The 72089-nt window shown below is 43.7% G+C and overlaps 1 protein-coding gene and 1 long non-coding RNA gene across 4 annotated transcripts in view; both read left to right on the top strand.

Moving 5' to 3' along the window:
• Nucleotides 1-8322, top strand: part of LOC144687883 (uncharacterized) — a 379008-nt gene extending 370686 nt beyond the window's left edge. The window contains exon 3 of the long non-coding RNA XR_013578237.1: nucleotides 1-8322. This exon is cut by the window's left edge and continues 1024 nt beyond it. This is a non-coding gene — a long non-coding RNA (uncharacterized LOC144687883).
• Nucleotides 8323-21058: 12736 nt separating this feature from the next.
• On the top strand, nucleotides 21059-53579 carry asphd2 (aspartate beta-hydroxylase domain containing 2). 3 transcript variants are annotated; one of them, XM_078554451.1, is made up of 5 exons: nucleotides 21081-21130; nucleotides 28729-28790; nucleotides 29334-30466; nucleotides 50654-50767; nucleotides 51388-53579. In XM_078554451.1, the coding sequence occupies exons 3-5, from the start codon at nucleotides 29581-29583 to the stop codon at nucleotides 51495-51497; spliced, it is 1110 nt and encodes a 369-aa protein (XP_078410577.1). In that variant the 5' UTR covers nucleotides 21081-21130; nucleotides 28729-28790; nucleotides 29334-29580; the 3' UTR covers nucleotides 51498-53579. The 3 variants fall into 3 exon arrangements, with proteins under 3 accessions (XP_078410575.1, XP_078410577.1, XP_078410576.1); XM_078554449.1 differs by lacking the exon at nucleotides 28729-28790 and having other exon boundaries at nucleotides 21059-21130; XM_078554450.1 differs by lacking the exon at nucleotides 21081-21130 and having other exon boundaries at nucleotides 28729-28853.
• The last annotated feature ends 18510 nt before the right edge of the window (nucleotides 53580-72089 follow it).

Raw genomic sequence — 72089 nt, forward strand, 5'->3', positions numbered from 1 at the left:
ATGTTTGTAATTTTTAGACTATTATCTCAATCCCTGGACATGACACGGCAGTGGTTTTCCAGCACGTGGTTGTGGTGGTGTGTTACGGTTGCACTTTTAAATGCATGTTGCAGTCTGGAGCTATGGATAGTGATGGTAGAGGCTTCAACTTTCCTTCCACCCGAAGGAATCGCAATCTCTCCTGCTCTTGCTGCTTGTCGTTGTTGTGTGCTGGAAGGATTCACAAGTTGATACTCAACCTGTTTGGTTGCATCGTGAACACACCTTCCTTGGCCATCAAGTCCTGAAGTGGGACTCAAACCCGGAGCTTCTGGCCCAGAGGCAGGAACATTACCCAATGCGCCACAAGACCTCCCTCAGCATGTGGTATGGATGACTAAATCACCAATTGGTTTAAGGAATTAATCCCAAATTGACCATCCATCATCTCAAAATAATTTTTCAGAGTAGGAGAAGGCTGCTAGGCCGATCAAGCCACTGCTTTTAATTAGCTTTCAACCCTATTTGTCTTCTCAACCTTTTCCTCAATCCCTTGTCGTTCCAGACACTCAGCTAATTGAGTTTTATGCTGCCAACATTAGTGGCCTTCCCTGATCACAACTTTTTGGGCATTGCCTGGTATTGAAGCTTTTGCCACAATGAACAATTTGCCTTGCTCAACTTCATCACAAGATGATGCAAAACATTGAGTGGGTTCCATACTGATTTGGCCCAAAAAATCCAGCTTCGCACTACCATCATCAAGGCGATCTAAAACATGTAAGTCGTCCAGGGTAATGTCAAACATAGCATAAGAGCACAAAACTGAAAGTATTAAAAGCACATTAATCATCCAGAGTAATGTAAAAGGTGCAATGGGCTCTGTAGAAGGCAGGTTTTAAAAACTGAGAGACTTCCATAAATCAGTCAGGGTATATCCCATATAGACTAGTAGATTCTTTAATTTTGATGATTCTGTTGGCTGAGAGGGTATATTAATGTATGGTAAAAGCCCATTTTCTGTAAATGAGCTGAATTGACATAGTCGTGTAGCTGCGTTGCTGTATGTGAGCTGTGAATAAAAGCTGACTATATGGGATATAACCTGACTGATTTATAGAAACCTTGCAATTTTAAAAACCTGCATTCTACAGATTCCAGTGCATGTTTTACATTACTCTGGATGACTGATGGGATAAGAGCATAAAAACTGAAATAGCCCATCAGTTCTGTCATTGTGTTCTTTTTGCTCATTTGACAACTTGGGAAAAATATACGATTATATGTGTATAAAATTGGGAAACTTCAAGTGAGATTGGAGACCTCAAAGAAAGTTTCCCCCACAAAGGGTGGTCAATAATTGGAATAAACTCCCTTCAATATTAAGGAATCAGGTCCTTGGTTAGTGAATGGTTTAGGGAGAGTTTATCACAAGTCAAATTATGATTAGTTGGTTATATGAACCTGATTGAATGAGCTTTTTTTGTCACTTTTCATATTTTTTGACAACTGATCACACTTTTAACAAGACATTCTCCTCCCAATGTTCTCCTTCTATGCAATCCCCTGATGGCACACACTCATATCTATATAACACTTCGGAGGGAATGATGTATGGCTCTCAAAGACCCAAAATTTGGTCAATTACTTTTTCCCACCCAAGCCAGGGTATCTTTGTTTCTTACTGTACTTTCCTTAACTAGGACAAAACAACTAAATCAAAAACAGCCAGGGAAAGAACCTGCAAGCTTCTTAATCTGTATGGCAAAGTGACAGCTCCTACATCCGTTCACACAATCATCTCATTTTCCTTCAAATTTACCATATGTTTAGCTTTTAGAAACTTCTCAATTACATTCATAATTCTTCTTTCTTCCATAATCTGTTCAATTCAAAACCAGCAACGATAGGGCCCATTTCACGCTTCTCAAGTGTCTTAGCAGGCAACTAAGTGAGAATAGTACGACGAAAATTCACAAGAATGGTTCCAGGGATGAGGAACTTTAGTTATGAAGATAGATTGGAGAAGTTAGGATAAAAGAAGGCTGAGAGGAGATTTGATAGAGGTGTCCAAAACCATGAGGGTTCAGGACAGAGTAGATAGGGAGAAACTACCCCCACTCAGGAAAGGATCAAGAACAAGAAGGCCCAGATTTAAAGTAATTGGCAAAAGAAGCAGAAGTGATATGAGAAAAAACTTTTTCATGCAGCGAGTGGTTAATACAATGCCTGAGAATGTGGTGGAGGCAGGTTCAAGTGCAGCATTTGCAAGGGAATTAGACTATTATCTGAAAAGGAAGGATTAAAGTGAGAAGACAGGAGAATGGCACCAAGTGAATTGCTCATTGCGAGAGCCAGCACAGGCGAGATGGGCTGAATGGCATACATCTACGCTGTAACAACTCCGTGATACAGTAATGTCAAAGTTACTACTCTCAGAGTTGAGGAGTAAATGAATTGAATCCCATCATCTAGATGCCCCAAGAGAATCAATTACTTAATCGGCAGATATGTTTTTGAGGCTGAGGGGTGATACACAAAGATTTCCAGGAGTGGAAGATTTGGAGTAACGTGCCATCATTGACATGGTCAACACAAGTCAACCCTGAGAGTGACAAGGAATAACAGCAAGTACTGCTGCACATGCACATGCTGATAATGGTGTAATCGACAAATCTCTTCAGAAAGTGAAAGAGCTCTGATGGTACAATGTAATAATTGAGTTTGCTTGGTACAATAGTGATACTGAGCTGTGGTCTTTTCATTCATATATCTCACATGAATCATTTAATTCATAAGTGCAAGAATTGAAACTCTCCGCTTAATTTGCCAAAGATGATTATCCTTTCCACGTAAAGAATGGCTGAATTGGACGAAGGATAGTCATTCATTAACAGCATTGATAATTTGACACTTGTAATTCAGATTATATTCAAATTTGGTTCAATTTATTAGCATCATAGTACACCAAAAATTCTGTGACCTACCTCCTGTTTGCAACCATGCTGTTTTGCATTGGTTCAGATTAGTTTGTGTTTCAGTCATTCGTAAAGTAATTTTCTAACCTAGCTGCTTATGTTTCAAAAATTGTAATGGATCCTTCATCAAAACTCATCTTCCAAAATTTCAGAACTTGCACATTTCCACTATGTAGTGAATAAGGGGACAATGCAGGAATTGTGGATATATACCAGCGTTTGAGAGCTGTTGGGGAAGATAATGAACAAATAGCGATGTATTCCTGCCAACATCACTAAAAACAGATTATCTGATCATTACCACATTGTTGTTTGTAGGAGTTTGTGGTACACAGATTGGTTACCATGTTTTCCACATTACAACAGTGAATATTGAAAGTCCTGAGGCTGTGATGAGTGTTATATAAATCTAAGCCTTTCCTTCTTTTTCCATATTGTATGTGTGCAAATCAAATCTCCAATCCCTCAGCAAGCTCAATGATACAACACATATTCAGCATGCTGCCTGCATACATATTGGCCAAGATTCAATTATGCTCAATGGACATGTACAGTAGTTCATCATCTGAGCTCTGCCTACTGGATTCTAAATGTCACTGCCAATTACAAGGAACTGATGTGATGTTTATCAGTGAATCATGGAGCCAAAGAGATTTGGAATGTTCTAGGTACAAGCTCTGGTCTTTGCTGAGTTGGCTAACTGCCATTCAGGGAGCTCCAATTAGCTGCAAAGTCCCTGGGCCATGGAAGGAAAATAAGTAGCATGCCATGCAGAAACCGCTGCTGGATGTGCAATTATGTGGACGTCTGGCATGGACGGAATCAGACAAAGTTGTCAGGAATCAATTATGCTGCTGACAGTCAAGGTCAAGAAGCATACACAAAGAATTGGCCACTTCGCTAGGTATCATCAGCACACAATGCTCAAAGAACCATATCCCCATCAAGGGGCAGCATCTTCAAGCAGAAGCAGAGAAAAATTGCACAGCTTTAAAAGGGGGGAGGTTGGAGGAGGCTTGTTTAGGAGCATAAACACTGGCTTAGACAAGTTGGTCCAAATGGCATGTTTCTCTGTTGTAAATTTTCTAAAGGAAGTAATACTTGCTGCATTAAGATTTAAACACTTTGAGATTGGTAGCAATATAATGCAGCTCTTATACAGGAGTAGTCAAAAATGTTGCCACTACATTGCAAGACCTGTAATATAACTGAGGCATTTCCCTCAGTATTGGTGCAATGGCCAATTTTTAAATTATTATTATTTAAGTAAATAGCGCATGTACTGTTAACCACTCATTGCTTTATTATATGCGTACCTGAATATATTTACAAATTAGCAGTTTAATTTAAATTTATACTTGTTTTTTTTAAAGCAAAGTCAGCATTGTGACGTTTTAAATAGTACCAATAGCATCGTTCAGTTTTAGATATTAATATTTTAGTGTACAGATCTCAGTAGGATTTTAATGATACTGTGATATTGCCAATGCATACGTCTACTAAATATAAAATGGATAAGTCAATGGGAGGAAATTACCAGGCTAGGAAGCCATCAAGAAATCCTGAGCAAAATTCACAGAGCTTATGTATGGCATATATCGGAATTCTGAGGCTGCCTTGCTGAATTGGACTGTTCCATCTCGAGGTTTTGACTTTGGACAACATATTTTCCTGTTGGCCTGTTTTAAACACAGAGTTTTTTTGTGTGTGTAGATTTAACGTATGCCATGTCTAGGAGATAAATAGGCCTAATCTGTCCGTCAGTTGAAATAGTAGGAGGTAGGACTTGAGTTGATGCTTTCTTCTCTGACTAGAATGCATGGAAAAGGAAAACTCACCTCATCATTGGCAAAATGAGGTTCTCCTGTCCTCTGGTTCTCATTAGGAAAATGCAGTTGGTGGTATTACTGCTCTATTGCCCTTCTATCTCACTGGAACTTAACTTGAAGGGCTAGTAACCCCTATTTTCATCTGGGCTCAATATGGCTGTGGAAACACCCCTTCAAGGCATGGGCCAAAATATGCAGCATGAGGTCAATAACTCCTCTAACTCTTTATGAATCCTCCAGTTGGTCAAAGGGCAATATTAACAACTTTATGCTATATTAATTGCATTTGAGCCTATTATATTTCAAATTCTATTCCAAGGACATGACAATGTACGCTCCCATCCTATTCTCTGCCTATCTTTGAATTGAGAAACAATGGTTTGTGGTCAAATTATTGTACAGTTTGGAAATAAAGCTGTTAATTTGTGGAAATGTTGCACGTGATCCCATTGTTTGTGGTGTAAGTAGTAATTATGTGCATGACCTTATTTGTGTTGCATCTGATGTGAAAACCAATTGACTGATGGGATTTGAATAGAGCTGAGACAAAGTGTCATCCATCACAACTTTGCTTTTTCCTGGACAGTGATTAGACAGCCCTGTGTGCAACCTCGTGCCTCCATCTCTCAGAATTTCATCCCGACAGTGTGGTCAGTGTGATTCTCCTTTATTTCTCTGTCACCCAGCAACAAACATACCCCTCATGAAGCCTGTCCTTGAGGCCTCTGTAATGGCTGAGAAGGATGCTACAAAGAGGTTGCTTTATAATGCTTCTCCTAGCGTTTGCTAGCCAGTAGCAGCAATGTCTGTTATATCAAATGGCAATATATTGAAGTTGTGCGGAAGGATAGATGGGCAACTAGCTGGATACTCAACTAGCTAGTGCTGCTGGGATTAATTTCTTTCCGACCTCTTGTGGTTGGCCTGTAGTTCTGCAGACCATTTAAAACAAGGTATGACTTTTCCATACATTTGATCTCAAAGCACATTAAAGTGGGATTTAACCATTTAAATAATTGATGATACAGTACAAGAAGTCATCAAGTGACACTGAAGACTAAGTAGTCTTCCAAAATTATATGTTATGTGCCCAAACATTAGTAAGCCTGGTGATTATCATAGGAGAAGTTCATCAATTAGCAATCTCAAAAGATTTAATCAATTATGTTGTGACTGAATCCCTGAAATTAGTGAAGCATGAATCTAACCATATCATTTCAATTTCCTTCTTCTATTTTCTCTTGCATTAATATTTACATGGGTCCTCTCCTGAAGCTATTAACTCCTTCTCTGGATGCCAGATACTCTCCAGTACCAACATTTATGTGTGATCTTGACAGTCAACGCCAGCTGGCTATTCCACTGTGGAGTATTTCACAGCAGAACCCGGCCCTGTCCTCCCTTAATCTCTGCACTTCCAGTCAGGCAACGAGAGGTAGAATTCCCTGCACGAGTTTTGTTCAGCTGTATCAGTGCTCTTCCCTTCGGTGTAGTTGGAGTCAGCCAACAGAACACAGACATGTCATCAAACCTGAACATTACTGGGTTTAGAGGCTCAAAGATGGAGACTTTGGGCAGGATTTTTAGGTCCGCGTGCGGGCGTGATCGGTGGGCCCAGGCGGGGCCGGGGAACAGACCGCCGACCACAATCGGCCCCCGACCACGAGTTCACGCTGGCTGGCCAATTAACGGCCAGCCAGTGTGAAGCGCGCACTGAAATGCTCAGCGCTGCCGGGGTGGGGGGCAGGAGGAGGGTGGGAGCTGACGTAAGCGCAGGCGAGCGCTGAATGAAAGCTCCCTGTAGGCAGAGAGCTGCCTCAGGGAGCTGAAGACTTAAAAGCCAATAATTCAAAGTTTTTAAAATCCAGAAAAAAATTTCCACGCATCACAATCAGCCACCCGCCTGAACATATACGTGATAAAAATTCTGTCCATACATTTTAATTTTTTTTCCTTTAATAACGGAAACCTCATCCCGCCCTTGGATGAGGTTTCATGAAAAATGCAAAGGCCGCCTGGCCGATTCGCCCGTCCACCAACTGCAAGTTTGGACGGACCACGAAAAATCGGAGGGAATTACAACTTTAATTCCTTTAATTGGCCTCTTAATTGTCAGCGGGCGCGCTTCTGAATTTTGCACGCACCCGCTGACCGAAATATCACGCGGTCGCAGGATGACATCCGGACGCTCACCTGACGTCATCCCGCGCAGTTTCACGGCCGATCGGGCCGGGCATGCACCTGCCCACCAACCTAAAAATCCTGCCCTTTACCTCGGAACCATCAGGAGGTGCATGAGGTTAATTTCACACCCAGTTACTCAAAAGACACGAAAGACCTTTGTCCTTTCAAGTAAATTACTTCATAGGCCCCGAATATCCTGATGAGTCATTCATGAGTCCGTTGGGTATAAAGACATTGGTCTGACCCCCAGCCTGGGGTCAGTTAGTTGACCCTCACTGGAGCAGCAGTTGGGGTGTTGCGATTTCTCTAAGTGCTCTTGCGCTGGGACAGAGGCAAAAAATTGGGGAAAAAAAGTAATTACTTCTGATTGCCAGCCAGCGACTGCTGTGGGAAAATGTGTGTGAGTGACAGTTACTTTCACTGTAAGGCCTCCTATTCTAGAAGGGCCTATCAGAGGGCTCACAGTTGAAGCCCATGCATTTAGACATGGTACTGGAATACCATTGATGCCTGTGAATCATGCACCCCAGCCCTGAGTCAGAACCTCAAGATGGGAGAGAAGAAAAGAGGCAAGCAAGGGGAAAAGATGATATTTAAATATTGTGCAAGAGCTAATTAATCAAATGAGTGTTTATGTGTCAAAGAAAAAACTTGGAACCAATTTAACAGAAAAAGCATTCAAAAGACTAATACGCTCGTGAAATAACATGACCTGTTAAAATGGGCCATTTAAATAGCTGGATGTCAATGGACTCTACATGTCCGAATCTGTACATTGCAAAATGATTTGGCAGCCTATTTCCCTATATGTGTGTGTGAACTTCAATCAAAGAATATTTTATTAAATTGCATTAGGAATCAATGATATTTAGTGAAGCAACTCTTTGTTAAATTGGCACACAGAACAAAATTTTGCCCATAACTTGAGACTATTTAGCATTCAGTGCCTCGATGGTGCTAATACCTTCACCGGATATGGAGAGAGAATGCAGCCAAGAGGGTTTAAGGATTTGCTGGTGTAGGTGGTGTGTGCCTCAGCCCTATTCTGTTCTTGTGGGTCTATCAAGAAAATGTTGCCTTGCTGCACAATTCATTTTTAATTCTCAGCTGCCACAAAAGAATTTTTCTTGTAGTTTCATTCATTGTTGTTACTTTGATGTGAATAATAAAAATTCATTTGCCAACAACGACATTTGATTTATTAAAAAAGTGTATGAATCACCATAGAATAAATATACTGTGATGTTTACTCTGTATCAACTGATGTATACGTTTTTAATAACTGTTAGATGCTGAAATGGAAAGATAATTTTTCCCCCATTAATAAAGGTGACAAGGATTTTGACCTTTCAATTGTGGTTGTTGGGTTTGCATTTGAAATTTCTTCAATTTTTTTCCCCCAACCCTTCGCTTTCTTTGGGCGGAATTTTCAGTGCCCTTTGGCTTCGGACATCATGGTGGCCGTGAGCGGACAATATGGTGGGAAGGCCAAAAATCAGCTTCGCAACATCGTGAAACCAGTTTGTGATCGTCCGCTCCAGCCATCAATGGCGGGACGCCGTTCCCGCTGCCGGACATTGGGAACTTCATTTTAATACATCTGCCCTGCATAAGCCATAATATATAATAATACATAATACATAAGCGCTGCTCGCTGGAATCATCCCCCCCACGCTGGATCAGCTGGACACGTCAGCATGATTACACACAGACGTGTTTCACAATTGAACATAAGTGACGTGCACCTGGCGAACTGCACTTCATTCAGGGCTTTGAGGTTTGTTTGCCTACCTTGCTTTGGACAGCACTCACGGTCATCACTGCCAGACTTCGCAGGTCTCTACCTACCAGACAAGCCACAAGGGTGGTGGCTTTTCGATGGCTGCAGGGCAAGAGCTTGCTTAGGGAGGGGGGAGATGTAGCCTCAGGCAAGGGAAGAGGCTGCAGGGCTAGGGCATTACTGGGGAAGTGGGGTATCCCAGGTTGTGTGTGGGGACAACATGTTGATCTGTGCAAGTGGCCTCAAGAGGGTGACGGCTGAGGAGGCAGTCTCCAGAGGAGATGAGGCCAGATGGTGATGTGAGGGTTTGTGTGTGAGAGAGCGAGTAGTGATGTCCCTTGAGCTGGCAGTGAGTGAGATGCCAGTGAGTGTGAGAGTTTAGAGTGATGAGATGGTTACCTTACCCTGGCGGCACGGATGAGATCAGTCATCCTCTTTCTGCACTGGATATCGAACCTCTTCTGTGCAGCGTTGGCACTGACCACCCAAGCCGGAGTGGTGACACTGATGGGCCTGCTGCGGCCAGGATGGGGGTAGAGGACATCATGGCGGGCTCCAACGGTGTCCAGAAGGTGTCCAGGGATGCATCCCTGAATCGGTGGGCTGCAGTTTCTTCCCTTTTGATGCCATGTCTTGTGTGCCGCAGTTCTGGGCTGGAAACACTGAGAGGTGTGTGCGTGGCTGCACTTTAAATATGATGCCCGGCATGCGGGAGCAGTGAGGGGATGGCACGGCAGGCAAATCGGAGGCTGCCCACCATCGAAATGGTGTGTTTCCTGGGGATGCACGATTAATGAGGTGGGATTGGGATGATATGGCGTGAAAACCGAAAATGGTGTAAAACATCTTTTTCCCTGCCCGCTACCGCACTTGGTGCAAATCTGGGACAATTCCGACCTTTATGTTTGTTGCCAAGGGTATGGGCAATACTAGAAGGGTGCATTTATTGCCTATTTCTAGTGTACTTGAGAAACTGTCTTGTTGAACCACCACAGGCCATGTGTGGAGTAACGCAGGGAACAGAGAGATTTAATCAGGTTGTTTTCTTTAATTACATCATAAATAAGCTTGTAATCATTTCATTCAGCATGGAACATTTACAAATTCACTGGACAATTGATCAGAGGGAACCTTCCCATAATATATTTTACTGCATTGCAATAGATAGGGATTGGAGGAGTTCTTACTCCAATATGAATAGATGGAGGAGGGAGACTCCCTGCTTTTACGCAAATAGACACACAACAAATTACTTAGAAGCTACAGCACAGAAACAGACCTGTTAGGAAATAGAGATAGTTTAAGTAAGATATATGTGCATTTGAGTGTGTGGAATACGATATGTCTTTAAGTTTAAGTTCAATTTATAATTTTTTTTTCTATTTGTGGGTTAAAAGGTGAATCCTGGGATCTAGTTTCATTTTTGAGTGGAAACAGTAAGTCTAAAGCTCTGTTGTATACCTGCATTTCTAATGAGATTTTTACAACTCTTGAAGAGAATTTAAAACAAACAAGAGTAGTAAAAATTGTGCTGTTGCCTAGCAACAGGGTCCAGGGAGGAAGGCCACACACACACACACACACACACAGAAAAAAAAAGCAGTTTGAGTTCAGTTGGAAGCAGCTGCCAGAGAGGCTCAACTGCAAAAGGACAGATATCAAGTCTCAAACTGAAGTTGAAGCCAGGATTCCAGAGAGATTAGATACTGGAAGAGGGAACTGCAGAGAGAGTAGATTTTCCAAAAGAACTGAAAGGGCCCAAGGCCAAGGAGTGAGACAGAAAGGATGGGTCCCAAGAAGACCTTCTAGTCAAAGGAAGAGCAGGAGTGCGGAAAAAGTCCTGAACTGTGGAAGTGTCAGTAAAGGGCAGCGAGGAAGGCTGCAAGCTTCAGGCTTAAAGAGAACAAAAGCTGCAGGAAGCAGATTTAAAGCAAAAACGGCTTGTGAGAAGTCAGAAGGCCCAAAGAGACAGCTGAAGGTCTGTAACTCTTTACTGTGGGCATGTGAAGCAGTGGTGTTCTGTTGGCACAGCTGAGCATTTGAGAGAGATTGTGTGGAAGAAAGCCTGAGTAATTGATATTATTTGATATTAAGTATCTTGCAAAAGGTTTAATTCAATTTAAAGGGGTAAGTCATTGCAGGAGAGCTTAAAGCTGCGGTGTGCTCCTCCTGCTCTATGTGGGAAGCCAGGAATATTTCCTGTGCCCGGGGCCAGCACGTGCGCGGGAAGTGTCTCCAGCTGTAGCTCCTGGAAGCCCGGGTTTTGGAGCTGGAGCAGCAGCTGGGGACACTGTGGAGCATCCGTGAGGTGGAGAGTATCGTGGATAGCACGTATAGAGAGGTGGTCACACCGCAGGCTAAGACTCCACAGGCAGGAAGGGAATGGGTGACCACCAAGCAGAGCAAGAGGACTAGGCAGGCAGTGCAGGAATCTCCTGTGGCTATTCCCCTGCAAAACAGATATACCGCTTTGGATACTGTTGGGAGGAATGGCCTCTCGAGGGAAAGCAGCAACAGCAAAATTCGTTGCACCACAGTTGGCTCTGTTGAAAAGCAGAGGAGTAAAAAGTGTGGGAATACAATAGTTATAGGGGATTCAATTGTGAGGGGAATAGACAGGCGTTTCTGTGGCCGCAAACGAGATTCCAGGATGGTATGTTGCCTCCCTGGTGCTAGGGTCAAGGATGTCTCAGAGCAGCTAGAGGACATTCTGAAGGGGGAGTGTGAACAGCCAGTGGTTGTGGTACACATTGGTACAAATGACATAGGTTAAAAATAAAGGGATAAGGTCCTAAAAGCAGAATATAGGGAGTTAGGAAGTAAGTTGAAAAGTAGGCCCTCAAAGGTAATGATCTCAGAATTACTACCAATGCCACATGCCAGTCAGAGTAGAAATAGCAGAATATATCGGATGAATACGTGACTGAAAAGACGGTGTGTGGGGGAGGGTTTCAGATTCCTGGGACATTGGGACCAGTTCTGGGGGAGGTGGGACCAGTACAAACTGGACAGATTACACCTGGGCAGGACCAGGACTGATGTCCTAGGGGGATTATTCGCTAGAGTGGCTGGGGAGGGTTTAAACTAAAATGGCAGGGGGATGGGAACCTATGCAAAGAGTCAGAGGAGGGGGAATCAAGGACAAGAACAAAAGACAGAAAGGGGAATAAGGAAAGTGATAGTCAGAGAAATCAAGGGCAAGAATCAAACAGGGCCTCAGTGAAAAATAGTGGGAATGGGACAAGTAATGTTAAAAAGACAAGCCTTAAGGCTTTGAGTCATACCGCGAGGAGCATTCGCAATAAAGTGGATGAATTAACCGCGCAAATAGATGTAAACAGTTATGATATAGTCGGAATTACGGAGACATGGCTGCAGGGTGACCAGGGATGGGAACTGAACATCCAGGGGTATTCAGTATTTAGGAATGACAGACAAAAAGGAAAAGGCGATGGAGTTGCATTGCTGGTTAAAGAGGAAATTAACGCGATAGTGAGGAAAGATATTAAGCTCCGAGGATGTGGAATCTGTATGGGTAGAGCTGAGAAACACTAAGGGGCAAAAAATGTTAGTGGGGATTGTATATAGACACCCAAACTGTAGTGGTGATGCTGGGAATGGCATTAAACAGGAAATTAGAGACACATGCAATAAAGGAACATCTGTAATTATGGGTGACTTTAATATGCATATGGATTGGGCAAATCAAATTAGTAACAATACCATAGAGGAGGAATTCCTGGAGTGTATACTGGGATGTTTTTCTGGACCAATATGTTGAGGAACCAACTAGAGAACAAGCCATCCTAGACTGGGTATTGTGTAATGAGAAAGGAATAATTGGCAATCTAGTTGTGCGAGGCCCCTTAGGGGTGAGCAATCATAATATGATAGAATTCTTCATCAAGATGGAGAGTGACATAGTTGATTCTGAGACTAGGGTCCTGAATCTTAATAAAGGAAACTACGATGGTATGAGGCACGAGTTGGCTATGATGGATTGGGAAATGTTACTGAAAGGGGTGACGGTGGATAGGCTGTGGCAAACATTCAAAGAGTGCATGGGTGAACTGCAACAATTGTTTATTCCTGTCTGGCACAAAAGTAAAACAGGAAAGGTGGCCAAACCATGGCATACAAGGGAAATTAGAGATAGTATTAGATGCAAGGAAGAAGCATACAAATTGGCCAGAAAAAACAACAGACCTGAGGATTGGGAGCAGTTTAGAATTCAGCAAAGGAGGACCAAGGGATTGATTAAGAAGGGGAAAATGGAGTATGAGAGTAAGCTTGCGGGGAACATAAAAACTGACTGTAAAAGTTTCTATAGGTAGGTGAAGAGAAAAAGATTGGCAAAGACAAATGTAGGTCCCTTACAGTCAGAAAAAGGGGAATTTATAATGAGGAACAAAGAAATGGCTGACCAACTAAATACATACTTTGGTTCTGTCTTCACAAAGGAGGACACAAACATAACAGAAATGTTGAGGAACAGAGGGTTTAGTGAGAGGGAGGAACTGAAAGACATCAGGATTAGTAGGGAAATGGTGTTGGAAAAATGATGGGATTGAAGGCCAATAAATCCCTAAGGCCTGATAATCTACATCCCAGAGTACTTAAGGAAGTGGCCCTAGAAATAGTGGATGCATTGGTGGTCATCTTCCGAGATTCTATAGACTCTGGAACAGTTCCTACAGATTGGAGGGTAGCTAATGTAACCCCACCATTTAAAAAGGGAGGTAGAGAGAGAACAGGGAATGATAGACCAGTCAGCCTGACGTCAATAGTGGGGAAAATTCTAGAGTCCATTATAAAAGACTTAATAGCTGAGCACATGGAAAACAGTGGCAGAATCGGACAGAATCAACATGGATTTATGAAAGAGAAATCATGCTTGACAAATCTACTGGAATTTTTCGAGGATGTAACTAGTAGAGTTGATAAGGGGGAGCCAGTGGATGTGGTTTATTTGGACTTTCAGAAGGCTTTTGACAAAGTCCCACATAAGAGATTGGCATATAAAATTAAAGCGCATGGGATTGGGGGGTAGCGTATTGAGATGGATAGAAAACTGGTTGGCAGACAGGAAACAAAGAGTAGGAATAAACGGGTCTTTTTCCATATGGCAGGCAGTGACTGGTGGGGTACCGCAGTGATCAGTGCTGGGGCCCCAGTTATTCACAATATATATTAATGATTTAGATGAGGGAACTAAATGTAATATCTCCAAATTTGCAGTTACACAAAGCTGGGTGGGAGGATGAGCTGTGAGGAGGATGCAGAGATGCTTTAGTGTGATTTGGACAAGCTGAGTGAGTGGGTAAATGCATGGCATATGCAGTATAATGTGGATAAATGTGAGGTTATCCACTTTGGTAGCAAAAACAGGAAGGAAGATTATTATCTGAATGGCTATAAATTGAGAGAGAGGAATGTGCAACAAGACCTGGGTGTCCTCGTACATCAGTCACTGAAGGTAAGCATGGAGGTGTAGCAGGCGTTAAAGAAGGCAAATGGTATGTTGGCCTTCATAGCAAGGGGATTCGAGTACAGGAGCAGGGATGTATTACTGCAATTGTACAGGGCCTTGGTGAGACCACACCTGGAATATTGTGTGCAGTTTTGGTCTCCTTATCTGAGGAAGGATGTACTTGCTATAGAGGGAGTGCAGCGAAGGTTTACCCGACTGATTCCTGGGATGGCGGGACTGACATATGAGGAGATTGAGTCGATTAGGATTATATTCACTGGAGTTCAGAAGAATGAGGGGGGATCTCATAGAAACCTATAAAATTCTAACAGGACTAGACAGGGTGGATGCAGGAAGGATGTTCCTGATGGTGGGGGAGTCCAGAGCCAGGGGTCACAGTCTGAGGATATGGGGTAGACCATTTAGGACTGAGATGAGGAGAAATTTCTTCACCCAGAGAGTGGTGAGCCTGTGGAATTCATTACCACAGAAAGTAGTTGAGGCCAAAACATTGTATGTTTTCAAGAAGGAGTTAGATATAGCTCTTGGGGCGAAAGGGATCAAAGGATATAGGGAGAAAGCGGGAGCAGGCTATTAAGTTGGATGATCAGCCATGATCACAATGAATGGCATAGCAGGCTCGAAGGGCCAAATGGCCTACTCCTGCTTCTATTTTCTATGTTTCTATGAATGCACGTGACGATCCAGGGGAGTAGAACATCGGAAGGAAAGTTTGAAACCCTGGAGGTGGACCCTTGTGGAAGGTGTCTGAGCGAAAGCATTGTTTGGGAGAAGATTCCAGAGCTACTTGTTGGAAAGTAGAGATTGGAATCCCTCGTTTGAAAGTCGGAGTTCAGTGAGAGCAGTTGTTTCACAGTGCGACAAGCGTCTGTGGTGGGGAGTTGAGGAAAGATCCATAGCATCTGTTTGGAGTGGCATCTGTCACTTGGTTTCAGAGTGAGGTGTGTCTGACCACAGGTCATCTAATGGTTTACATGGACTGTGTACTTACTGTGAACATTAGAGTATAAGTTAGGTTTTGTAACTTGTGTCATTCTTACGAATCTGTATATATCTGTAAATATATATTTGTGGGTGAAGGAGTATTGTAATATAGTTCATCCTTTTTTGTTTAATAAATATTTCTTTTTGTTAGAAGTTTATCAGTTGACTCCTGTGACTGTGGCAGCTCTCCACTGTATTTAAACGAAAAAATAAAAGTTAGGATCTATCAAGCCAGGTTCCACCCTCTGAGACCTGGTTTTTCCAGTCATAACATCAGCTGGGATCATAACAGGCCACTCAGCTCAACTAGTCTGTGCTTGTGTTCATGCTCCACATAAGCCACTTCTCACTCTACTTTATCTAATCTCTCAGCACATCCTTCTATCCTTTCCTCCCTCGTAAGTATCTAGCTATCTCTCAAATGCATCTGTATTATTTGCCTCAACTACTTCTTGTGGTGGTGAGTTCCACCTTCTAGCTGCCCTCTGGGTGAAGACATTCCTCCTGAATTACTGACTGGATTACTTAGAGATTGTCTTGTATTTATGACCCCTAGTTATAGACTCCCCCACAAGTGAAAACACTTCTCTACGTTCACCCTATCAAACCTCTTCCTAGTTCTAAAAGATCTCTGTAGGGTCACCTTCAGCCCCATCCTTTCTAGAGAGAATGCTTCCTATTCAGTCTTTTCTTTTAGCTTTATAACTTTCAGTTCTTTATCATTCCTGTAAAAAAAATTTGCACCTTCTCCAGTGCCTATGTATCCGATTAATTTCAAAGCATTTGTAAACAAATGCAAAAGCCAATTTGCATACTGCAAGGTCCCATAAACAGTAATGAGTTAATAACTCTGCAGTGGTCTTGGTTGAGGGATGCTTCTTGTTAGGTTAAAGAGAGGAGAAAAATGGGAGAATTTTAAAAAGTTTAAAAGGATTTTCATTGAGTTATCTAGAAATGGCATAAAGGAAACAGGTTGGTTGGCTCTCCCAGTCTGAGTTGGTGTTTATCCATCACATGATCAGCTATTTGAATGACACGTGCCAGTTCTTTTCCATATGCCCCTTTCCCTCTATCCCTTTGACCAACTGTAGAACCAATTCGCGAATGTTAACATGGTGGCTGCACCAAGCATTAATTCCAGTGCTGTGTTACTGACAGAAAACTTGCCTGAATGTGAGACCTATATGATTTCTGAACTGGTGCCAGGTAGAATACCGTACATTGAGTGCACATATTTTTTTTATTATTTATTCATTCATGGCATGTGGGCGTCACTGGCTAAGCCAGCATTTATTGCCCATCCCTAATTGCCCTTGAGAAGGTAATGGTGAACCTACTTCTTGAACAGCTGCAGTCCACGTGGTGTAGGTGCACCCACAGTGCTGTTAGTATGGGAGTTCCAGGATTTTGACCCAGAGACAGCGAAGGAACAGCAATATATTTCCAAGTCAGGGTGGTGTGTGGCTTGGAGGGGAACTTGAAGGAGATGGTGTTCCTATGCACCTGCTACCCTTGACCTTCTAGGTGGTAGAGGTTGCAGGTTCAGAAGATACTGTTGAAAAATCCTTGGTGAATTGCTGCAGTGCATCTTGCAGGTGGTGCACACTGCTGTCACTAATCGTGTCAGTGGTGGAGGGAGTGAATGTTGAAGGTGGTGGATTGGGTGCCAATCAAGTGGGCTGCTTTGTCCTGGATAGTCTCAAGCTTCTTGAGTGTTGTTGAAGCTGTACTCATCCAGGCAAATGGAGAGTATTCTATCAAACTCATGATTTGTGCCTTATAGATGGTGGACAGGGGTTGGGGAGTTAAGAGGCGAGTTACCCTCACAGAATTCCCAGCCTCTGACCTGCTCTTGTAGCCACAGTATTTATATGCCTGGCCTAGTTCAGTTTCCGGTCAATGGTAAGCCCCAGGATGTTGATAGTGATAACTGAAACCAGTCTAGAAGTTGAAGAGCTTGTGATATCCACAATTCTGAGAAGGTTACATTTTAGACCCCTCTATGAGTTCTGAGGCCAATTTCTTTAATTAACCTTCATTATAATTAAAAATTAAATGGTTCTCACTTTTAACATCCTGCAGGAGAATAATTAAATATATGTTGATTGAGAGGGCTTAAACCTGGGCTCCAGTTTAGTGTTTTTTAATTTAATTTTATGAAGCATTTCATCTGCCATGCCCAGCAAAACTGCACAAACCCCTAGGGACCCCACTGCAATATTTCCATCTTGGCACACGTTACTGACAATTAAATATTGTAAGTGTTAGTGTCTGCCTAATCATGCCATAAGGTTTAGAAATGACCACAATACAAATCCAAGGACAATATTGTGCCAATTTAAGCAGGACAATTTGAAATACACTCATGGATTCAGCATTAGGGAGTGGCATTTCCACTTTTGGCGAAATTGGGAAATTACAACCAAAATACTTGAAATTGGGCTGGTAAGATTACAGTTCAAGTTTCTGTTAGAATTTATTTCCACAATCACAGACTTAAAACCTGCCATAGACCATCACAATTGGGCAGTGTAACGGAATGCAATAATTTCTTTATTTCTTTCCATTGTAAATTATTCCCTGAAGTATTTAAGATTTTCAAAATCTTTTCTGGGCCATTCAATAGCTTCATTGATGTGCACTAGTCAGTTTTTTGGTAAATTAGAAATAGCTTTTGATATGAAAATCTTTTAAAATGTTCCTGTTAATGACTGTGCACCTAAAAACACCGATTATTGAGAAAACTGAAAAAATGGACAGATTTTCTGCAAACCTGCCTGAACTAGTACAATCAGTGGAATCTAGCAATTTTGTCTTTTTTTGTGGTGGGGGTCTGATCTGGGCCAATTTAACCGTGAAATGGGGTAAAAGATGGGGGGAAAACTTGAGCATGGGTGCTTTTTGTTGATACTCTTCTTCCCTACCATGATCTTTTCCCTTAAAGGGATAGCTCAGAACAAAGTTGGGAATTTCAGATAGTTCAGACGGCCTCTGTCTCAATGCCTAATAGACATTATTACGTCTCTTTGTGGATAATTATAGTGATCTCAGTCGATCTGTTGACTCCCATTCCTGTTTCAGTACCAAGCTAATAGCACTCAGAAGAGTCATATTGGGCTTGAAACGTTAACTCTGTTTCTCTCTGCACAGATGCTGCCAGACCTGCTGAGTTTTTCCAACACTTTCTGTTTTTATGTAATAATACTCTAGACCATGCTGAATTAGGACCTGCCTATTCCTTCTCTGATTGCTCCAGCTTTCTCAGTGGTGCAGTTAGTAAGTGATTTGCTCAGCGTGGAACTGAGCCATGCAGACCAACAAGGTCCCATGTTTTGGTCCCAGGCTGTGCTGAGTTAGCTGATGGGTCATTCTATGATCTTACCTTTGCTAATTTATCTCTGCGCTGCAGAAGAGAAATAGCAGCCAGGATTCCCGTCCCTGATTGCTGTCCAGTGGCCACTGCAGGAGAGTGCAGCTTTAGGAACATCCAGGCCGTACTGGCAGGTCTGACTGTGATGCATCTCACAGTCAAAGAGCTTGCCAACAATTCCTAGCTAGTAACAAGAATGGTCGATTGGGCAAGACCTTGGAAGATGGCTTTTTCCAGCATTTTCTCTTTTGATTTCAGATTTCCAGCACCCGCAGTATTTTGCTTTTATCAAGCTGTATTTTGGCTTGTGTTGGCAAATTCATAAAAGACAATAGAATCAAAGGAATCCAACGATTTTCTTCACCTCCACTTAAAAGCAGTTTTCTCAGGAAGCGTAAAATTTGCATCCAATAACGCAGCAAAATGCTTTCAGGTTTAACAATCCATTATGCCCTATTCAACACAGAAGACCCATTATAAAGAGGCCATCTTGTTCACTTTTATTGTCGAAGCCAGTTATATAATCTGCATTCAGGCTTTTAATTATCTACTGGCAAAACATCAGTATCGAATTTACTTGAGGGGGTGTGGAGTTGGATCCAACACAAGTTCTTATTTTGATATTTATATATGAGTCAATCACCTGTGGCGCCGCACATAGAGGATCAGTATCAAATTTAGTCTTCAGGTAAAGTGAAGTTAGAGGGCAGGGAATAAGTGGACCAGGGCATGCAGACACAATTCAGTCCTCATTTTAAAGTCATACTCTCTGTCCTTATCAGGGCATAAGAAGAGTAGGCTTCTCCATTCAGTTAAATTGATTAACTCCATTTTTTTTCTTTATTCTTTCATGGGATGTGGGCCTCATTGGCAAGGCCAGCATTTGTTGCCCATCCCTAACTGCCCTTGAACTGAATGGCTTGCTAGGCCTCTTCAGAGGGTTCTTAAGAATCCATCATATTGCTGTGTGTCTGGAGTCACATGTAGGCCAGACCAGGTAAGGACAGCAGATTTCCTTCCCTAAAGGACATTAGTGAACTAAATGGGTCTTTACAACAATTGATGAGTTTCATGTTCACCATTACTAAGACTAGCTTTATATTCTAAATTCATTAATTGAATTCACATTCAGTTTGTGGGATATGAACCCATGATCCCAGGGCATTAGCCTAGACCTCTGCGTTACTAGTTCAGTAACATTATCAAACTTATATGTTTCAATAAGATCACCTCTCATTTTTTCTAAACTCCAATGGTTATAGGTCTAGCCTGCTCAACCTTTCCTCATAAGATAACTCCTTCATCCAGGTATCAGTTCAGTGAGCCTTCTCTGAACTGCTTCTAATGCAATTATATCCTTTCTTAAGTAAGGAGACCAAAACCATACACAGTACTCCAGATGTGGGCTCACTAAGGTCCTGTACAACTGAAGCAACATTTCCCTACTCTTACACTAGATTCCCCTCGCAATAAACATCAACATTCGATTTGCCTTCCTAAGCACTTGCTGTACCACAATGGAGAGAGTGGTGGATTGAATGATTTTGAACTTTGAAGATATTGAGGATCGAGAACAAGAGGGCACAGATTTAAAATATTTGGCAAAAGAAGCAAAAGTGATATCGGAGAAAGCTTTTTCACGCAGTGAGTGGTTAGGGTTTGGAATGCACTGCCTGAGAGTGTGATGGAGCAGGTTCAATTGAAACATTCAGAAGGGAATTAGACTGTTATCTGAAACGGAAGAATGTGCAATTCTATGGGGAGAATAGCACTAGGTGAATTGCTCATTCGGAGAACTGGTGCAGGGACGATGGGCTGAATGGCCTCTTTTTGTGCTGTGCCAGTTCTGTGATTCTGTACTTGTGAGAGTATCTTTCAATTCACAACTTTTTTTGAAAGCCTCTAAAATGTTGCCCAAACGTGACTCTCTTATTTTTTATTATTATTGACATACGAGTAACAAATCTGGACTCTTCAGCTACTGTTATTGCGGTTTTGTCCAAATTTGAAAAATGTCTATTCTGGTTATTACGGTCGGCGATCCTTGCTTTGGGACGTCCGGAGGTGGTGGACTGGAACGGCAAGTGGGTGCATTCCTTCAGGTGGCGCTATTGGGGGAGGCCGGGAGAGAGAATCGCGCGTTCCCCGACCGGGACCCGCCCCCCCCCCCCCCAGTCCCACCACAACGCGCTTGCGCAGATGAAGGCGCTGCCGGGAGTTGTAGTCTTGGCCACCGCCGCCGGTCCGATTTACGGCCTCAGGAGGCGGCGGCGGTGGCGACGGCGGCGAGCGGGGGAATCTTAACGGGTCGCGAAGTGTCAGGGTCACGTCCGGAGCTGGGGATGGGAAGGGAAGAGAAGGGAAAGCTCGAGGTAAAGCGGAGACAGGACGGAGGGGAAGTTGCGATGAGAGGCGGCGCGAGAATGGGGGGGCGGGGCGTGACGTGGCGGGCGGCGCGGTGACGTCACCCCGACTGTCTGGCCGGCTGGAGGAAGCTGCAGATTAATGAATCTGCTCGGTGGCAGCATCGTTCAGGTGGGCACTGACTCTCTGCAATGGCTAGGGAAAGTGGGCATGTAAATGCAATCATCAGCTTTGTTTGGCATCATGCTGAGGCATTGGCACAATTGCATTTGCAGCCAGGCAGCGACTGAGCTTTCACGTGTGTGTGTGTGTATATAAAAATATATATACACATATAAATCCCACTGTATATATTTCTCTCTCCTACCCTTCCCAGCCACTGCTGCTGGGTTTATGTCACGTTAATGCAGGGTCAAGAAGAGACTGCAAGCTCAGGCCTGTCACTGTATCACTCTGATCGGTCACCTCACCTGCAAAAAAAGGGGGAGGGGGAGGTTGATGAGCAGTAGATGGTCGTTTTGTACTTTAAACTCTGTGATGTGTCTATATATATATATATGTATATATAAAATGTGTGTGTGTCACAGGTGGTTTTTCTGTCAGCGCTGGTTGTGCAGCAGATTAGACTGCAAATGCGAGACTTGGTACTGGTGCAGGTGCAATGCACATGCAATGCTGATAGCAGACGAGCTGTATCACGATCCGTGGTGCTGACTTGCCATCTGAATAAGTGGTCATCTGGGGGGGTGGGGGGTGGTGTGGAAATTAGATGCTAGCCACTTGATTATTTCAAATTAATAATGGTTTTGCAACAGGGTTTGGTTCACCCGTAGTGACTGATGCGTTTTGCTGTACCACTACGGAGAGGTTTCGAGATGTCAATAATAAACATGAGCGTGATGATGATGATTAGCACATTTAAAAATCTACCTGTATGTACTAGCTCGTATTTACGAAAGATGCACGCTCTGGCTGTCAGACTGATTTCTTGAAAATTGGGCTCGTAATTGGAGGAAAATTCCTGGGGTTCCTGCTCCTGATTTTTATGTAATGATCCACGAAGAGCATTGATCTTGGTTGTAATGTAAGTGCTTGCCCCCATCCCCACCCACTGCCCACATTCCAATAATCTGCCAATATTTGTTGTTTAGGCTTCTAGATGAAGAATGGGCCTCAAGAGCAAGGTCCCAAAGGACTATCAGTGCCTGTGAAAGCATACATAGTATGAATCCATTGTCTTTGCCGGGGAAGGGGGTGAAGAAAGGGAACGGGACAAAATTGGTGCAAGAATCTATCAGTGTTGCATAGTATTTTTTAAACTTGATAACTGTTTCAGTGGAATTTGGTTCTAATCTGCCTAGAGTGAGTTGAATGTATTTTCACTCTTCATGGCTTGTTGGGAATGGACCCTCACAGCAATTGCATGCAAAATTGCCAGCCTTGATTGTAGGGATGTAAGATTAGCTGCTTCGGGAAATGAAAACATCACACTGGTACAGTATATGGTGCTTGTTTGAGAGCTTTCATGTAGATCTAACAAACACTGTATCTAACTTTGTGCACTAGATGCATGTAGTAGGTCAAAAGAGAGAAGAGCATTACTTTTATGTTACTTTGCTGTCACTTTAATTGAAGATTGTGGGTGCAAGTCCTACCCCAAGACTTGAGCACTAAATCCAGGCTGACATTCCATTTCACTGTTGAGGGAGTGCTACACTGTTGAAAGTGCTATTTTTGGACGAGACGTTAAACGGAGACCCCTTCTGCCTTCTCCAGCGAACCTATACGATCTCAAAGCACTATTTCAAAGAGCAGGGGAGTTTTCCCCTGGGGTGTCCTGTTCAATATTTATCCCTCAATCAACATCACAGAAACAGATTAGCTGGTCATTATCACATTGCTGTTTGTGGGAGCTTGCTGTCCACAAATTGGCTGCTGCTTTCCTTTCATTACAACAGTGACTGCACTTTGAAAGTTTGAAAGCATTTCATTGGCTGTAAAGTGCTTTAGGACATCCTGTGGTCATGAAAGGTGCTATGCAAATACAAATCTTTCATTTCTCTCCCTCCTGAAGGCATTGTTATGGTCCATTTTTATGGTTGTCAGTTACCCTCTGGCATCTAGCCATTCTTCATGTGCGAGTATTCATTGAGAATGTCACCAAGCTTTACTTCACCATCACAGCTGAGCCCAATCCTGTCCTCGTCTGCCATTTTCCCTTGCATTTTCAGTTGGAATTACTGTACCCTGGCTGTTTTTTCCCCTTGCTTAATCCAGCACTACTCTACCAGTTATACCCCAACACTGTCCCAGTATAGACCAGCTAACACTGCATCCACTGAGGAGTAAAGCTAGGATGTTCCTGATGTGTAGGGTCCACATGTGATCATCAAAGCTGGAAAAAGGTAGGAAAGAAGAGATAAGTTAGAAAGTAAAAGTCATGCGCTACCAGAAAGGATTCACAAGAATGGTCCAGGGATGAGGAACTTAATTTATGAAGATAGATTAGAGAAATTGAGACTGTTTTCCTTGGAGAAGAGAAGGCTGAGAGGAGATTTGATAGAGGTATTCAAAATCATGAGGTGCCTGGACAGAGTAGATAGGGAGAAACCATTTTCACTCATGAAAGGATCGAGAACAAGAGGGCACAGGTTTAAAGTAATTGGCAGAAGAAGCAAAAGCGTTATGAGGAAAACTTTTTCACGCAGCGAGTGGTTAAGGCCTGGAATGCCCTGCCCGATAGTGTGGTTGAGGTAGGTTCAATTGAAACATTCAAAAGGGAATGCGACTGTTATCCAAAAAGGAAGAATGTGCAGGTTTACAGAGAAGGTGGTGGATTGCTTATTTGGATAGCCACTGCAGACATGATCAAATGGCTTCCTTCTCAACTGTAACAGTTCTGAGATTCTGTGAAGTTTGGGATTGGAAAAACTATGCGCTGTAGCAGGATGTGCTAAAGACGCTTGAGAGGAATTCACAGTTTTGAGCCTCAGGGAAACAATGACTTAAGAGTTGGAGACAAGTGCACCATCAGCCCTTAACAGAACACAATTGGAAATGTGTTTTTTGTTCTGTTTTCACTCCTTCATTTCCCAGCATTTATTAAAATAACAAGTGTGACCAAGTCTGAACTTCCCTATTGGCTTTATTTTCTCCTTTTCTATTTTACTTTCTGGGTTAGAGCTGAGCCTTTGCCTCCTTTACTAACCAAGTTGTCAACTGTGGCTCGGTGGGTGGTACTCTTGTCTTTCAGTCAGATGATTGCAGGGCCAAGTCCCACTCCAGAGACTCAAGTACAAAATTTAAGCTGACACTCCAGTGCAGTGCTAAGGGAGTGCTGCATTGTTAGAAGCGCTGCCTTTCAGATTAGATATTAAATCGACATTAAATGAGATGTAAATGATCCCATGACACAATTTTGAAGAAGAACAGGAGCGTTCTTGCCGGTGTCCTGGCCAATAGTTATTCCTCAACTATTGGTCATAATCTCACTGCTGTTTATTGTGCATTGTTCAAATTGTAAAGAGATTTGAGCTGTCCTAAGGTCATGAAAGACACCGTTTAAATGCTTGTCTCTTTATTTCATGATTGAGACCTTGCCACGTGGGGAGTTGTGTGTGCAATCTTTCACAAAGCTACTGTGCTAATGATCCTTTCTTGAAACACACATTTTCCATTGTTCCCTGTAATTCTCTTGATTTACAGCAGCAATCCTGACGCAGAATTATGATTCTGAGGCTAAAGTAAACAGCCCATCTGTAGTGGATTATGTAATCCTGTTTACTGAATTTGCAGTTAAAGCCTATTCTACTTGAAATCTAATTTTAAAATCTCCATTACAAAAGAGTATTACTTTTGCAAATAGTACAAAATGTATGTATGTTTGAGCATCAACAGGGATGCTCATAATTCGGAGGCTTAATCAAAATATGTTTGTATTCTCAGCATCTGAACCCCTGATGCTCTGTGGCCTTCACTCTAGCCTTCTCTGATCTTGTATGAGCAGTTATTGACCAGTCAGCGTTCTGTGCCTTGCAGAGTTTAAAGCTGAAGAATCTTTTGTTTTTTTGACCTTCACAGGCTGTGCACTGCTCACATAGCTACAGGATGCTGCATGACAAATCCAAACAGCACAACCTCCACATCCAATAGTAGTATGACAATTTTAATTTATGTCTTTTTCATGCAAGCAGGCAGTGTTATGGTCTTCTAAGTGTCGTCCAATTGTTAGATAGTGTGTTAAGAGGGCTTTCATGGTATTTGAGTTTTATTAGCAATTGTCAAAACACTATCTTTCGAAGAGCAGAAGTAAGATGAGTGCTCTGCTCATTTTTTTGTGGAAGTCCAATGTCCAATTCAGTCTTGGGAATCAAGTTCCCAAATTGGCCTTTTCTGATATCTGTGCATTAACAATTTCTTGTCAGGTCGTCTCCACTGCTGGTCTGTGTGCTTGTTATGTGTGTCTGTGTTGTGTCAAAAACCGAAAATGCTGGAACCTTTAGCGGGTCAGTCAGTATCTGTGGAGAGAACAGATGAGTTAATGTCTTAGGTGACAGGAGCAGATGAAATTTCAGATAATCAGTTTTTTAAAAAATAGCAAAAGGAAGGCGGAGTGAGTGGCATGTACAACCCGTGCACACAAATACACATACAAATGTGAGTTTTGTATATTTTTTTTAAAAGTCATTTTCAGTAATTTGAAATGAGCTTACTCAAAGGCGGTGAATTGACAGCATGGTTTAAGAGTTGTTTTATGATAAATCCACTTTCAGCTATATTAATCAAACTCTGCCACATTACCACTCTTAAATGTATCTAGGAATTTTTTTGAAGCAAATTTTTTTGTTTAAATTACAGTTTAAGACACTGCCCAATTGTGCTAGCTTGTGGCAGGTTTTCAGTTTGACGCTATGCAAATGGATTTCAGCAGAAATTTGAGGGCTGGGGCATGGAGAGAGACACTTTTCAAAACAGGTGCAATTTTGGGCACAGATTGTGCCAGAATTGCCAATTGTGCCTAAACCAGAACCTCTGGCCCTATGATTTGAAATCCAGTCAGAGATTAAATTGGATGGTGATCTGCATAACTCTGTACAACACTTCCTTGTGCATTTACTCATTAAATTACTCTTTTCTATATAGCCTTAACATTTCTTCTTTACTAAGTAGGATAGGTTGCTCAGCTTGGCACTAAGTTTATTCAAGAAAGCATCTGCTTTGATCGGCAGCCTCCGTCAAATTAGCTTGTTTCAGCTGGGGTGGAAGTGGGATGATGGTAATCAGCAATTGCCCTCAGGAGTCCTGGGCCAAGAAGGTGCAAATTAGCCAGCATTCTCTCTACTGATTGATTCCACTGTCCCCTGTTGGAAGTGCCCTTGTTTGCTTGACTCTAATAATAACAATTTGCATTTATTTATTATAAAACCTGTGTCGTAAAACATCCCAAAGCACTTCACAAGAGCGTTATCAGAAAAATTTGACACAGCCAGATAAAGAGATATTAGGACTAGGTGACCAGGATTTGGACAAAGGAGTAGTTTTTAAGGAGGATTTTAAAGGGAGGAGAGAGAGAGAAAGATAGAGAGGTTTCGAGAGGGAATTCCAAAGCTTATGGCGCAGGCAGTTCAAGGCACAGCCACCAATGGCGGAGCAAAGAAAGTCATGGCTACTCCAAAATTCACTTCCTGGACTAACATATAGGAGTTGAGTGGCCATGGGGTCCTCCCAGTTGTGCTCTGTAACTTCAGCAGAAAACCAGAGAATGGTCATTTTCTCTGGAGTTTTCTTGAATTTTTCACCAAAGTTAAAGTGAATTGCTGGGAGAACCCCACTTGCAAATTCACCCTGACAAATAGTGGCCATTGATTTCAGTCACAGTAGTCAATGCCTGTAGTGCTGTTGACCCATTGAATGTTCCAACATTTTCTGTTTTTGACAGAGTGCGTCTGATGGTTAGTTAATACATTCACGAGTAGAAAGGAGAAAATTGTCAATGTAAATCAATACAGTCAAACTGATCCTTGTTTTCCAAAACCAAATAACAGCCAATTATGAATAGTATGTGGAGAGATACTTAGTCAGATAGGGTCTTTTATAATACAGACTTGGTCTTTTGATAAACATGTCACTCTAGTGAGCTTCCTTTTTCAAATCTTGTTTCAATGCTGGTTCCCCTGTGAGATGGCAGGAAATGGGAAATGCATGTTTATGCTGGCCATGATGCCTTGAATAGCTTGCCTGCATGAGCAGTGCGTCTTGTTGTCACCACTGAAGTACTGTGCCGCGCCGCAAGCTTGCCAGCCTGATTAAGCCACCACATCCCAGTACAAATTCTGGTATACTACAATAGAGAACCAAACAGCATAGAAGGTGACCATTTGGCCTATTGTGCCTGTGCCGGCCCACTGACAGATCTATCAATTAGTCTTGCTCTTTCCCTGTGGTTGTACATCTTTAATTAGGGATCTACTTCCTTTTTGAAAGTTACCATTGAACCTGCTTCTACCACCCTTTCAGGCAGTGCATTCCACCCTTTCAGGCCGTGCATTCCAGATCATCATAACTCGATGAGTAATGAAAATTCTCCTGGGGTTTTCTGTCAGTTATTTTAAATCTGTGTGCTCTGGTTCCTGCTAGTGAAAACAGTTTCTCCTCATGTACTCATAATTTTGAACACCTCTATTAAATCTCACCTTAATCTTTTCTGTTCTAAGGAAAACAATTCTCTAGTCTGTCTGGATGACTGAAACCGTATGGCAGCAGTGTACATGGGGGAGGCCGATGGCTGTGTGATAGGAACCGGCGACCAAAGAGCATTATAAGAGCACTGTAATGCACTGGTGTTTATCTGTATCATCTAGTCAGTGAGGTGACCTCTTAATGGGAATGTCTGTAAAACTGCATCCATGGTACAGGAAACCAGTAGTTTTGTAAACATTCCGACTTGCATGTGCAATGTTACCCATGTTTCCCAATTTAAATAGGACAGGGCATGTTGGGGTGTGAAAGGGCATCTTCTCTCATTTCTTCATGCCCTTTTAAGGTGTTTAGAGGGCCGGCACAGGCACAACATTTTTACATAAATTCTGCAATACGGAGAGAGGGCTTGTCAGTGTTTGTACTCATTTGAGCCTCCTCCAGTTCAATTGTCACTTCCCACCTTGCCCATCACTCTCTAATCCCTTGCCCCTCATATATTCATCAAGCCTGTCCTTGAATGCATCAGTGCTGTCTGCATCATTTACTACATTTGGCTGTCGGTTATAAATCCTCCTGCAAGATTCACTGCAAAAACTCACCAAGGCTCCTTAGGCAGCACCTTCCAAACCCACAACCACTACCATCTCGAAGGACAAGGGCAGTAGACACATGGGAACACCACCACCTGGAAGTTCCCCTGAAAGCCACTCACCATCTTGATTTGGAAATATATCGCTGTTCCTTCGCTGTCACTGGGTCAAAGTCCTGGAACTCCCTCCCTAACAGCACTGTGGGTATACCTACACCACAGGGACTGCAGTGGTTCAAGAAGGCAACTCACCACCACCTTCTAAAGGACAATTAGGGATGGGCAATAAACGCTGGCCTAGTCAGCGAAGCCCATGTCCCATAAATTAATTTTTAAAAATTGACTTGTTAATGGCTATCTTGCACATGTGCCCTCTTGTTCTGGACTCTTACACATTTGGTATCAGTTTCTTTAAATCCAACCTAATACCTTAATTTTAAAAACCTCTTGTCATGTGTCCACTTTGTCTTCTGTCTTTCAGAGAAAAGAATCACAGCCTTCTGGATCTTTCCTGATTTTTATCCCACTGGTGTTATGCCTTGTGTATGTACCTATATGTCTGCGTGTGCTGTTGAAATGGCGCTTACACAGGCATATATCTGAAAAGTAACTTTTTAAAAATTGAGTCCATTGCTTGTAGCTACTTATGATTCACGGAGCTCATCCTTAGACTAATAGTCTTTCAAACTGTTCTCTAGTGTATAATGGGGATAATTTAAGTTGACAGTTTTTAGCTGGATTTTCAGAACACTAACTGCATCTGATAATTGTTGACCTGCCTACTAGTTTAGCCAGCCCTGCTTCCTCCCTAATTCTTTATCTTCAAGGTTTTATAAGGGTGTTGAATTGTTATAAAATGCTGCTTCCCAATTAGATTTTTATTTTGTTGGAATGTTGTGTAATTTATTGCATAGCTCTCCATTTTTAAAAATTATTCTTGCCTTTATCAGAAGTGCACAAACAGAAGGTTGACTTAAAACACTGTTAAAATATTTTTTTAAATGTATGTAATATTCCTTTAAATCCAGTTTATTATGGAACTAATTGTGTGTATGTATGTGTCTGTCTCTATGCTCTTATTTGTAGGAACCTGGAGCTTTTAGTGATGCTGATTTATAACCAGATGCTCTATAAAACAACAATCTAAATCGAGGCTCACTGGTTTCTCTTCTATGCAGCAGGAAGATCGTGGTAATGTGTATGTTCTGTGAGACGTGCAGACAGACTAAATGTTTCCTGGCTGCTGACAGGGTGCTCGGGAGCCAAAATGCCATCCTTGCCTGTCGATTAGACCGTGGCTGCTATTTTCCATTAAAAAAATTACTAACACTGCATGGTGTGGGTGCCTGTGCGAAAGCCGAGGACTGACTGCGTTGCCTTGTTACACCGATCTAACCGGAACCTTGGAAACATGTTCATAGAGTGGTTCACAGACTGGGACCTGACACTGGACCAAATGAAAGGCTTGGTTCTGGCGAGCCTACAGGCACTGAGAGAGTGCGACGTAACCGCAGTGACCACATTTGCCTGCATCCTGGCACTTTTTGTGTGGTACTGTTACCACGTAGGTAGTGAGCAGCCTCGGAGCTACGCACCAGTGAATGCCATGATGCAGAGTGCCGATGTAAATGGTCTGCAAAACGATTACATGTACTGCCAGTCTGCCGATTGCGTGAGGTGCACCCATAATGAGGGACGCAATCAGAAACTTTATCACAATTTGCAGGAGTATGCCAAGCACTATTCGTGGTCAGGAATGGGACGGATCCATAAAGGCATTCGGGAGCAGAGCCGGTATTTGAACAACAGGCCGTCCATTCAGAAACCAGAAGTTTTCTTCCTGCCTGACTTGCCGACAACTCCTTATTTTGCGCGCGATGCCCAGAAGCATGACGTAGAGCTGCTGGAACGGAACTACCAAGCCATCCTGGCCGAGTTTGAAATGATCTTCAAGGTGTTCTCAAACTGCAGCCTTCCGCAGGGCTGGAAGGTTAACAGCACCCCCAGAGGCGATTGGTTCACCTTCTATCTGGTTAACCAGGGCATCTGCGTTCCCAGTAACTGCAGAAGGTGCCCCCGGACGTACTGGTTGCTAGGCAGTCTTCGCACTTTCATCAGTAACAATGTCTTTGGGAATGCCTGTTTCTCCGTAATGAGCCCAGAAACACACATTACTGAACACTATGGCCCCACCAATGTTCGGATCCGCTGCCATTTAGGTTCGTGAGTATTCCTTAACTTTTTACTGGCCATAATAAGTTGTGCTCTGTGTGTGCCATGAAGGTATTGCTTGGTGTGTCTTACAGTGTCTTTAAATGTTTTTTTTTTCGCAGTTAAGCAGGCACTCCTGGACCTTGTATGGGATTTCATGACAATGATCCAGTCTTAGACTCAGATAACAAGTTGCACTAGGCAGCCATTGTTTGAGTAATGTATTACAAGCTCCTAGACTCCCGTTAGATTGCACTATTGCTGTTTTTATTCCTAATTTTTTTAAACATTTGTTTTCAGGTGAGCAAGTGTAGGTATTTTGTCATTTCAGGCATCAACTCACTTCCAGGTGTCTATTCCTCCCAACCCCCAACCTCAATAACAGAATTATATGTAGAAATTGCCACAAAGAAACAGGGTGTTTGGCCTGACCAGCCCATGAAAGTGTTTTCTTCCATAAAAGTAGTAGTCCTAATCCCATATTCACACCTATTTCCCATTATCCCTTTACCCAATTTCTTCAACAGCCTTTCTAACCTATTCTTCAACATTTCTACCTGGTAATGCACTCTGCGGCCTCATAAACCTCTTTGTAAATAAGAAAAGAAAACATTTTCCGGATGCTCTCGCCTATCTTGATCTTATATCCATGTCCCTCAACCACTGGAAGTACTCTGTTCCAACCTACTCTTTTGCAGAATGAGGGAAAGAGGGATAAAGGGCTCTGGAAACAGGCAGATAAACATGATTACGATTGTTTGCTTGCATAGAGTTTGGACATCAAAACAGACTGGACGGGATAAAATGTCCTGTTTCTGTGTTGTAACATCTATGTGTTTCTGTGTAAATACCTTCATGAAGAGCATTCCCTGCTCCCTGCTATTTGCCATTTTCTAAATCACATTCCCTGCCCAGGTGAGATTATCAGTTAGTATTTAAAGTGTCATTAGTTTACCAATATTTTTGCTTATAGTTTCTATGCTGCAGCCACATAGTGGTGTTTCCACAAAGTGACTTGGCAGAGATTTGGAACTTGTGGGGGTAAGCAAGGTTATAATGAAAAAGTCTGCAATTCTATGATGCCTTGTCACACCACAGCACCCTAAGCACTTTGTCAATACTGTGTTTATGTGGGCTCCTTATGTAGCTCACTGCTTCTGAGAAGTACATTGGGGCATTTATTTATGTTAAAAGTGCTATATAAATATAAGCTGTCATTGGAATTGAGGATTGTGACTATTTTGCATGAATGATGTTCCAATGACATAAATGAGCAGCTCATTTTTTTTTGGTGGCATCAGTTGAGTGGGGAATGTTGGCTGGGAGAATTCCCCTTTTATTCTCCTGTGTCAGCCATGGCTCAGTTGGTAGCACTCTCTCATGAATCAAAAGGTTATAGGTTCAAGCCCACTCAAAAATCGAAACTAACATTTCTGGGCGGTACTGAGGGAACACTGTGCTGTCGGAGGAGACATTAAACCTGCCAGCCCTTTACATGATTGATCCCATGACACTATTTCAAAAAAGACCAGAGATGCTCTGTCTCAGTGCCCTGGCCAATATTTATCATTCAATCAACATCACTAACAGCTTAAAACAATTGTCTGCCCATTATCACATTGCTGTTTATGGGAGCTTGCTGTGTGCAAATTGGTTCCCACATTTCCTATATCTGAACAATGACTACACATCAAAATTACTTTGTTGCTTGTGAAGTGCTTTGGAACATTCTGAGGTTAAGAAACCTGCTTATATAGATGTCAGTCTTTCTTTCTTTGAATAAAGCGATGAATACTTTTAATACTCAGAGCAGTTGGAACGTAGTTTCGTTAAGGCCTTGTGATGTACCTCGTGGTGGCCACATATAAAAGTGTTATAAAAATACTTGTATGTAAATGTAAGTTCTTTCTTTGGAAGATGTCAGTCAGGATTTCCCATGCAATTGTTGTATGGTCGCACCACACTGTTGAATTAATGGATCTGATGTAATTGTCACTGTATTGAGTGACACTCCAGAAGTTGATTACCAGTGAGTAGCACCATCAGTGCCATCATTCCACAGAGAATGGTAGGTGAGAGTGATTACAATATCTCATTAAGTGATTGCAATGTCACCATGAAGCCATGGGAGCTGATTTCGAGAGCTTTATCATAGCAACATTAGGTTGAGATTAATGTCGTTGATATTTTGATAAGTATTCTGTAGGTGTTTTGAACGCTCACTGGGTAAATGCATTGTGTAGTACACTATTGTATCAAACAGACCAGAAAGTTTCTGTGTTATCTTGAGGCTGGAGAAAAGTCATCCAAGATTCTCACAGGAAAAGGCATGTCAGATGTGGACAGGGGTTGGGTTTGGTGGTGATAGGGTTGAAAAGCCTGCGAGCACTCTGTCGAGCTTCATGCATGAAGAATGCTCACCTCAGTGAAGTGTCAAAAGTTAGTTCCTGTCCCACGAGTAAGCACCTGAGATAGAGAGGAAAATATATTATCGAAACAAAATGTTACTTGCTTTTCAGTGTTAAAGTTTTTTGGCACCAATCCTATCAACATTGCAGTGAGGCAGGAGAGCACTGCAGTTGGTCCTGGTGAAAATGTTCCTCATGTAATGAGCCTGCAGCAGTAGCCAATTTCCTGCCTCCTACACGAAGAGCTGCCTTTGGAGAATGCATTTTGCAGTGGCAGCAGCTCTCCTCATTCGTACAAACTGGATTTCTCTCCTATTGACACCTCCAGGAACCAGTGCCTGCGGCCAGCCCTCGCTGCGCCCTGCCCTCGCTGTACCCTGCCCTCGCTGCACCCAGCCCTCGCTGCGCCCTGCCCTCGCTGCGCCCTGCCCTCACTGCGCCCAGCCCTCGCTGCGCCCAGCCCTCGCTGCGCCCTGCCCTCGCTGCGCCCTGCCCTCGCTGCACCCTGCCCTCGCTGCACCCTGCCCTCACTGTACCCTGCCCTCGCTGTACCCTGCCATCGCCTCACCAGGTTTCTCAGAAAATAAAAGCAGCCCCTGTATATGTGTCCGTCTCTATTTACACCATCCCACCCACCGCCTTCCTTTCTCCTCCCCAGCTCTATCTTCCCCCGTCTCTCTCCCCCCTGTCTCTCTCCCACCCCCTCTGTCTCTCTCCCACCCCCTCTGTCTCTCTCCCACCCCCTCTGTCTCTCTCCCACCCCCTCTGTCTCTCTCCCACCCCCTCTGTCTCTCTCCCACCCCCTCTGTCTCTCTCCCACCCCCTCTGTCTCTCTCCCACCCCCTCTGTCTCTCTCCCACCCCCTCTGTCTCTCTCCCACCCCCACTGTCTCTCTCCCACCCCCTCTGTCTCTCTCCCACCCCCTCTGTCTCTCTCCCACCCCCTCTGTCTCTCTCCCACCCCCTCTGTCTCTCTCCCACCCCCTCTGTCTCTCTCCCACCCCCTCTGTCTCTCTCCCACCCCCTCTGTCTCTCTCCCACCCCCTCTGTCTCTCTCCCACCCCCTCTGTCTCTCTCCCACCCCCTCTGTCTCTCTCCCACCCCCTCTGTCTCTCTCCCACCCCCTCTATCTCTCTCCCACCCCCTCTGTCTCTCTCCCACCCCCTCTGTCTCTCTCCCACCCCCTCTGTCTCTCTCTCTCCCACCCCCTCTGTCTCTCTCTCTCCCACCCCCTCTGTCTCTCTCTCTCCCACCCCCTCTGTCTCTCTCTCCCACCCCCTCTGTCTCTCTCTCCCACCCCCTCTGTCTCTCTCCCACCCCCTCTGTCTCTCCCTCACTCTCTGTCTCCTCTACCCCCCACCTCCACCCCCCCCACCCTCACTCTCACCCACATACGGACATACAAATTAGGAGCAGGAGTAGGCCACTCGCCCCCTCAAGCCTGCTCCATCAGTCAATAAGATCATGGCTGATCTGAATGTAACCCCAACCCCACATTCCAGCCTAACCCCAATGAGCTTTCACCCCCTTGTTAATCAAGAATCTATCAAGCTCTGCCTCAAAAATATTCAAAGACTCTGCTTCCACCGCCTTTTGAGGAAGAGAGTTCCAAAGACTCATGACCCTCTGAGAGAAAAAATTTCTCCTCATCTGTTTTAAATGAACAGCCCCTTATTTTTAAACAGTGACCCCAGTTCTAGATTCTCCCACAAGTGGGAATATCCTCTCCACATCCACCCTGTCAAGACCCCTCAGGATCTTAAAGGATTCAATTAAGTCACCTCTTACTCTTCTAAATTCCAGTGGACACAAGCCTAACCTGTCCAGCCTTTCCTCATAAGACAATCCGTCCATTCCTGGTATTAATCTAGTAAACGTTCTCTGAATTGCTTCTAACGCATTTACATCTTTCTTTAAATAAGGAGACCGGTACTGTACACAATACTCCAGATGTGGTCTCACCAGTGCCCTGTACAACTGAAGCATAACCTCCCTGCTTTGTAATCAATTCCCCTCACAATAAATGATAACATCCTATTAGCTTTCCTGATTACCTGCCTTACCTGCATACTTTGGTAATTCATGCACTAGGACACCCAGATCCCTCTGAGTCTCAGAGCTCTGCAATCCCTCACCATTTAGATAATAAACTTCTTTTTTTATACTTCCTGCCAAATGAAAGATTTCACATTTTCCCACAATGTACTCCATTTGCCAGATCTTTGCCCACTCACTTACCTTATCTATGTCACTTTGTAGCCTCCTTATGTCCACTTCGCAATTTACTTTCCTACCCATCTTTGTGTCGTCAGCAACTTTTGGAACCATTCCTTCGGTCCCTTCATCCAAGTAATTTATATAAATTTTTAAAAGTTGAGGCCCCAGCACTGATCTCTGTGGCACACCACTCGTCACATCCTGCCAACCAGAAAAAGACCCATTTATGCCAACTCTCTGCTTCCTGTTAGCTCGCCAATCTTCTATCCATGCCAATATGTTACCCCTTTCACCATGAGTTTTTATTTTCCACAATAACTTCTGATGTGGCACTTTATCAAATGCCTTTGGAAATCTAAGTACAGCACATCCACCGGTTTCCCTTTATGTAAAATGATGCGTGGTGATGTCAGGCGAGCATTCCGACATCACTGCACGCCATCACGATATTTCGTTGGGCGGGCGCGCAATGATATCTGCTGCGCGCCTGCCATTAATTAACGGGCCACTTAAGGCCCTTGACTCACTAATCAACGCCGATTTTTCAGCGCCCGTGCAATCTTCGGGTTGGTGCACAGGCACAACGGGCAGGCGGGTTGGACACATTTGTATAAACCTCATCCACGGGCAGGATAAGAGGGCTCACTGGGATCGTGAGTGTGCTCTCTCAAGCATTGATTTTTCAAAGATTTTGAAACTTGCCTGTGTGATCTGCAATACTTCAAAACGCATACCAGCTGCTTTGTCTGGACTCTTAACCCTCAGGTCAGCACTCTGCAGTGAGGAATCTTTTTTGGGCCTGCAGGTTTCTGGAAGCCTTCCCATAGCCTGGGAATGGGAGCTGAACTGTCCACTGGAGGCACATCCTCTGAGGAGGGAGGGCTAGAAGGGGGAGGAGGCCAGGAGTGCACATTCCGCCTCCGGGGAGCCACCTTTGGGAGGACAGGCGCAGGCACAGGGGGCACAGGGCCAAGAAGTAGACCAAGGCGGAAGGGGCCGCAGAAGACGCCACTATCCTGCTGCCAGGGTATACAGGCGGCGAAGCAACTACCTCAACATGTCTGAGGTGCATTGCTGAAGGAGGCTCCGGCTCTCAAGGGAGACAATCAACAGTATCTGTCAGATGATTGGGCCTGAGATCCCCGCACGGTATATCCTTCCATAGCAAGGAGGCGCAAGTACGTAGAGCGCAGGGGACAGCAGATGGTTCGTTGCCACGCCACCTTGAAACTCCCCTCCTAGCATGTCATCACCCTGACTTTGACACGTCCTTGAGTTCCAGCACTGCGCCTAGGTGCAGCCCCTCCAGGTTGCCCCCAAAACAGTCATGTGGGTCGCAGTGTACCACATGCTGCGGGCACAGAACCCATCTCTTCACCACCCTCTCAGGCTGACCTCGGCATGGGAAATACCTGCTGGCCCACCCAGCAAAGGACACATACCATCAATGATTCAATGCAGTCACTACACTCAGACTTTTGGTGGGGGGAGGCAGCAGGGGGGAAAGCCGACCTGCTGGCTTAAGTGACCAATGCCAACGTGGCAATCACCCTTCCAGAGCACAACAAGTTGTTGAAGCTTGCAACACTGGATCCAGGTGTGCCACACCACGTCGCAGGAGCTCACCACTTCCGCCACTTCCTCCCAGGCACATTTCGCAATGTGGAGGGGGCTCCTCCTCCTGTCCTAGGGCATCAGGATCTCCCACTGTGCTGCCACCTCGAGGAGGGTAGCAAGGCAGTCATCGGAAAAACAAGGGGCACACTGGCCCTCCCGCCCTACCCTCCGACCTGGCCTGCCCCGATAGCCTACCCTCCGGACTTGCATAACCTCCATTGCTCCTCTGCAGAGCCCTTTGCCCAGCCATTGCGAGCAGCCTTTACAAGGCTGACAGGCCTTCCTTTATACAGGCTGCCGGGTCACCATTGGACCCGGCGGGCTGAGCGCACCTGCTGCTGCCCGTAGCGGGAGTTGTGAAGTATGTTGGGCGGGCCTTAATTAGCCCGCCTGCGTAAAATGGCGGCGCGGACCCGATCGCGAGCAGCGATCGGGTCCGCGCCCGCTCCAGCTCCGTGCCCCCACCATCCAGAAAATTCTGCCCCTAACATTTTCCCTATGACAAATGTTAGGCTAACTGGCCTATAGTCTTCTGCTTCCTGTCTCCCTCCCTTTTTGAATAAAGGAGTCATATTTGCTATTTTCCAATATAATGGAACCTTCCCCGGATCCTCGCCCTCGCTCCCTTCGCCTCGCCTTTGCTCCCCCCACCTCAACCTCGCTCCCTTTGCCTGGCACTTGGTCCCCTACTTCGCCCTTGCCACTTTTCTGTTTGACTTTGTCTCGTGCCGTTTCTGCCTCTTTGTCTCTTTTTTGCACTGTTTGTGCCCTTTTTGCCTGCTGTACTCTGACCATTTGTCCCCCTTTAATCTCAGTGCCTCCCCTCTCCTTTGCCCCCATTGCAGATGATTATTTTTTTTCACTCTTTCACTAGAAAAATCTGGCGGATCGAGGCACTTTCTCCTGAGTCAGGTTTGTGTAGTCGGGAAATTTCCCAACTCTGCGAACCTGACTCGGGAGCGAAAATTCAGGCCTTTAGCCCTCTAATCTTTTGCTCCTCCACTTCTCTTCTCTTTTTTAATAGTGAAAAGTAGCTTAGCCATTCTACAATAAATAACTCATTGGCCATGATTTATTGGCCCGAGTTCAACAACTTGTCACTCGAATAGGTCATGAGGATAAATTCAGAATATTGGTTCCCACAGAAACCATAAATGGGCCTGCGGCTCTGTTAAAGGGGCATGAAGTTTGACCATTAAAAGACATATTATGTTCAATTGTAATGTGCAAAATACTTTCAAGCGTTAGATTATTTATAATTAATATGCATATTTTACAAGCTCAGTGTTTACAGCACAGAGAGTTGTATCTGCTGCAGCGAAGGTTCACCAGACTGATTCCTGGTATGGCAGGATTGTCGTATGAGGAGAGATTGGATTGACTAGGCTTGTATTCACTGGAGTCTAGAAGAATGAGAGGGGAACTTATTGAAATGTATAAAATTCTGACAGGGCTGGACAGGTTGGATGCTGGGATGAAGTTTCCTCTGGCTGTGGGGGTCCAGAACAAGGGGTCACAGTCTCAGGGTAAGGGGTAGGCAATTTAGGACAGAGATGAGGAGAAGCTTCTTCAAACCTATGGAATTCTCTACCACAGAAGACTGTGGGGGCCAAGTCACTGAATATATTTAAGAAGTAAATAGATAGATTTCTAGACTCTAAAGGCGTCGAGGGGCATGGGGGATAGAACGTGAGTATGGCATTGAGATAAAGGATCAGCCATAATCATATTAAATGGTAGAGCAGGCGTGAAGAGTTGGATCACCTACTCCTGCTCCCATTTTCTGTTTCTATGTTTACCTCGCTATTTCCAGTACACTCTTCAGGCCACCCACAACAATGCATGTGCTTGAAGCTTTTATGTTTTTTTAATACAACGACACAGCCTGTGTTTTACATAAGAGCAAGAATAGGCAATTCAGTTAGATCATGGCTGATCTGTATTTAACTCCATCTGAGTGTTAGTCCTCTCTCTCTAGAGAGCCTGGGGAATTAAAAATGGAAAATAAGGAAACGATGGATTAATTGAACAGACGTTCTGCATTTGTCTTCACTGTAGAGGATGCAAATAACATCCCAGAAATAATTGTGAATCGGGGGTAAAAGGGAGGGAAGAACTTAAAACAATTACAGTCACCAGGGAAAGGGTACTAAGAAAACAATTAGAACTAGAAGTTGACAAGTACCCAGGTCCTGATGGACTTTATCCTGGAGCCTTAAAAGAAGTAGCTGCTGAGATAGTAGATGCAATGGTTTTAAGTTTCCAAAATTCCCTAGATTCTGGAAATGTCCTATCGGATTGGAAAATAATGAATGTGACTTCTCTATTCAAGAAAGGAGGGAGACAGAATGCAAGAAACTACAGGTCAGGGAAATTGCTGGAATCTATTATTAAGGTTATAGCAGGGCACTTAGAAAATCCCAATGCAATCAGGTAGAGTCAACATGGTTTTGTGAAAGGGAAATTATGTTTGACTAATTTATTGGAGTTCTTTGAGGAAGTAACAAGCTGGATAAAGGAGAGACTGGATGTGCTATACTTAGATTTCCAGAACGCATTTGAAAAGGTGCCATATCAAAGGTTACTACACAAAATAAGCGCTCATGGTGTAGGAGTAACATATTAGTACGTATAGAGGATTGGTTATCTAACAGGAAACAGTAGACATAAATGGCACATTTTCTAGTTGGCAGGATGTGATGAGTGGGATCAGTGCTGGAGCCTAAACTATTTACAATTTATATCAATGAAGAGACCAAATGTATGGTTGCTAAATTTGCTGATAACACAAAGATTGGTAGGAATGTAAGTTGTGAAGAGGACATGAGTCTGCAAAGGGATATAGATAGGGTTAAGTGAGTGGGCAAAAATTTGGCAGATGGAGTGAAATGTGTGAAAATGGGAACTTGTCCACTTTGACAGGAAGAATAGAAAAGCAGCAAATTATTTATATGGAGGGAGAGATTGCAGAACTCTGAAGTACAGAAGGAGCTGGGTGTCCTGGTATATGAATAACAAAGTTAGTATGCAGGTACAGCAAATTATTAGAAAAGCAAATAAAATATGGTTGTTTATTGAAAGGGGATTGAAATGTAAAAGTAGTGATTTTTTGCTGCAGTTGTACAGGGTTTTGGTGAAACTATATCTAGAGTACTGTGTACCGTTTTGGTCTCTTTATTTTAGAAAGGATATAAATACATTAGAAGCAGTTCAGAGAAGGTTCACTTGACTGATACCTGGGATCTAGGGAGTTTTTTTTATTCATTCACGGGAAGTGGGCTTCGCTGGCTAGGCAAGCGTCTATTGCCCATCCCTAGTTGCCCTTGAGAAGATGGTGGTGAGCTGCTTTCTTGAACCGCTGCAGTCCATGTGGTGTAGATACATGTCCAGCTCCTTCAGCGTTGTGGGAGCTGCATTCATGGAGAGTATTCCATCACAATCCTGACTTGTGCCTTGTAGATGGTGGACAGGCTTTGAGGAGTCAGGAGGTGAGTTACTCATCGCGCGATTCCTAGCCTCTGACCTGCTTTTGTAGCCACAGTATTTATATGGTTAGTCCAGTTCAGTTTCTGGTCAATGGTAACCCCCCAGGATGTTGATGGTGGGGAATTCCGTGGTGGTAATGCCATTGAACATCAAGGGGCGATGGTTGGATTCCCTGTTGTTGAAGATGGTCATTGCCAGACACTTGTGTGGCACAAATGTTACTTGCCACTTGTCAGCCCAAGCCTGGATATTGTCCGGGTCTTGCTGCATTTGGACATGGACTGCTTCAGTATCTGAGGAGTCGTGAATGGTGCTGAACATTGAGCAATTATCAGCAAACATCCCCACTTCTGACCTTATGATGGAAGGAAGGTCATTGATGAAGCAGCTGAAGATGGTTGGGCCTAGGGCACTACCCTGAGGAGCTCCAACAGTAATGTTCTGGAGCTGAGATGATTGACCTCCAACAACCGCAACCATCTTCCTTCGTGCTAGGTATGACTCCAACCAGCAGAGAGTTTTCCCCCTGATTCCCATTGATTCCAGTTTTGCTGGGGCTCCTTGATGCCACACTCAGTCAAATGCTGCCTTGAGTTATGTTATGAGGAAAGGTTGGACAGGCTGGGCCTGTATCCATTGGAGTTTAGAAGAATCTCTCCACATAACTGAAGTCTCTCATCCTTGTAAATTCTTTGTAAATCTTTACTGCAACCTCTCTGAAATCTTTACATCCTTCTTAAGTGCGGTGCCCAGAATTGGACACAACACTCCAGTTTAAACCAAACCTAATGGTTCATCTTGACTTCCTTGTTTTTGTACTCAATGCCTCTATTTATAAAGCCAGCATCCCATATGCCTTATTAACCACTTACTTAACCTGCCCAGTTGCTGCAGTGCGTCTTGTTTCCAATGCACACTGCTGCCACTGTGGTGGTGGAGGACGTGAATGTTTAGATTGGTGGGTGCAGTGCCAATCAAGCAGGCTGCTTGCCCTAGATGACATTGAGCCAACACATGTACAACTAAAAAGGGGAGTTGCTTGACTAATCTTGCGTACACTTGGGTAGATTGCAGTCCACAATTTTGCCAGTTAATATCTACTTCTGACAAGAATGAGAATAGACAAGATGAAGGTAGTATGTGAATTTTGTAATTGTAACTTAAACATTTTCTCAAGCTTGAATTAATTCTTGACATCTACTTTTCTGATGTGGTGAACTTTTAAATGTGGTTTATGAAAGTTCTCTTGATGGATTAATGGTTTAAAGTGCTACCCAAAGCAGAACTAAACCTTAGGGAGTATTCGTCCCGGGGTCGATTCCCTACTTGTGCTGAGTTAGTGGATCTCAACTGGGGTTATAGTTGGCGATTGCTACCCTAGAGAACAGTGGGAAAGAATCAGCCTGGACTCCTGTCCCTTATTTCTGCTGTTGAATCCTGCACCTGATTGCTGTCCATTTTAGGGGAGGCAGTGGCATTGTGGTGTTGTCACTGGACTCATATTATTTGTCATTTATATAAACGACATAGATGACTATGTGGGAGGTAGGATTAGTAAGTTTGCCGATGACACAAAGATTGACCAGGTGGTTAACAGTGAGGTTGAGTGTCTTGGGCTACAGGAAGATATAGACAGGATGGTCAAATGGACAGATAAGTGGCAGATGGAATTTAACCCTGAAAAGTGTGAGGTGATACACTTTGGAAGGAGTAACTTGACAAGGAAGTGTTCAATGAACGGCATGACACTAGGAAGCTCTGAGGAACAAAGGGACCTTGGCGTGTGTGTCCATAGATCTCTGAAGGCGGGGGGGCATGTTAGTGGGGTGGTGAAAAAAGCATATGGGACACTTGCCTTTATCAATCGAGGCATAGATTACAAATGTAGAGAGGTCATGTTGGAGTTGTATAGAACCTTGGTGAGGCCACAGCTGGAGTAGTGTGTGCAGTTCTGGTCGCCACATTATAGGATGTGATTGCACTGGAGGGGCTGCAGAGGAGATTCACCAGGATGTTGCCTGGGATGAAACATTTAAGTTATGAAGAGAGATTGGATAGGCTTGGTTTGTTGTCGTTGGAGCAGAGAAGACTGAGAGGCGACCTGATCGAGGTGTACAAGATTATGAGGGGCATGGACAGGGTGGATAGGGAGCAGCTGTTCCCCTTAGTTGAAGGGTCAGTCACAAGGGGACATAAGTTCAAAGTGAGGGGCAGGAGGCTTAGGGGGGATGTGAGGAAAAACCTTTTTACCCAGAGGGTGGTGACAGTCTAGAATGCGCTGCCTGGGAGGATGGTAGAGGCGGGTTGCCTCACATCCTTTAAAAAGTACCCGGATGAGCAATTGGCACGTCATAACATTCAAAGCTATGAACCAAGTGCTGGTAAATGGGATTAGGTAGGTCAGGTGCTTCTCACGTGTCGGCGCAGACTCGATGGGCCAAAGGGCCTCTTCTGCACTGTTTGATTCTGTGATATTCCAGAGACCCAGGGTAATGCTCTGGGAACCTGGGTTCGAATCCCACCACAGCAGATGGTGAAATTTGAATTCAATCTGGAATCAAAAGTCTGTTGATGATGACCACAAAACCATTGTCGATTGTTGTAAAAACCCATCTGGTTCACTAATGCCCTTTAGAGAAGGAAACCTGCCATCCTTACCTGGTCTAGCCTACATGTGACTCCACACCCACAGCCACATGGTTGGCTCTTAAATGCCCTTTGAACAAGGACAATTAGGGATGGGCAATAAATGCCAGCCTAGCCATCAACACCCACATCCCATGAACGAATATTAAAAAATTGCTGGAAATTGTATGTGTTGGGGAATTGGGTGAGAAGATTAGGTTTGTTTGGGTGCCTTTCAGAGTGGAACAGCCTCCTGACAGTCATCAGTGTTTAGGCTCACCCATGAAAATAGACTTTGTACAGGGAGGGAAGTACGGGGAGGGGAAGGGTTGGAGGGCAGACTGCCACCATCTGTTGACCTGTACCCGTACAGGAGAAAATGGAGAAAATTTGGCAAAAAGAGTCTTTAAAACTTTAAAGGAATATTTCAGGATAAGATGCTAAACTGTAATTAGTCTTAAAAACAAAAAGCTAAAAGCTACTGCGGATGCGGTCTTGACTTTTCATAACAAAATTATTTCAATATATCCTTTTCTTCCTTTCCTGAAGGTAGTGATTTTTTCTGGGGTTTGATCCCATGCTGCCCACTAGCACTTGTTTTCTTCATTCGGTGTATAATTGTACCATTCAAGGTGAAACATGTCAAGTGCTGAGAAATGGAATACCTTCTTTTCTTTTGCACGATGTCCACACCAAGCATTCCAGGCTAAGTACAGCAGGAGTTAAATGCAAAATAAACATGATTTACATCTACCCAATAGAATGCCCTTAACCACAATCTCAGAGAATCTTCTGCAGCATCATTGTGACTTTTTAAATTCCCACCCACCTTCCTTGCAGCTTGTGTGTGTCCACGTGCATGTGCTGGACCATTTCTGCTTTGTTGCTGACGGTTTTGTATTATGCTTACATGCTTACAAAGTCATGCACTTCTCTCCTATCCTCAGCACTGACTGATACTTTTGTACAGATCTACAGGCACTTTCTTGCGACTTAGGAAGATAGAACAGGAGACCGTTCAGCCACTCGAGCCTGTTCTGCCATTCAGTTAGATCATGATTGATCTGCACCTCAACTCCATTTTCCTGCCTTTGTTCCGTATATCTTGATAGCCTTAACTAACAAACATCTCTCGATCTTGGTATGAAAATTTCGACTGACTCAGCATCAGCAGCATTTTAGGAGAGGGTTCCAGATTCCACAGTCATATCTTTGTTCAAGAAAGGAGAAAAGAATAAACCGGGTAGCTTTAGGCCAGTTAATCTAATGTCAGAAGGAATGATAAATGCAAAGTGATGCATAGCTTTGTGCAAATGACCACTTTTCACATGTGAGCCTGAGCAGTGAGTGTTGACAGGCATTACAACTGAGGCAATTCTTTCCTCAGCTGATACCCACATGTGCATTTTCTGTTGGATAGCTATCAAAGATGAAAATGCCTCCTCCCCTGCCCACCCCTGGCACCAGCCATAGGAACATTAAGCCCAGTTGGAGTGCTATAAACTGCTGGCCTGGGAAACATGACTAACTCACTATAAGCCTATCATGAAACCTGGGATCTTCCTAGTCTGAGAGGCACGATACCCCTTGATCCTCCAGACCACTGAGGAAGTTCCTTCTGTTCTCAGATTGAATTATTATTTTATCACCATTATTTCAAGGGAGATATGCTTAAGTCCTGGAAAAGATTCTTCTAAACAAAAATTTCTACTGTAATAACATTTTCAACTTGTCTACAGTAACCAGCAGTTTAATCTTACTGCCACGAGGCAAATTGCTGCAATGTGACTGTTACAATCTCGGCTTGAATATTTTTCGTGACATTTTCTTTGTGAATCTTTCAGTAAAGTGAGGGGTTGTTTGTACTGCAAAATTAAACAGTTTCTATTTACAGTGGCAAAAGCAAAACAAAAATTCACAAGAATGGTTTCAGGGATGAGGAACTTCAGTTGTGAAGATATTTGGAGAAGTAAGGATTGTTTTCCTTGGAGAAAAGAAGGCTGAGAGGAGATTTGATGGAGGTGTTCAAAGTCATGAGGGAGCCAGGACAGAGTAGATAGGGCAAAACTGCTCGCACTCATGAAAGGATCAGGAATGGGAGGGCATTTAAAGTAATTGGCAAAAGTGGCAAAAGCAATATGAGAAAAAATCTTCCGTGCAGCGAGTAGTTAGGGTCTGGAATGCAGTGCCTGAGAGTGGTGGAGGCAGGTTCAAGCGAAGCATTCGCAAGGGAATTAGGTTGTTATCTGGAATGGAAAAATGTGCAGGGTTACCGGGAGAAGCTGGGAGAATGGGACTAAGTTAATTGCTTATTGGGAGAACCAGTGCAGACACGATGGGCCAAATGGCCTCCTTCTGCGCTGTAACAATTCTGTGATTCTGAGATTTGACTCCTAGGCCTGAATTTTTCAGTCAACGGGTCAGCGGGAGCAGTCACAGAGCTGACTGCCGCCCGCAATCAACTCCAAGCCACCATTTTGTGCAGGCGGGCCAATTAAGGCCCACCCAGCATAAGATGCGAGCGGTAGCACTACCTGTGCGAGTGGGGGGAGGAGGGAGAGTCGGGGCCAGCACTCTTTCACTATGCACGCGAAAGAGCGCTTCAATCTCCCTGAGGCACAGGGCTTGAAATAAATAAAATAAGGCAGGATTTGGCCAAGGTAGACTAGGAACAGCTGCTTGTGGGGAAATCTACAAAGGAGCAGTGGAGGGCGTTCAAAAAGGAAATGGGGAAGCTACAGGCTCAAGATGTTCCCTCTAGGGTGATGGGAAGGAGTAACAAGACCAGAGAACCATGGATGACCAGAGATATTCAGGATACGATGAGAAGGAAAAGGGAGGCATTTAGCAGGTACAAGGGAAGCAAATCAGCAGAGGCATTAGCGGAGTACAGAAAGTGCAGGGTGGAGCTTAAGAAAGCAATTCAGAGAGCAAAGAGGGGATATGAGAAAGCTCTGGCTGGTAAAAGTAGGGAAAATCCCAAGATATTCTATAAGTATATCAATGGGAAGAGGATAACCAGGGAAAGAATATGGCCCATTAGGACCAAGGGGGCAATCTATGGGTGGAGCCAGAGGACATCATTAGAGTGTTGAACGAATGCTTCACATCCGTCTTCGCCCAAGAGAATGAGGATGAAGGTATCGAACTCAGGGAGAGAGACTGCGAGGTTCTTGAACAAATTTATATAGGGAGTGACAAGGTATTGGAGGTGTTGGCAGGCTTGAAAGTGGACAAATCTCCAGGTCCGGATGATTTGCGTCCCAGACTGCTGACGGAAGCAAGGGAGGAGATCGCAGGTGCTCTGATCCAAATTTTTAATTCCTCTCTGGCCATGAGGGAGGTGCCAGAGGGACTGGAGAACAGTTAATGTGGTTCTGCTATTTAAGAAGGGTTGTAGAGATAAACCAGGGAACTGCAGACCAGTGAGTCTCATGTCAGTGGTAGGGAAACTATTGGAGAAAATTCTGAAGGAGAGAATCTATCTCCACTTGGAGAGGCAAGGTTTGATCGGGGATTGTCAGCATGGCTTTGTCAGAGGGAGGTCACGCCTAACAAATTTGATTCAATTTTTTGAGGAGGTGACCAGGTGTGTAGATTAACATAGTGCAGTTGATGTAGTTTATATGGATTTCAGCAAAGCCTTTGACAAGGTCCCACATGGGAGACTTATAAAGAAGGCAAATGCACATGGGATACAGGGTAATTTGATAAGGTGGATGAAGTTGGCTTAGTTGTAGGAGACAGAGGGTGATGACAAAAGGATGCTTTAGTGACTGGAAGCCAGTGTCCAGTGGCGCACCACAGGAATCTGTGCTGGGTCCCCTATTATTCATCATTTATATAAACGACATAGATGACTATGTGGGGGGTAGGATTAGTAAGTTTGAGGATGACACAAAGATTGGCCGGGTGGTTAACAGTGAGGTTGAGTGTCTTGGGCTACAGGAAGATATAGACGGGATGGTCAAATGGGCAGATAAGTAGCAGATGGAAGTTAACCCTGAAAAGTGTGAGGTGATATACTTTGGAAGGAGTAACTTGACAAGGAAGTATTCAATGAACGGCATGACACTAGGAAGTTCTGAGGAACAAAGAGACCTTGGCGTGCGTGTCCATGGATCTCTGAAGGCGGAGGGGCATGTTAGTAGGGTGGTGAAAAAGGCATATGGGACACTTGTCTTTATCAATCGAGGCATAGATTACAAAATTAGGGAGGTCATGTTGGAGTTGTATAGAACCTTGGTGAGGCCACAGCTGGAGTAGTGTGTGCAGTTCTGGTCGCCATATTATAGGAAGGATGTGATAGCACTGGAGGGGGTGCAGAGGAGATTCACCAGGATGTTGCCTGGGATGAAACATTTAAGTTATGAAGAGAGGTTGGATAGACTTGGGTTGTTTTCGTTGGAGCAGAGAAGACTGAGGGGTGACCTGATCGAGGTGTACAAGATTATGAGGGGCATGGACAGGGTGGATAGGGAGCAGCTGTTCCCCTTAGTTGAAGGGTCAGTCACGAGGGGTAGGAGGTTTAGGGAGGATGTGAGGAAAAACTTTTTTACCCAGAGGGTGGTGACGGTCTGGAATGCGCTGCCTGGGAGGGTGGTGGAGGCGGGTTGCCTCACATCCTTTAAAAATTACCTGCATGAGCACTTGGCACATCATAACATTCAAGGCTATGGGCCAAGTGCTGGTAAATGGGATTAGGTAGGTAGGTCAGGTGTTTCTCACGTGTCAGTGCAGACTCGATGGGCCTCTTCTGCACTGTGTGATTCTGTGAAATAAGTAAAATGGATTGAAAATTTAATTAAACATGTCCCCTCATGTGAATTATTTAACAAAAGCTTTAGGATACCTCATCCCGCTTGTGGATGAGGTTTCCTAAAAAACGTAAAGGCTGCTCACCCTTTTCACCTGACCATCAACCGTAAGGTTGGACAGGCAGCGTAAGGTTGACCTTAATTACTTCCTTAATGGCCTTAATAGGCCGTTTAAAGAACAAAACATCGTGAGACAGCGCGATGACGTCGGGACACACGCCCTACATCATCGCGCGCCATTTTACATGCCAGCATGTCAGGCCCACTCCTGACTGAAAAATTCAGGCCCTAAATTTTGGCACTTCTGCCTGCTTCTCCCACACATCAAGTAAAACTGATGTTGGACTCTACCCTATCCACCTCATCTTGAGGAAAATTTCTGTACACTTCCTGGTCGCCAAAGATAGTCAAGCTAATCTCCAGAATACTGCAGCATCCACCTATCTTTGTTGTTCAAATGTGGCATACTGTCCTGACACAGTATTTAATTATTTCAATTCAGGTTATTCCAATAGTCACAATTCCATTCCCAACCAATTGTTGAGCTCCTTAAAGGACAAAATTATACTTTTGATGATACCCATACAGTTACCCATACATGTGGCAACGGTGGAACAAGATACCCTGGAGATGGTGCCCACCAGTAATTTCCACGGGGTTTCTCCAACTGGAAATCAACGGAACCCCTGATGAAATGGCGTAAATGGCAAAAAGTGCAGTTTACATTGTTAGAGTTTCTGCAAAGTTAGATCAAGAGAACCCAGTGGAACTTCTCCCCCACAAGATCAATTATTTGCTTATATTTAACTGAGTGGAACTAAATGATTTTCAGGAGATAATGGAACCAAATGGGCCTAAGTCTGCCTGGTGCATTTTAACTTACTTGGCACTGCTGTTTGTTTTAGATGTTAGGTGCTAAATATCACAGTTGATATTCTTTTTTGGTGTGATGTTTGTAATAGAAGTGGTGAAAATTATGCTGTTCTGTAAATAAATAGCGTAAGAGCCAACATTTTTAATATCAGCCTTCACCTCAATGCTATTGAGCAATAATTTGTGAACCTTACATTCATAATGTTATAGAGCACAAAAGGAGACGATTTGGCCCATTGTATCAGCACTGACTTTTTTAAAAAGCTATCCAATTAGTTCCACTCCCTTGCTGTTTCCCCACAGCCCTACAAATCTTTCCTTCTTTAAATACATATTCAACCCCTTTTGAAAGTTCCAACTAAATCTGCTCCCACCAGCTCTTCAGACAATGCGTTCCAGAGCATCATAACTTACTGATTTTTGTTTTAATGGCTCCTTATCGCCCCACCAGCTTTTTTGCCAATTATTTTAAGTCTGTGTCTTCTGGTTACTAATTTTCTTTTTTTTGTAATTTGTCCTTGGGATCTGCAATGGCACTTCATCAGGTGATGGTGAGCCGGCTTCTTGAACCTCTGCCTTCCATGTGGTGTAGGTATGCCCACAGCTGTTCAGGAGAGAGTTCCAGGATTTTGACCCAGCGGCAGTGAAGGAACAGCAATCATGGGCAGAATTTTGCCCTTGATGGGCGGGCGGGCAGGCCCCACCGGCTCGGCGGCGGGAGGGCAGCCGATCGCCGCTGCCGAAACGGGCCCCACTGCCATTTTAAGTGGGCAGGCCACCCGACGGGAAGCGCTATGCGTTTCCTGTGCAGGGGGCGGGGGGAGGGATTCCCCAACTGTCAGAGTGCGCTCTTTCACGCATGCGTGCTAAAGAGCGCTCATCTCCCTGAGACTAAATGCTGCCTCAGGGAGATCACTGACAGTGTTTTAAATATCAAAAAGAGAATAATAAAAAAAAACTATTAACATGTCCCCCTCATATGACAATGTCACACGAGATGCGACATGTTAATAAATGTGACTAAAACTTTAAACTTTTTAAAAACAGACATGAAACCTCATCCCGCCAGTGGATGAGGTTTCATGTTTTTTCAGAAGCCCGCTGGGGCTCCTGGCCTGCCCACCAACCTTAAGGTTGGATGGGCAGGGCCTTTAATCGCCTTAATGATCCTGTCAATGGCCTCAATTGGCCATTGACAGGTCGGCGGGCGGACAGCTGATCGCGCTGTACCCCCGCCTTCCTGAATATCTAAATGGGGTGGGATGACGTCGGGGGCTTCCCCCGAATGTCATCCTGCTCCCAATTCGCCGACGGAAAAATTCAGGCATGTAGTTCCAAGTCAGGATGGTGCGTGTCTTGGAGGGAAACTTGCAGGTGGTGGTGGTCCCAAGCATCTTTGCCCTTAATGCTACCCTCTGTGCTTCTAGGGCTCCCTGGGCACTCCCCACACCCCCACCTTCAACTGTGTACCACTGTGCCACTACCTCTGGTGAGTCTGTCCTGCTGGCTGGACAGGATATAGCGAGCAATGGCGATGGAGGAGTCTGGGACGTTGCTTGTATAGTATGATTTGGTAAGCATGACGGTTAAGCTGTTGCTTGACTAGTCTGTGGGGCAGTTCTCCTAATTTTGGCACAAGTTCCCAAACGTTATTGAGGAGAACTTTGCAGGGTTGACTGAGAGGATGCATCTTTTCCAGTTCCTAGGTCAATGCCAGCTGGTCCATCCAGTTTTATTCTTATTCAACTTTTCTGTGGCAGTTTGATATAACTCACTGGCTTGCTAGGCCATTTCAGAGGGCAGTAAAGAGTCAGCCACATATTTCAGTGCCATTGAAAAAAGTGCAAACATGGTCCTGTTCAACTAATTATGGATGGGTTGCAAAACGCATTCAGGATCACAGGAATACATGGTCCGCTTGTAGGAATGAACTGTAATGCCAAACTTCGGAGAAGAGCGCAATGCCCACAGAAATGTAATATCTGGATTAGAGTCAGTGATAATATGGGAATTTTTATGACATCCCATTTGTTAAGCTATGTGATTAACAATTATATATTTTTTCACATTTTGTCCTGTTTTGCTTTCCACTGTCTGTATTGTTAATATTGGTCTGCAATGCTTATTGTCACAGTGGTCTCTTGATCTTTCAGGTTTAAAGGTTCCCAGCAGCTGTGAATTGGTGGTAGGTGGGGAGCCACAATGCTGGGCAGAAGGGCGCTGTTTGCTGTTTGATGATTCCTTCCTACATACGGCATCCCACGGAGGCAAGTATACTGTTAGCTGTCACTGATTATTTTAACCTCTCATCCTTAAATTCTCATTCTCATTCTTCAGATCCCTCTGTGACCTCGCTCCTCCCTATCGCTGCAATCTCCTCCAGTTCTACAACCCCCTGAGCATTCTGCATCCCTGCAGTTCTGGCTCTGGATTTCTTTGCCCCACCATTGGTCATTGTAGCTTCAGTTGTCTAGGCCCTCAGTTCTGGAATTCCCTCCCATAAATCTCTGCCTCTCTCTACCATTCTTCCTTTAAGACGGTCCTTAAAAACTACTTTTTTGACCAAGCTTTTGTTCATTTGACTTAATGTTTCCATACATGGCTTGTTGTCAAATTTTCTCTGATAATGCTATGGTGAAGCACTTTTGGGATATTTTAGTGTGCTGAATGACCTGTTTTCATCTCGTTCTAATGTACCCAGATGGCAGTTTGACCCTGCAGGGCATCACAATTGAACCTAGCCTTTCCTTGCTGAACATTTGTGCCCTCCTTGTCTCTCACTTAAGTGGCATTCCTGGTAGCGTAATTAGGAACAGTGGGTTGTACAAAGTGAGAAGTATTTTCCTTTGGCCATACTATTACTAACTTTTGTTTCTTGTGATTGCAGGTCCAAGTGAAGAAGGTCCACGGGTTGTCTTCATGATTGATTTATGGCACCCGAATGTTGCTGCCACCGAGCGCCAGGCTCTAGACTTCATCTTTTCTCCGGGCCGCTGACTCCCTTTGATGGTCTTTTATTTTTCCTCCGGAGTGGCTGATCTCGGAAGGAGCGGAACACAGGAACGAGGGCTCTTGGGTCATCAGACGTGCCGCCCCCTCTTTCATTCATCAAAAGGGAATAAGTGGGCACACTAAGGAAAATTTAAGCTTTATTTGCTGAAAATGCACGCAATGCCGTGTTAATGGTTAGGTGGAGAAAAGAGTCCAAGATTTATTTATTTATCTATTGCTTCTGATTTATTTTTTTAAACAAGATATGTCAGGCTCAACTTCCTTTCCTCCCCACTGGTTAGTGGGGTGGCCACTGCTGTCTATCTGATTTTCCTCTAGCTGCGCTGCAGTCCATGAGACAATTTTCTGTAATGCCTTGAGCTGTAAAGTTTTTCATTTGAAGCCATCTCTCCTGCGAGAGCTAGTCCAGTTGAGACACTGTGAAGGTTTTCTAGGCCGGAACATCTGGTAATCAAAGTTCATTTTTAGGGAGAGGGGTGGGTTGAGGGGGGAAGGAGGAGAAATGTAGTCGCGTTCCAAGAATTTTCCAAAGGAACTCCTAGGATCGGGTGTCCGTGTACAGGTGAGTGGAGCCAAATCCCAATTGAGCATGTCTTTAGAAAAATGTGTTTCACCTGAATCAAAAATTTCTGGATCGGACCGTGATTTCCATAGACTGCTTATCGACTCGCTTGTGTATCTCAGCGGTTTTAATGTATTTTGCAGTGGAATCAAAATCACACTTAAAATGTATTCACTTAAAAAGGAATAGTTTTGCAAAAAAAAAAGAAATGAATGGGGTAAAAGGAAAGTTACACACACAAGCTGCTCTGTTGTCATCAGGGAAAATGAGACAATGGATTGACCATGCAGGGCATGCTAGATATATGGAAAGAGACTAACACTGGAAAGTTATGCTGTGATTATTAGAACTATTATTTTTGGAATGCAAATTCTACGTAACTAATAAATACGGTATAGCTCACTGTCCCATTTAAGGGCAATGAATGGGAAATTATTTGATCCATTGGATATCCATATAATGGGAGTGAATGAGAATTTATCTTTGCTGGATTTCACTATAAACAGGTTTACATTTATTTTTAATCTCATGGATCAATACAATAAAAAATTCTCTTACTTGAATCTAAAGGTATTTAACTTCGGGTCATTATTTTTAATTCTTTTATCGATGTACTTTGAGATTAAAACTGTGGAAATATATTTTATTCCTTTTGTGTTTATCAAAGTGGCAGGATGATTAACAGTGCTTGAAGATTTTTTTTCCTTCTTGTGTGCAGTGTCTGAAGCACTTCAAGTTCAGGTGCAGAATAGTGCAGCACAGGATAGGTGTAAGCTCCATAATGCTAGAACAATGTTCATGAGTGCCACCCAAGAAGAAAAGAAGGGGACCGCCAGTTGCTTCCCTTCACGTCTTTCCCTCATTCCTCCTTCCATGTCTTAAATAACCAGTTCTGGCACTGTATGCCCCGATGGACTCCAAATAAGATTGTCCCATCAAAATGCTAAGGAAATTGACCACTGTGCTGAATTTTTGGCACTTTAGTACAGTGGAGTTGTGTTGACTGAGACATTCTGAACTGACCTAAACAGCCAACAGAGAAGGAGAGACTACCATCCTGCATCAGCTGCGTTCAAACCTAGGTTCCTTGTGTCATTGTGTACTTGATTTTAGTGCTACATTAGTCTATTCAGATTGTAAATGTGATATGGTGTTATTTTTGTTTGTGCCACCAGTGAATTAGTGTTTTGTGAACTCAATTCTAAGAGAAGCTAACACAATACTACATAATTCAGACTAACATCAATGCTGTTCATGATGTAGTGTTATGCTTGCCTACCACTGAGAGACTCCATTTGATGGACTATATTTCCATAGGCACGTTTACCTCTGTTGGCCTGGTAATTTTGTTTGCACAACCTGGCCATTGGTTTCCCTCAAATCTTGAGGTGAATTACTTCTTTGATGCACTTTACTATATATGATAGCTAGCGTGTATTGCATGTGTACATGTGGAGTTGTGCTGGTGCAAGATTTGGAGAAATAAACCACACATTCTAATCTTACTGAGTTTTTATTTGTAAATTGATGCTTACTGTATTCATCCCAAAATTTATATGCCTCTGTCTTCCATTGACTCAGGGCAGAAATTTACACCTGCTATGTAATTTTGTGCTGGTTGGCAGGGTATCCACTATCATGCTTAAAAACAAATCTCCAAACCAAACTGTTAAGAAACCCACGTCAATAGTTTCCATTTGCTGGACTACAAGTGCCCGGTTTTTTTTTTTCAGTGTGAGCATGTCCATCTATCTAAAGCCATAGAATTCCAATTCAGGTTGGCAGGAGCTAAATCTGGGTTGGGTTTAGTTAGTAAAATCCTCACAGCTACCCAGCACAAGTGTGTTTCCTGCTGCTTGTCCAACTAAGATCACCATTTTCATTGAGACATTATATTATAGGGTTATTTGGAGATCCAGGAAAAGTTCTAGCCCTCAACGACTGTTCTCATCCGCCAGAATCTCATCAATAAGCCAGGTTGGCTGGTCATCCATCGTTCCACTGGACCTCCCCGCCCCCGTTGGTTCAGTTCTAAGTTTGTCACAGAACACTGGGGAGGGAGAGGGCTGGAATTTTAACCCAGAAAAAATAGGTGGGTTTGGATTGGTTCTGGAGGGTGTTCTGAATCCAGACTTAAAACCGCCTCCCACTTGCCTATTTTTGACTTTAATTGTGGCTGGTAGATGGGTGGGTGACCAAGCCGCTCCAAGGAGTGGGTTGGTACTTTGAATGAGATAATGAAGCTGGAAGCCTCATTGTTCACTTTTTTGAATTTAACTGTGGATGACCGAGTTTCCCAAGCCTTGGGAAATCCACCAGCTACTTCCACACAAAGGCTGCTGGGTTCAGGGAGCATGTGCATTTACACCTATCTAATGGATTCAGCGTGCCTGCCTGTGCAACCCTCTGAGTGATCAGGCACCCGCCCTCCCAGGTTTCAGACTTACCCCCACCCTAGGCATCCAAATGACTCCAGCTCCCCAGATGCTTGCTGCAGTCTCTACCGACCTGTACCCCGCCCAAATGGAGGTCAAGCCTGACAATAAGGGTGGCTTCAGAGTGAGGAACTGATCATTGACATCACGTGCATGCCAGGGAGTTGAAACTACAGAGCATGCAGGGGAATTCTGTACTGTCTGTACCCTGCGCCTTACCAACCCTCCAGCTGGTCAGGTAAATTGAAATCCAGACCATTAAGTCTGTTCCAATTTTGCATTGTTAAGTGTGCTTCCACCCCCTTGCTCCCAGAGGATAGCAACTAATTGACTGTTGGACAACTGTTCAGTGCGTAATTGACATTTTCCTAGGAGGAGAGCATGTACCAAGACCGAATCCTGTGCAGTACTGTGAACAGCACAACTCACCGTAAAAATCTGAGGGTAGATGTTAACATCATTGTAACTGCAAAATACATAATCATACTCCACTTATCAATCGGAGGTGCAGAGTTTCAGTGGCAAATGCTTGCCTTGCTACAGTCCAATCCAGGTAACCAGGGATAGGGCTGTTGTCAAAAGAAGAGAAGAAATTAATGGGTGATTTGATAGATGAATCATCATGGATTGAGCAGAATAGGTAGAAACAGACTGTTTTTAATGATCTTGAACAAGGGCACCTAGATGTACGATTAAATGCAAGAGGTTTAGAGAGCAGGGGGGACTTTTTTTTTCTACAGACGGTTGGGAGGCTGTGGAATGCATTACCAAGAATTAGCGATTGAAGAAGATAGCATGGGGTTTTCTATGCATGTGTGCAAGGCTGGTTTTGGGACTGCATTTCAATCTGACCAATTGAGCAGTTAAAGCTACTGACTTGATGACATCAGACAAACTAAAGTAGTTCCTTATACGTTTTGTGAATAAGAAGCAGAGCCAGGGAATCTGGCAGCAGCTGACGGGATAAAAAGCAGAACAGTCAAAGGTTGGATTATTTACATTTACATAGAGTTAACAGCTAAGATAGCTGCATGTTGACATTGGCTGTGTTCAAATGTAAAATGATCTCTATCACCTGTCTTAATATTGCCCTCTTTTGCTCGGTGTCAGTTTTTGTCTGTTTATGGCCCTGTGAAGCAGCTTGGGACATTTAACTATGTTAAAGGCACTGTACAAATGAAAGGTTGTTAACATTGCTTTCACCCATGTTAAATAGAATACTATTCAAAATCTGGACAGTCTTCATATTCTTTAGTGTGGCACTTTTAAGTTGTCTCATTTCCAGTAATACCTCAATTTCACTGAATTTGGATACCATAATCTGTCTGATGTAGTTCAGTCTTGCTTGCATCAGGATCAGTTTTTAATTTTTAGCTAGTACAGCTGGCTCTGCAAAAATAATGTACAGTCCTGAACTCATTATTGGCTTGTAGTTACACATCAACTGGATACTGAAATTTGTTTCCTTTTATTTTGACCTGAATTTATTTAGCTTTCAGCAAAACCTTAGTTATCCTGAACATTGGCAATTGGATTTTGTCCAATTTTGGAACCGTTCTTGGTTTCAAATTGCAGTAAGATCAGCCATCATTAAGGATGCTACTTTGCTTTTGAAGTAGATTGCCAGTAATGAGTGAGAAGCTTTTCTCTTTTGGGGACAATAGGGATGGAAAAGATTGCTGCAAAACACAGCTAGAAAACTAAAATGGTATTTGCTGTAGGATTGAGAATCTTTTGCATGTTCTTACTCCTCAGGGATGGAAGTGCATTTCATTGGAAAGTAAAATATGTTTAGTCCCAAGCCGTTCCCTTCTTCTTCTGAAAGCACCAATTCTCGCTCGGATGGGTACTGGCTTAACACTTCTCCAGTGCTTCACCTGTTACTGCTCTTCACCTGTATGCGTACACAGCAAGTATCTGCAGGATATTCAATCATCAAAGGCATCAAGCCAAATTGCTAGATGCCCTTGTCAACAGTAAATGGGTCACTGCAATAAGTGTAGCTGTGTAGCAATCTAGAGGAAATCATAGTTTCTACCCTCCCAGTCCAACCGTTTCCCTAACTCTGATCTGTTAACTCAAGTACAGACAGGAATCAAACCTTGTATGGCCTAGTGCAACATAAGGTGGCACTTTTAACTGTCAGGCCACCAGGGAACCTGCTAAATGTATATTAAATTCAAAAATTTCCTAGTGGTGCATAGGGAAATGAGAACAACCTCCTGGCATTTTGGGTTTGAGGTGTGTGACTCACATGTAGAAAAACCCAAGTGGTGTTGACACTGCTTGTGATTTCCCTCTCCTGTGCACGCCAACCTCCTTCATCCCCCATTCACTTCAATGGAGCAGGAAAGCTCCCCCTTTTTTAATGGCTTATTTCTGCAGTGTACATTCTCTGTTGATGCCAACCTGGTTGTTTTATTGTAGACTTTGTTCAATCAATTTTGAGGTCTGAACGAGGGCTAAATGTCAAAATATTTGCAACTAAATTTAGCAGAGGATCTTCTAAAACCATGGGCACTGTTCTTTTCCAATTATCTGCAGAATCACAATACTTTCACCCTTTGTATAGAACTGTGTGGTTCAAGAGTGATACCCTGTCATATATAAAAAGCATAAAATGATTACATTACAGACTGCTACAGGATCACTTTTCAAAGAAGAAGCAAAATCTCAGACACTAATAAATTTGAAAAAGAATCTGCATTTTCTGCGAAAAGGAATTTCTGTTGAGCATCTTTAAGATCCTAAAAAGGGTGATCAGTCTCGTCTTTCTTTAACTGGCCCATATTCTAGTCAAGCACCAAGACTATCCTGGTCGTAGTCACAAAATGTATCTTATTTTCATCTTATCGCTTCAGCTCCCTTGACTTCTCTGCAACCTTTTACTATAATTGACCATTCAATTCTTAGATCTGTGACCCAGCCCTGTACTGTGACTGATTTACTGCCTGAAGTGTAAACAATGCTGGAAAGGGACCACGTTGATCAGCATTAAAAAAAAAGAATGAATGGTGAATCCTTTTTTGAGATGTGCACTGTACTTAAGGCTGAGCCTTTTGTTCACTTTCAGACATTGAGGAACCTGCAGTAACTTCTGTCTTTGTTTGCGATTTTTATCTCCCAAGAATTAAAACCTTTCTGCTGGGAGATCAGACTATGGCTCTTGTGGAGTATTATTGTAACCTCTTCAAGCATTGTGGAAAGAAAGGGATGATTGTAACAAAATATTTTAATGTTTCGGGATACATCAAAACCAGGCTTAAGTCTTAGACTTGATCCAGGATCTGTGCTGAGTTAAGTGATCACAACCAGGGCAGTAATTGGAGTGATTTTGATCCTCTAGGATGATAGGGGGAAGGGCAAAAGTCAGTAACAAACATCGCTAAAACAGATGATCATCATATTATCCCATTGCTGTTTGTGGAGTTTGCTGTGTGGCACTAAGTGAATTGCTTATTTGGAGGGCCGGTGCAGACACGATGCTGTAACAATTCAGTATGCAATTAGCTGCCCAGCATTCAAGAAAGGAAGTGGAGGGGAAACTCGGCATCAGTTTTTTGTTTAAATGTAAGCAGGAATTCATTATTGAATATATTTCAATCAGAACTTTGAGATAGCACCAGCTTTGGTATGTTTCATATTAAGAAACTTGTAAGTCATTGCTATATGTGGTATTATTGTGGTTGCTGCAATGTCTAAGACACACATGAACATCTCAATATAGCATATGAGGTGCCTGAATATTTGCCTGGATTAAAATAAATAAATGTGTGAAATACAGGAAGAATTGTTTGGAAGCGCTAGGGTCAATGGTATGCTCTACATTTTGCAGCTGTACAGTTACTGCAGAAATGCTGTGCCTAGTCTTATGCATTCCTTTTTCATTGTTTTTGCCCAAACCCCAAGATGTGGGCAATAAATGTTTTTCACATACCTTGGAAAAGCTAGCTTAGACAGCATATAAATATAATCTATTTTTCTGATGTAGCGAAAGGGCTTGTGGCCAGTGAATTTCTGATTTGCAAGTTGGAAATGCACTTAGTTAAAATAAATGACATTTCAGGGTGAGGGGACAGCATGTTTGCATTGTATTTTTGAATTTGCCTTGAAGATACGTCCTTCACAGAGAATCTTGTACAATACCGTGGTCATCATTAAGATAAAAGCAAAAAACTGCGGGTGCTGGAAATCCAAAACAAAAACCGTTATCAATACAGCTCTTCGCGTTCTGGTTTTCTCCTGAATTGACTTGGACATGAGTGTGATTCCAGCAGTCATCTGGTGCTGTGTCCATTCTTCACGAATGAGTCAAGGCAGTGAATTTGCTGACCTTAGACAGCGTCCTATAAACTCACTAAATGTAGAGATATTGCTGAAAAAAGAGATATGTTGAAGCTTATCATCTTGCACTCATCAAGACACTTCGCAAGAATACTAATATAAGGGGAAGACAACGATTTATTCTGTATGTGAAGAGAGTGCTGATTGGTTGGCCAGTGAACTCTAATGTATTCACTGGTGCATTCTCCATGGCAACACCTCTACCAATCTGAGTCCACTTCCACATGCAGAATAAATTGTTGTTTTCCCCTTATATTAGTATTCTTACAAAGTGTCCTGATGAGTGCAGGATGAAAAGCTTCGACATGTCTCTTTTTTTTCAGCCATACTCAAGTTCTGTGCAACCAAATGTAGGGATGGTAGAAATCGACAGCAGAAATGGTTTGATGGTAATGAGGAAACTTGAGTGATTTTACTCAGAGCGTTGAGGTCAAATGTTCTACCCACACTGCCACCCTAACAGAGATCAAATAATTCACCATAGATTGAACTTGAGCACTTACTGTATAGTTCAGTACCTAATGTAGGGAAACACAGCAGTCAGTTTGCACACAGCAAAGTCCCACAAGCAGCAATGGGGCAATGGCCAGTCCAGAGTTCTGAAGAAGAGTTGTACTGGGCTCGAAACATTAACTTTGTTTCTCACTTCACAGATGCAGCTAGCAGGGTGACCTCCTCTGGGGAGAAAGGAGAGGGACACCACCAGAGGAGCAGGGGTGGGGGTGCTAACAAGACCTGCAGATCGGTCTGCTTGGTTCATCCTGTACCCTCCCCCCCCCCCCCCCCCCTCCACCGCCTTCCAATTATTCTCTGACATCCCTCCCCTTTTCCCTGCCCAGACCCCCCATACCTCATACCAGCTGGAACCTCACCCTCTCATGCCCCTCAGGTCTGCCAAAAACATACCTGAGCCTTTGCCGGACTTAACCCCACCCCCAACCGGACTTGAACTTGAGAGGGTCATCTCTGGACCTGACTTCAGAGCTACCGCCTCCCACCCCCCCACCCCCCCCGCCCCTCCCCCCACCACCAAACTCACCGGGCTGAGTGGTGCTACCTGTCCAGACCCTCCACCGGACTCTGCCAACCCCACCCACACACCTGGCAGGAAGAGAGTGGCGCCAGCCAGTTGTGCAGCATTGCTTATGTCTACCCGCGTACACTGTGCCGCCTCTGGGTTGCGCACACACAGATACCAACCATGATCAGGCCCCGATAAGAGGAGAGAAATCCAGGATGAATGGTGACGGACAGGGGGGAGAGTTCCTGCACGGTTGGTCAGCCTGACTGCCAGACCTGCTGAGTTTTTCCAGCACTTTGTTTTTCTTATCAATGACCAGACCGTCTGTTTTTGTGCTGATGAGTGAGGGATAAATATTGCCCACCTCTTCAAATATTGCCATGGGACCTTTCTTGGCCAGCTAAAAGAGGGTATACGGGACCTCCTGCTTAGTATAAAAGCAAAATACTGCGGATGCTGGAAATCAGAAATAAAAACAGAAAATGCTGGAAAAACTCAGCAGATCTGACAGCATCTGTGGAGAGAGAAACAGAGTTAATGTTTTGAGTCCGTATGACTCTTCTTCAGAGCTAAAGGGAAGTAGAAATGTGATGAAACTTATACTGTTTAAAGGGGATGGAGCAGGTGAAGCTGGATAGAAGGCCAGCTATAGTTGGGGACTAAGAAGAGATTGACTTGGATGCCATGGAGAAAGAGACAAAGGGAGTGTTAATGGTAGTGGTAAGGGCTAAAGAAGCTGCTGATAGTGGCATAAAGGTAAGAAAGCAGAATGTGATAATAGGACAAGGGTAAGCACTCTGTGAAAGAACAACATGGCACAAATAACATGGCCCTTTTGGGGGTGGGGTGGGGGGAGGGGGTGGTGGTTGGGGAAAAAGGATAGAAAAATTGATTTTAAAAAGGGGTAAAACAATGAATAAAAATAAGTAGATAAAAAATAAAAATTGATTTTTAAAAAGGGGTGGGGATAGAGGAGAGAGTTCATGGTCTGAAGTTGTTGAATTCAATATTCAGTCCGGAAGGCTGTAAAGTGCCTAGTCGGAAGATGAGGTGCTGTTCCTCCAGTTTGTGTTGAGCTTCACTGGAACAATGCAGCAGGCCAAGGACGGACATGTGGGCATGAGAGCAGGGTGGAGTGTTGAAACAGCAAGCGACAGGGAGGTCTGGGTCATGCTTGCAGACAGACCGAAGGTGTTCTGCAAAGCGGTCACCCAGTCTGAGTTTGGCCTCCCCAATGTAGAGGAAACCGCATTGGGAGCAGCGGATGCAGTAGACTAAATTGAAGGAGGTGCAAGTGAAACTCTTGTTTAATATAAAGGCAGAATACTGCAGATGCTGGAAATCTGAAACAGAAACAAAAAATGCTGGAAAAACTCTGTAGATCTGACAGCGTCTGTGGAGAGAAAGACAGAGTTGACAGCATGTGTGGATCTGTCTTTCCCTCCACAGATGCTGTCAGACCTGAGTTTTTAAAGCATTTTTTTTTTCTGCTCCTGTTTAATATCTTAATCCAAAAGACAATTTTTCCAATGATGCAATAATCCCTCAGATTAGATGCGCTGGAGAGCGACTTGAACCCACAACCTTTGGATTCAGAGGTGAGAGCAGTACCACTGAGCTATGGCTATTACATAACAGAGGACTTACTCTCTACTCCACCATCTTATAGCAGCATACATTGATGCCAGCAATTTTCTGTTCATTGAATGTAGACCAATGGCTCTGCCTTTACATCTCCCCATTCCCCCCACCACCTCCCTCAGCCATTTTACTAAAGTGAGTGTGAAAAGTAATTGGATAAGGTAGGAATGACGTAAATGTTAAAATTTCAGGTTGTTACCTGAGTCATAGCATTTGCAGGTCTGTGGTGAGTTTGCTAATTGGCCTAAGTACTCTTGGGTTAAGGAGAAAAAACAAACCAGTGCTCAGTGACCCTTACTGAAATGTGCAGATTTGGCAGAGACAGGATTATAATTGGGTATGATGCTCCCACACTGCCAATGGCCTGGCAATACATACTAATAGGCTCACACTGTTCAGTTGCCACTTGGCTAAGATACTGAAGGTGACCAGTAGCCAACAATGGGCTGGTACCTTCAGGGGGAAAAAATGACAAGGGTTGGGGGGGTGGGGGGGAGGGGGAAGTGATAAGTGGAGGTGCAGTATAATGGGTTGTAATTGGTGTGCTCAGCCCCTGCAGCTCAGTTGGTCAAGCTATGGAATTAATGAGCTGTTAATGGGAGATGTCTGTGGTAGTCACAAGGCCATTCAGGAAATTCGCACCTTTTCAAGGTTAGCAGTAAAGTGTTAAATACAGGAGCCGGTATTTGAGCCAAGTACTTTAGCTGGGTTTTTTCTGGCTCATCCTGATATGAAAATAATCCAAGTTTGTTCTATTCTCACTCCTACCTCGCATTTAGTTACAGATCAGTACATTTTGTTGGCACAAGGAATACTTTGAGTGTTTTTTTTGCCCAATTGATTCTCAGACTAAAGCATTTAAGATGTATTTACAACTACCACTGCAGAATCAGTGCTAAACACGAGGGCACAATCAAATTCTGTTAACAGGCAGTCTCACTTAACTCACCTGACTCTGGATTTCTAGGCTCTTTAGGATACGGCATAAAGGAAACACGAAACTATACGGGATAACATCTCTATTTGTGGTTTAACATTCCACAGTAAAGACACTTACTATTAATGAAACTTCTGTTTCTTTTTGGGAGGGTGAAGCTGCTGTCGTTTCGACCAGACTCATGGGCCTGGAGGTTGCTGCTTTACTGAAACAAAATTCAAGTAACTCTTCCTCCCTGTGTCATCTTGCTGATTTCAAGTTTAAGGTGCTCTACTGACTCCGAATTGTGCTGATAGTCTGCCGTGTTTGGACTGCTCAGAATTGTAACTTGCCTCAATTTATGCAATAAAGATGTTTAAAATAATAAGTAGAAATTCCGAATATTACTTTGTGTAGCGTGCAGTTACTTCAATAAACATGTAACAAAGCTGTTAGCTGTGGCTCAGTTGATAGCAGCACTCTTGCCTCTAAGTCAGAAGGTTGTGAGTTCCAGCCCCCCCTCCAGAATGTAAGCACAAAAATTGATGCTGGTGCCCCTGTGCAGTACTGAGGGAGTGCTGCTCTGTTGGATGTGCTGCCTTTCGGATGAGACCGTTAAACCGAGGCCACGCCTGCCCTTTCGAAGAAGAGCAGGGGAGTTATCCCTGGTGTGCTGTCCAAAATTCAACCCTTAACATCAGAAAAACAGATTTTCTGGTCATTATCACATTGCTGTTTGTGGGAGCTTACCATGCACAAATTGGCTGCTGTGTTTCCTACGTTACAACAGCAACTACACTGCAAAACTACTGCATTGACTGCATTGGAACATCCTCAGCCAATTAATGACTTTAGAAGTGTGGTTGCTCTTATACTATAGGAAATGCAGCAATCAATTGACACACAGCAGGCTCCCCCCATTAAATTACTGACCTTTCAGGTCTAGTAGCTAGGTATGAATCCAGCCTAATCTGATGGAAAGAAAATTGGTTTGCTGAGGTTGTTAACTGAAATTCACTGAGCAAAATGTCCCTGGTTCTATGCCCTGTCTTGCATTGATCTTACCTGGGGAACTAACATTGACTTCATTGCTCCTGGGTTAGGGATGGGAAAATCAGCCAGGTTTCCTGGTATCCAGTCACCTTTGCTGGAAAGTGTGTGTGTGTGGATACCAAGTGAGCACAAAATAGGATTTTACACCCTCTGCAATTAAACGGACGTTATCTGAGCTGATGAATGACCACTTATGTGAGGTTTTGGAGAGTGACAGGTGCCTGCAGAACCATATTCTGACAAGGACGCAGTGCCTTCAGGGAATGGGAGTGAAAGTTGATGTGGCATTTTAAAAAGGAAATATTTCTGATTATGATTCAAGCAATGCAACCTCTGTGATTGGGTGTGTGAAGAGGGTGAGATCTCAGAACCAATGATATGTCACTAGGTAACTTGTGTTTTTCATACTGCCTAACAATTAATGGAAATGTGTTGAATGTGGAGAGCAAGTATTTCAGTAAGGTATTCAACCCATTCCCTGCAACTGTTAAATTTAATAAATGCCTCAGCGACCTGAGGCAACTGCATGCTTAGTTATTTGGCGCAATCTGTAGTCCCTCTCCTTGCCCAGAAAATGCAATGACACTTTCATGGTTTGGTTTCTTTATTTAGGATGATAGCTTTAAGCTGCTAATAAACACAGATTTTATTTTGTGCAGAGATCCCATCTCCAAAATGCTGTTATTTTTAGGTTGCATTCTTGCTATGATCAGGGTCCCATGCCGTAAGTTTCATAGCCGGTCTCAACCCAGTTCCTAAATGCTGTGCGTCTAGAATGCCTGTCACTGAGAGAACGAAATGTGGCAACCGTGGGGATTTGAAGCGATAAATGGGTGCAGAAGGGAACAGAATAGCTTTTTGAAGGTGCAGTATGAGAGTAGTTTGAGGCAATGGCAGGTAGCGAGTGTAACATGTTTGTGAGGAGCAGGTGCCATTGGCCCAATGGTTCCTAAAATCCAATGGGGGTTCTCCTCTTTCTTGTCGGGGGCCTGTTGTAGGTTAGTTAATTGTGTGATTAATCAACTCCAGCAATTACCAGCACAGCAAAAGGCAGATTCGATGGACCTTGTTTTTTTTTCACCAAGCAGTTCCTAGGTTGAGTTCAAGATTCATTGTTGAGGCAGAGTAAAGGAAGCATCTGAGCTGTGCTGTCTTTGAGCTGCAAAACGGGGCATTGAAGCTCTGTTGTTGGAAGCAATTTCCATATCCTCCCTCGGATGTGTGTAAACATTCACCAAAGGAAACTTACTTATGTACACCTGAAATACACTTTGAAAAGGCTACATGGTTGGAGTGAGAACTCTGAAATTCTGCGAAGAAATATGCAATATTACTGAGACTGTATCTGTCTCAGTGATGGGTGATAGAGGAGTGTAGTATGTGTGTCAATACCAGTTTAGTGAGTCTCCTTCACCTGTGACTTTTTTCTCTCTTAAGTGGTGCCTGTTTAAAATCTGGTTAAGTGATGATATAATGTCCAATATTTACATTAAGATTACAACGTTTTAAGGTTGTTATTTCTGATGAAAGCCAGTGGTGTTGATCAAGTACAGATTTTCTCCTTCTTTGATTCCAATGTGATATGGTTTGATATTAAAAAGCTACGGTATTATCAAAAATCAATTAGCCAAATTGTTCATTTTAAGTAGCGGTTCAAGTTTGCTTTCCTTTGTGGAGTTGGGAAAACAGAATTGTGTCACAGTGAATGCCGCACAATTTCCAACCTGTGAAATTCACATACAAGAACACAATGCACTTGTTCTGCATTTCTCTGTGCACTGTTTTCAGGCTAACACCCGTCTTTGGCTGAGATGTGAAACCAAGGCCCCATCTGCCCTCAGATGGATGTAAAAGATCTCAAGGCACTATTTCAAAGAAGAGCAGGGGTGTTCTCGCCAGTGTCCTGACCAATATTTGTCCCTCAACCAACCTCACTAAAGCATCTTGTTGTTATGTCATTACTGTTTGTGGGACCTTGTGTGAAAAATTGCCTGCTCCCTTTTCTGTATTACAACAGTGGCTATACTGTAAAGGTAAATCATTAGCTGTAAAACACCATGAGTCATCCTACGATTGTGAAATGTATTATATAAATTCAAGTTCTTTTTAAAATAGTGTACAGGGAAATGCATTATGAGCTCATTAAGCATTCCTGCTGATGGAAAGATATGTCCCAATGTATCTTGGTGTTGGTGTGTTTTGGCCATCCACACTGCCGTTGCCCGATTTTACAAAGCTTGTTCATTTTTCAGTGGGGGACACTATATTTTATTGGCGTAAGCACATTATTCTCTGCACCTCACTTGAAAAAGAAAACTCGATTTCCCGGCCCCCATTTTCCGTGGTTTCAGTACATGTGTGATCTGTCATTATTTCTGTTGGCCTAACTTGGCCACTGTGCCTCATTTGCAGTAAATGAGCTACTTTTGAGTCTGTTGCTCGTCTGAAGAGAAGGGAGACTGATTTATTTGAACCAAGTTCTATGAGCCTGCCCGCAGCAGCCTCCTGGTTTGGTGAGGTTGACCCACTGGTGTGTGCGATAGTTCTCACTGTGTGTAAGATGTTTTGTTCAATGTGCTGTAATTTTAAGAAAACACAATGTTATCCAGTGTTACATTCTCAGTGCTTAAATAAATGTGTGTGGGTGACAATACATCGACTGGTCTTATTTTGCCTTTCTTTTTGTGCTGAAGGGGACTCTTTAGGCCTCACTGCTTTTGTTCATGCATATCAGTCCCTATGATCCCTATATGAGTTGATAATTTTGCTAAAATAACCCAGGTAACTTTCCCGCTGGCGTCCGCAGTATTCAAGGCTTTCTAAGCCTGGACTGCTGCAGGAAGCACCTAAGGTTCGCCCTGTGGGTGTGTCCCTGCAGGGAGAGAGTGTACACGCCATATCACGCAAGCAGGAAGTCTGCCTTATGGAAATATCTCAATAACTTGATTTGGGGCCTTCTAACCATGAGAATAATTCCCATTGATGTCAGGAATCAGTCTGGCCAAAAGAAGCAACCCAATCACTGAAACAGCCTGCAATAAAGTACAAATATCTCAACCATACATGCGTGCTCCCTCCTCCGGAGGTCCCCAGCATCACAGGTGCAAGTCTTCAGCCAATTTGATTCACTCCACGTGAAATTTGTAAGTAGCCTTTCTAGTCTTGAAGACGTCAGTTGGGTCACCCAGACCTGGACAATACCCAGGCTTGGGCTGACAAGTGGAAAGTATGACCTGGCCTCCACAGCCTTCTGTGGCAATGAATTCCATAGATTCACCACTCTCTGGTTAAAGAAGTTTCTCCTCATCTCTGTTCTAAAAGATCTTCCTTTTACTCTGAGGCTGTGCCCTCGGGTCCTAGTCTCTCCTACTAATGGAAACATCTTCCCCACATCCACTCTATCCAGGCCTTTCAGTATTCTGTAAGTTTCAATCAGATCCCCCCTCATCCTTCTAAACTCCATCGAGTATAGACCCAGAGTCCTCAAACGTTCCTCATATGTTAAGCCTTTCATTCCTGGGATCGTTCTCGTGAACCTCCTCTGGACCCTCTCCAGGGCCAGAACATCCTTCCTGAGATAGGGGGCCCAAAATTGCTCACAATATTCTAAATGTGGTCTGACCAGAGCCTTATAAATCCTCAGCAGCACATCCCTGCTTTTATATTCTAGTCCTCTCGAAATAAATGCCAACATTGCATTTGCCTTCCTAACTACCGACTTAACCTGCAAGTTAACCTTAAGAGAATCCTGGACTAGGACTCCCAAGTCCCTTTGCACTCCAGATTTCTGAATTCTCTCCCTATTTAGAAAATAGTCTATGCCTCTATTCTTCTTACCAAAGTGCATGACACTTCCCCACGTTGTATTCCATCTGCCACTTCTTTGCCCATTATCCTAACCTGTCCAAATCCTTCTGCAGCCTCCCTGCCTCCTCAATACTACCTGTTCCTCCACCTATCTTTGTATCATCTGCAAACTTAGCCAGGATGCCCTCAGTTCCTTCATCTAGATCATTAATGTATAAAGTGAAAAGTTGTGGTCCCAACACTGACCCCTGCGGAACTCCACTAGTCACCGGCTGCCATCCTGAGAAGGACCCCTTATCCCCACTCTCTGCCTCCTGCCGGACAGCCAATCTTCTATCCATGCTAGTACCTTGCCTCTAACACCATGGGCTCTTATCTTACTGAGCACCTCCTGTGCGGCACCTTGTCAAAGGCCTTCTGGAAGTCCAAGTAGACAACATCCATTGGCTCTCCTTTGTCTAACCTACTCGTTACCTCCTCAAAGAATTCTAACAGGTTTGTCAGGCATGACCTCCCCTTGATGAAACCATGCTGACTTTGCCCGATTTTACCATGCACTTCCAAGTATTCTGAAATCTCATCCTTAATAATGGATTCTAAAATCTTACCAACGACCGAGGTCAGGCTAATCGGCCTGTAATTTCCCGTCTTTTGCCTCACTCCCTTCTTAAACAGGGGGGTTACATTAGCGATTTTCCAATCCTCTGGAACCCTCCCTGACTTGAGTGATTCCTGAAAGATCACCACTAATGCTTCCACTATCTCTTCAGCTATCTCCTTCAGAACTCTGGGGTGTAATCCATCTGGTCCAGGTGATTTATCCACCTTCAGACCTTTCAGTTTTCCTAGCACCTTCTCCTTGGTAATGGCCACCATACTCACTTCTGCCCCCCGACTCTCTTGAACTTTGGGGATGTTACTCATGTCTTCCACTGTGAAGACTGATGCAAAGTACCTATTCAGTTCCTCTGCCATTTCTTTGTTCCCTGCTATTACTTCTCCAGCATCATTTTCCAGCGGCCCAATGTCCACTTTTACCTCTCTCTTACCCTTTATATATCTAAAAAACTCTTGCAATCTTCTTTTATATCACTGGCTAGTTTACCCTCATATTTAATCTTCTCCCTCCTTATTTCTTTTTTAGTTGTCCTCTGTTGGTCTTTGTAGGCTTCCCAATCCCCTGGTTTCCCACTGCTCTTCACCGCATTGTATGCTTTCTCTTTAGCTTTTATGCAGTCCCTGACTTCCCTTGTCAGCCATGGTTGCCTCGTCCTCCCTTTAGTATGCTTCTTCTTCCTAGGGATGAATTTTTGCTGTGTCTCCCAAATTACTCCCAGAAACTCCTGCCATTGCTGTTCCACTGTCTTTCCTGCTAGGCTCATCTCCCAGTCAATTCTGGCCAGCTCCTCCCTCATGCCTCTGTAGTTGCCTTTATTCAACTGTAATACCGTTACATCTGGTTCCAGCTTTTCCCTCTCAAATTGCAGGGTAAATTCTATCATATTATGGTCACTTCCTCCTAAGGGTTCCTTCACCTTAAGCTCCCTTATCAAATCTGCCTCATTACACATCACTAAATCTAGAATTGCCTGTTCCCTAGTGGGCCCCACCACAAGCTGCTCCAAAAGGCCAACTCGTAGACATTCCACAAATTCCTTTTCTTGGGATCCACTACCAACCTGATTTTCCCAGTCTACCTGCTTATTGAAATCCCCCATGATCACTGTAACCTTGCCTTTCTTACACGCCTTTTCTATCTCCTGGTGTATCTTGTGCCCCACATCCTAACTACTGTTCGGAGGCCTGTACATAACTCCCATTATGGTTTTTTTACTCTTGCGGTACCTCAACTCTACCCACACAGATTCTACATCATCTGACCCTACGTCATTTCTTGCTATCGATTTAATTTCATTTCTTACTAACAAAGCAACCCCACCCCCTCTGCCAACCTGCCTATCTTTTCGATAGGATGTATATCCTTGGATATTTAGCTCCCAGTCCTGATCCCCTTGCAGCCATGTCTCCGTGATGCCCACCACATCATGTCTGCCAATTTCAATCTGCGCCACAAGCTCATTTACCTTATTTCGTATACTGCGTGCATTCAAATACAACACCTTCAGTCCTGTATTTCGTATCCCCTCTCTCATTGTCGTCCCTTTATCTGATGTGCTTGAAGTTAGATTCCTAGCCCTTTCCAAACACTCTGCATATTTTGTGTTCTGGAGACTTAAATAGCCTCTCCTGGGCTCTCCTTACTTTTCAGTTTTTTCATAATTTTCCATGAAGTTGAATCCACCCCCCCACATGCTAACCTGCTGTTTTGTTTCCCATTAGTCATACTTCTTGGAGTTTTACCCTTCCCTCCCCACCCCACTTTCTAGTTTAAAGTCCTGTTGTCCACCCTATTTACCCTTTTCGCTAGAACATTGGTCCCAGATCGGTTCAGGTGGAGACCGTCCCAACAGTACAGATCCCTCCCGTTCCAATACCGATGCCAGTGCCCCACGAAATGGAACCCCTCTTTCCCGCACCACTCCTTTAGTTATCTTTGCCACACAAGCACGCAGCTTAGAGGGAACTTAGCCCCAGACCCACACATTGTGGTTGACTCTGAATTGCCCACTGAAATGGCCTAGGAAGCTACTCAGTTGTATTGAAGAAGGTGGCTCACCGCCAAAAATTTTGTGTTGTGAGTGGTCCCGTTAAAGTTTTTTTTCTGCAGCCATGCACACGTGGTATTTACTTGGAATAAGGCCTGCACGGTACTTTCCAGGCTAATGCACAGCTACGCATAACCACAGCTTAAAAAAAAAACAAAGGAAAAAGACTTGCATTTATATAGCTCTATTCACGACCACCGGACATCTCCAAAGCGCTTTACAGGAGCAGAAATATTTCTCACCAGTGTTTTCTCACTAGGGTAATGAGGGGTGTGCGATGAATGAAGGCCTTGTGGTGATGCAAACATCCTGTAAATTAATAAAAAGGGTAAAGCCAGGATCAGGCTTGGCTATATAAATAGTAGCTGTTGTTGGCAGTGGTAATCCCATTCATAATCAAATAGCTTGAGCCCAAGTGAGGTACTGAACAATGAAGTCATAGGAAAGTGAATAGAAGGGAGAAAAACGTGCATTTATATAGCGCCTTTCATGATCACAGGAAGTCCCAAAGTGTTTTACAGCCAGTGTGGTGTTGGTGTCGGTGTAATGGAGACAATTTGCCCACAGTGAGCTTCCATAAACAGCAATACGATAATGACCAGATATTGTTTTCTCTCTAATGTTGATTGAGGGTTAAATATTGGCCGGGACACCAGAGATAACTCACCTGCTCTTCTTCGAAATAGTGCTATGGGATCTTTTAGACCCAGCTGAGAAGCTTAACATCTCATCCAAATGGTGGCATCTCCGACGGTGCAGAGCTCCTCCGGTACTGCACTGGAGTGTCAGCCTAGATTCCGTGCTCACGGCTCTGGACTGGGACTGTGGTAGTGCAATCAAAGACCATAAGACATAGGAGCAGAAGTAGGCCATTCGGCCCATCGAGTCTGCTCCACCATTCAGTGAGATCATGGCTGACCTGGTAATCCTCAACTCTACTTTCCTGTCTTTTCCCTATAACCTTTGATTCCCTTACTGATTAAGAATGTATGGTTATAAGCCAAATCCATTTTTCAACTCGAGCACAGAATTGTTTAATCATTCTAAAATTCCAGTGAGATTTTAGAGATACAAAGTAAAAGAAAACAGCAAACACCTTAAATCTGAAACGAAAATAGCAAATGCTGCAAAGAGACTAATTCTACATCAAAAGCATTAACCTATCATATTTCTTCACAGATGCTGACAGAAGAAATGAAGTACTGTCAGTTAGAGACCCACAATGAGGCATGAACAGAAGCGGATACTCAGCCTTGTGTGAGCCTGGAATAACTAGTGCCAGCAGGCAATTCAACCACGGACACCATCACACGGATCATGTTCTCACCTTATATTCACAGACACTAATTTCCAACAAGTTGGTTCAAGGTAACAATCAGTAATGTAACCTCTGATCAGCATTACCACCAACCCCATCCTCTCCGTAGCCCAGGGGCATTGGGACCCATAGTCACAATCAGATAATTCAGCTCATGTCACATTGATATGATGGAATAACATTCACACTTGGTGCTGGAATCCAGAACACAGGAGCATTATCTAAAACATAGAGTGAGGCGATCCAGATGTCAGGAAGCACTTCTTCACACAATGGGTAGTGAAACTGTGGAACTCTCTCCCCCACAAAGAAAAACCTTTGAGGCTGGGGGTCAATTGAAAATATCAAAACCAAGATTGATAAGATTTATGTTCTGCAAAGGATATGGAACTAAGGTGAGTAGGTGCAGTCAACATACAGATTAGCCATGATCTAATTGGAATGGTGGAACAGATTCGAAGGGCTGAATGGCCTCCTCCTGTTCCTGACTTAGCCACGTTCACGTTGTGGAGCAGCTTGAACAACCTCTGAAGGAAAACATCCAATGCCTCCACACCCGCTCCATCCCCAACCCACCCCAGCCCCGCCCCACCAAGTTGAGAAGGATTTTGATGTCTCCAGGTGTAAATACAGGGCTTGTCTCCAATGATTTGCTTGCTGTCAGAGACAACCCTCTAATTCAATTGGGTTTAAGTAGGCAACAACATCACATTATCCTAATCTTTCTTCATTAAACTGTAACCCTGCAATTTACATTCAGTTGTGTGTTCAGATGGCTTTTTTTTACATAATAATGAAGTAAGGAGCACCTTAA

Source organism: Cetorhinus maximus, chromosome 12 (genome assembly GCF_964194155.1).
Source record: "Cetorhinus maximus chromosome 12, sCetMax3.hap1.1, whole genome shotgun sequence".
Lineage (NCBI taxonomy): Eukaryota > Metazoa > Chordata > Chondrichthyes > Lamniformes > Cetorhinidae > Cetorhinus > Cetorhinus maximus.

Coding starts and splice junctions, on each gene's coding strand:
- asphd2 (XM_078554449.1), top strand. CDS start 29,581: ATGGTGTGGGTGCCTGTGCGAAAGCCGAGGACTGACTGCGTTGCCTTG. Junction 30,467..50,653: donor TCGGATCCGCTGCCATTTAG/GTTCGTGAGTAT, acceptor TTGATCTTTCAG/GTTTAAAGGTTCCCAGCAGC. Junction 50,768..51,387: donor ACATACGGCATCCCACGGAG/GCAAGTATACTG, acceptor TTGTGATTGCAG/GTCCAAGTGAAGAAGGTCCA.